The 53597-nt window shown below is 34.1% G+C and overlaps 2 protein-coding genes and 1 long non-coding RNA gene across 4 annotated transcripts; all 3 read right to left on the bottom strand.

Moving 5' to 3' along the window:
* Positions 1-16762: 16762 nt before the first annotated feature.
* Positions 16763-18407, bottom strand: LOC148206002 (uncharacterized). 2 transcript variants are annotated; one of them, XR_015785900.1, is made up of 2 exons: positions 17712-18407; positions 16763-17131 (listed from the first exon to the last, which is right to left on the bottom strand). It is a non-coding gene; the product is annotated as an uncharacterized LOC148206002 (long non-coding RNA). The 2 variants fall into 2 exon arrangements; XR_015785901.1 differs by having other exon boundaries at positions 16763-17108.
* An 18384-nt stretch (positions 18408-36791) lies between these two features.
* LOC148206001 (uncharacterized) lies at positions 36792-38197 on the bottom strand. Its single transcript, XM_088102915.1, has 2 exons — positions 37454-38197; positions 36792-36845 (listed from the first exon to the last, which is right to left on the bottom strand). Exons 1-2 carry the CDS (start codon positions 38195-38197, stop codon positions 36792-36794), a joined length of 798 nt encoding a protein of 265 aa, XP_087959041.1.
* Positions 38198-47485: 9288 nt separating this feature from the next.
* Positions 47486-53302, bottom strand: LOC124837625 (RNA demethylase ALKBH10B-like). Its single transcript, XM_047313047.2, has 7 exons — positions 52095-53302; positions 50534-50631; positions 50252-50366; positions 49338-49460; positions 49100-49212; positions 48700-48854; positions 47486-48424 (listed from the first exon to the last, which is right to left on the bottom strand). The coding sequence occupies exons 1-7, from the start codon at positions 52717-52719 to the stop codon at positions 47746-47748; spliced, it is 1908 nt and encodes a 635-aa protein (XP_047169003.1). The 5' UTR covers positions 52720-53302; the 3' UTR covers positions 47486-47745.
* Positions 53303-53597: the final 295 nt, after the last annotated feature.

Below are 53597 nucleotides of genomic sequence, written 5' to 3'. Positions count from 1 at the left end.
AAAACTATAAATAGAGTTCTAGGGTGAGTGGTAGATAGGTTGCATTTACTGCACATTTATTACTGTTCTATCGAAAAACGCCATTATTTTCAAACTGACTTTGGCATCGGAGAATCTTTGACAGGTCTCCACCCACACGCAGCGGAGGAAATTGAGAAGCGAGGATTGGACGACTGAGAGACGAGCTGAGGGAGATGTGGAAGTTTTGGACGACTCAGCCCCTACAACCGAAACATTTTGAACCGAAACAAATATATTCTCATATAATTATAAAAAAGTATATTATTTAAATAATTATTATCAAGAGTAATAATTTAGAAAGGTGGATATGGATTAATGAATCTATTATGATGTAAGATGGTTAGTTATTTACACTGTTTGATAATTGGTATTTTTTTTAAGATATTTCTATTACAAAGGTTATAGAGAGTTATAAGTTAAAGTCTAAATCTTTAAGAGGTCATTATTTCCTAAACGCGCATGTTTTCTTCCTACATCTCTCCATTATCTTTAAAATACATGTTATAATGGTTATTCCTTTTACAATTTAAGTTTTGAATTATACAATTCATAAATCTTTCAAATTTTAAAATGCGGAATAAGAAACGTTATATTTTTATTTTTTGAATTATATACTTCAGTAAATTTAGTATTTTGGATAATAGATTCTGAAATATAAATTTTACAATACATTTTGAATTGTATAATTTAAAATATAAAAATTATAATAATGTAAATTTTCATCATATTTGTAAGATCTTAGAAAATTATAATAATTAATAAAATAAACAATTGAGATGGTAGCTCGGTTGGTTAGAGCATATTTTTAGTAAATTAAAAGTCTCAAGATTCTCAACAAGAGTAACATTTTTTTTTCATAAAGCAGCATTGAGTGGGTCGTTCTAACAGGGTTGTCGTATTGTTGAGCTGAGGAGTTGCAAAGAAGGGGCATTAAGCGTACAGGGAGTCTCGTTGGGCATGGCAAAGGGTTTTAAAAATCGAAAAAAAAAACATTATTTTCAGGATTTATGATAAAAGATATGAGATTTAATAAATATTTAGCTAGCTAAAATATTACAACCTGAATTCATTTAGTTAATAAAAATGAGTGTATAAGTTGAATTTGGTCCACATGGAATATTGAGGTAAGGAGAACTAACTAGATTATATTTGTTTTGAGTTGTGTATTATTTGATATCTTAAACATGTTTTTGAAAGTGAATATATTGAAAGTTTTGAGTTTTAATGAGTAGATGATGATTGGAAAATTGGTGTTATAAGTAAGGGAAGTTAACTATATTAAGTCTAGAGAGTAAAAGGAGAGAAAGAACAAATATCTGAATGTTCTAGAGAGAAGTTAGAGAAAAGAAACGAAACGCTCCTCTCCTAGGGTTCCATAGAGAAAGCTAAGCACCCTCCTCACACGTACACTAAACTTGAGATGAAAATGATGAAGGGAAAGAGAGAGCACTCAAGAACACACACAAGGTACTGAATGATAAACTTCTGTATTACTTTTGAATGTATGATTTACAGCTTTTTATATACATGAAAACACTAACTGATTTTGGTTTTGTTTTTGTTTACACCAACACTCCTCCTAAACAAAAACCCTAATCTCAACGAAAACTCATTTTTCTGAAGAAAAACACTTCCTTTCACCGATTGAATCGGTGAAACCTTCTCCTTCTTCGATCTGAGCATTTTTCACGTATTAAAATTGGGAGAAAATGCTTCCTTTAAGCACACAAACGTTTTTCACTGATTAAAACCGAGAAAAACCTCTTCACCGAGCAAGCCTCTTCACTCCGACGAAAACCCTAGGTTTTCAAACACCTTTTAGAGCGATCTTCACCGATATCTACTCTTACAACTCCGATCTGCTTTCTGAGTGACAAAAAGCGCTCACCTTTAAGTGCTTTTGTGAATATATCTGCAAGCTGATCTTTGGATCTGTAGTGTACCACTTCAAGCTTCCCGTTGTTGACCTGTTCCCTGATGTAGTGGAACCTGGTCTCGATATGTTTACTCCTTCCATGTGATGTAGGATGTTTAGCAAGATCTATGGCTGACTTGTTGTCCACAAGCAGTCTGGCTCTTCCAGCTAGCTCCACCTTCAAACCTTCCATCAAAGAACCCAGTCAAGTTGCCTGACACGTAGCTTCACAAAAAACTATGTATTTTTCCTCACATGATGATAGAGCAACCACTAGCTCTTTTCTGGAGCTCTAGTAAATAGGAGACCCTTCAATGAAGAAAATGTACCCTACAATACTTCTTCTATCCAATTTATCACCACACTAATCTGCATCAGAATAAGAAGTGATTTGAATGTCTTTTTCAGCCTTACCTCTTTCTAGTAATATCCCATAGGAGTGTGTACCCTGCAAATACCTTAGAATACGTTTGGCAACATTTAAATGAGATATTCTAGGACATTCATGTACCTACTTATCACTGCAACGCTATAACTCAAGTCAGGTCTAGTGTTACAAAGGTATTTTAAGCTCTCAACCATTCTCCTGTAAGCTGTAGGATCTACAGCTTCCTCCTCTAGCTCATTTTCCAGCCTTAGTCCTACCTCTGCTGGGGTGTTAGAAGCATTACAATTCACCATTTCAAATCTTTTCAATAGGTCTAGAACATACATGGACTGATGCATCACAATTCCACACTCAGTTTCAGTGAATTCAATCCCAAGAAAATAACTAAGTCTTCCCAAGTAACTTATTTCAAATCCCTTCAACATTTGAGCCTTGAAATTCGAAATTAGCTCCTCACTACTCCTAGTGACTAATAGGTCATCAACATACAGGCATACAATTAGCTTTTCTAGTCTGCCATTGTGTTGGCAACACTGCACATACAATCCGTGTTTTGAAACACACTTATCAAACCCAATACTGCTCATAAACCCGTCAATTCTCTAGTTCCAAGCTATTGGAGCCTGTTTAAGCCCATAGAGAGCCTTTCTCAACTTATAACCTTGCCTTGTTGCCCTTTAACTTCAAACCCTTATGGTTGAAAAACATATACCTCCTCCTCAAGTTTCCCATTTAGGAAAGCAGATTTCACATCTAATTGATGTAATGACTAGTGAAACTTAGTTGCCAGAGACACCACCAACCTGATTGTTTCAACCCTGGCTACAGGAGCAAAGACTTCACCATAATCCACTCCAGCCTTTTGTAGGAAACCTTTAGCAACCAGCTTAGCGTTTTGCCTTACAACAACACCCTGTGGGTTTATCTTCAACTTATAAATCCACTTTAATGTTATAGGCTTCTTGTTAGAAGGTAAATCAGCCAATTCCTATGTCTGATTTCTTTCAATAGAGTTAATTTCTTCCTGCATTGCCTTATACCACCTCTTATCTTTCACGGCCTGATCAAATTCAATTGGTTCAGCTTCTGTTATTAAAGCATAGTGAACAAAAATTACCCTCTGATGTAAGTGTAGCATCATAAGACAAGTCAAAGTCTCTTATATGTGTTGGCAGCTGAGTAACCTTTGATTACCTTCTAATGCTGTCATTGTAACATCCCTAATTTTGGGATATCCCGATTACGAGTGAAATTTGAAATTTTTAAAATCATAATATCATTGCGGAAATTCACTTGTATAATACCGAAATTAACGAGATAAAGTAAACCCAATTACGTTGTCTCTAACATTTATAGCACAAAACTTTAAATAACATAAGTCTTTTTCCCACTCTCGCATCTCTATCAAGCATCTGGAGCATCTGCAACATCTGCTCCCGTATAACAAAAAGTTATACGATCATCGAAAGACACACACAACCACAAACACACACAAATATGGGTAAGCTACCATAGCACAACCAATAACAATAAAATCGGTATATAGGAAGTAAGCACAACTTATAACAAATCAATCATCTATAACGTTATCCTACTAACAGAATCATTTATACATCATGATCATTACCAACATTATCATTAACTATATCATGACTATCGTCAAAGTCATCCTTATCAACATCATCTCCAAACACATCGTGACTACGAATCATCATCACATGTACCTTTCTTAGAAATAACCTCATCATAAATAAAACCATGAGTCTCCGCAATACGATAAACTTTATAGTAACAAGGATCAGTCACCCTCAGATACATTCCAACATTTACTCGTTTCAATTATCACTCAAAGTTTATCATATTTCTAAACCCAGTCAATATTCTCATTCTCTACTTAACTTTATTCATTCATCAGTATCTAAAGCTTATTCAAAACTCAATATACTCAATATGAACTTCTCACAGAATTCCATTCAAACAATAAATAAATAAAACAAATGAATAATTATCATTAATTATCCAAAAATAATAAATAATTTATCACTTTAATTAATCATTAATATCAAATTCCCAATTACTTTAAAATCCCGTTAATTTCTTATTTTTGAATCAAATTAATTTCTCTTTCCAATTTAAATTTAAATTAATTTAATTGTCAATTAATAGCTAAATCAATAATAATAATTTTCTTCTCCAAAATTATAAAAATTATTATTATAAATTAATATTTCCATCTCTCTCCCTTTACAATTTATTTTCATTAATTAATGTCAATAATTAATTAATTTATTTTCCATTACAATACTTTTTATTTCCAATTTCATTTTCAATCCCATTTCATTTCTCAGTCTATTAACTTTTCTGTGATTCTCTTGCTTTATTATTAACGTTACGGCCGAATCCTTTATCCAAACCCAAATTTACCAGCCCAATCTAAAACTGTCAGTCCAAACTAGAAAAGCCAAGCTGGTCTCCAAGCCCAACTTAGGCCCAACACGATTGTCACCGTAAGTCCCAGCCGCATCATCGCCTCGACCACCCATGGTTGCTCCACTGGCGCAACCACCACAACAGCCATCACCGCGTGAAAGAAACCCTCCAACGTGAATCAACATAAAATCCAAAACACGAAAACAGAACCACACCCAAATCGAAAACTTCACAATCTTTAATTGCAAAAATAGAACAAGATCAAAACCCCAATTTCAATCATTGAAACTCCAATTACACCAGAAATCCCTAATTTCCCAATTTCAGCAAATCCTAATCTTCTCAATCGGGACCCTAATTCCAATTAGGGAAAACCAGACCTGTAGAGAAGATCAAACCAACCCAAACATAAAACAGCAACTATTAACACTCCGACAAGTGTACCGAATCGTATCAAGTAATAATAAATGGTAAGACCAATTACCGTTTCCCAAGAAACTCACGGCCTAAACAATTATGTGATTTCTTGATTAAATAAGACTTGTAAACGAAATCATTGTATTTATATTGCGGAAAATAAACATGAATGCAAGTGTTGATCAATTGGATTGAAAGATGCAAAGGTGATTGATATAAAATATGGAATGATTATGTTGTTGGGGTTTTCGACTTATCCTATCCACTCTCATGTATTTATGAATTCATCTTCTTCATTAATGTTAATGTCACTTTCTAATTTACCTTAAACCCGATGTCTCGGTGAAAAAAGCCTAATCCTAATTACTAGTTCACAATATCTTGTCTCCCTAGCAATTAATCATGCATTGCATTCGCACAGAAGCTTAAAGGCAACCAACCCTCTTATCCCTATGTCTAGGTAATATTGCTTTTGGGAGAATTTCCCTAATTCTAGATTTACCTATATGTGTCCATATCGATAACATCAATGATCATGCAATTGAATGAGTTAAACAAAGCATTCATAAAGCATAGAGGAAAAACCCTAACAATTAATGAAGTAAAGCATATATAATCAAGAATCAATTCAATACACGAGAGTTTCAAAGGATTACATCGTTTCTCCAACAACAATGGAGGTTTAGTTCACCATAGACATGGTGAAACTAGATGAAAAATAATGAAAAGAATGAAAGATAGAACCCTAAAAGTTGAAGATCGGAGCTTCCGCATCCAAAATCTGCCTCCGAGGGATGAAATGAGTGTAATTTCGCCTCTTTCTGTCCAAAGATCTCAACCCTAGGTTGACTAAACCCTTATATAGTTTATAAAAATAACATAAAACTAGCCCAGACCCAAGTCGACAGCGCTCAACGCTGGAAATTGCGCTTAGCGATAGGTGCGACACTCAGAATGACGCTTAGTGATGGCGCCCAGGCGTGAAACAGTGAACTCAATAGCAGACTGTGGCTCTCAGCGGTGACTGCAATACTTGGATTAGCCCTCAGCGATGGCGCTTAGGCGTCAGACAGAGAACTCAACAGCAAGCTTGGCGCTGAGCGGTGAAAATGGCGCTGAGCGGTGAAAATGGCGCTGAGCGGTGAAAATGGCGCTGAGCAGTGGCTGCGATTCTTCTTTTGTACAATTTTCCTTCCTTTCCTGAGTCCAATTCCTTGCTACTTCAACTTCTTCATCCAATTCATCTTAATTTCTGTCAAAACAAGGAAAAACAAGCATAAAACCCATCCAACTCTCTTATTTCCACAACTTAAGCAAAAGCATGATTTCAAGCTAGTTTCTAAGTCATAAAGGGTGTTTTCCATGTCAAAATTAAGTATAAAAATAATGATTTTTCAATCGTTATCAGCAACCGAGAAAAATTTTAGTGAGCACCCGAAACCTAAAATCGCAAAATCGGAAAAGGAGAAGAAGAAGATTAAAGCCTTCGTCTTTGCGCTGTGAAAAGCCATCACCGCAACACACACCGTCGCGAAGGGAACACTGCGCCCTCAATGCGCCTCTACCGCACCATCGCCGCGCTCTAGCTGACATCAGAACGCCATCGATAATCCCTCTAGGTTGGTTGCCTGCGAGAAAGAGAGAAGAAAGAAGCTGAAGTTTTAAACGCTCGTGGAAACGCCACCGTGCAGGACGCCCTTTTCTCGTCGCGACCTCGTCGTGCCTCGCCACTCTCGTCGCCAACGTTGACTCTGTCGCAGTGAAGAAAAAGGGCAGAAGCCTCTAGCTTCTTAGTCAATTATAAAACTTTAAGATTGAAGATCAATCAATCACATATGTACATTTCTGCTATCTTCTAAAAAATATTTTCCTCCTCTTCAATGTCTCTGTCTAGTGTTCTCTTTTTCCTTTATCTCAAATGTTACGTAACTATCTCTCTACGCTCCCTTTTTCCTTTCTTTTATTTCTATTTGTCATTATATAAACTCATTTTTATCTTTTAAAATTAAATTATATTATAATTAAAAGAAACCAACTAGGTGGTGGTCCCTATAATATCTCTATAATATCTCAAGTGGTTTTACAACATAACAATCTATTTTTTTCTAAACGTCAACTTCTATTGTTTAAAGTACATTTCTTTATTTTCTACACTCTTATTTATAAACTCTAAATTTCTCGGGTCTTACATTAGTCATCTCTCCTGCACCTATCTGACTCAACTGTTGCAGTTTCATCTTCCAAAATAATGGTTGATGTTACATGGTTAGTTGTTTCCCACAACCACACTCCAACTTCATCTATTACAACATCCTTGTTGATAGAAGTTGTTCCTGATATAGGATCATACAGCTTGTATCCTCCAATAGCATTATACCCCACCAAAATTAGAGAAACCCCTTTATCATCTAGGTTCTTTCTCAACTGATCAGGCACATGTTTATAGCATATAGAACCAAATATCTTCAAGTGATTAACATTTGGTTTTACCTCAGTCTAAGCTTCTTCAGGTGTAATGTCATCCAGTCTCTTTGTTGGAGAAAGATTTAGAACATAGGTGGTTGTCAGTACAACCTCTCCCCATAGGAAATTAGGCAACCCTTTACTCTTCAACATACACTTAACCATATTTAATATGATTATGTTTTTCCTTTCTGTTGCCCCATTGTGTTGTGGTGTGTAGGAGGGGTAACTTCATGTATTATTCCCTCCTTTTCATAGAAATCTTTAAACTTAGTAGAGGTATACTCTCCTCCTCCATCTGTTCTCAACACCTTAACCTTCTTCCCACATTGGCTCTCTACAAGACATTTAAATTTCTGAAACACTTGCAGCACCTCGCCCTTTCTCCTAATCAAGTAACTCCAGCACTTCCTAGTCCAATCATCAATAAATAATAGAAAATACCTGCTGCCCCCAGGTGTTTCTGTTTGTATAGGACCACAAACATCTGAACAAACCACCCCTAGTTTCTCTGCTGACTTCTAGAGTAAGAATTTCTAGAAACTGTCTCTGGTCTGCTTGCACTGGATGCATTCTTTACATATTGTTTCTGGTATTTTAACCTTTGGTAAGCCACTCACCATACTCTTTTGGCTTAACTAGTATAAATCCTTAAAATTTAAGTGTCCAAACCTGAGAAGCGACAACCATTCTTCTCTATTTTTGGTTGTAGTAAAAATATAGTGTTTTACTGCATTCATCACCACCCTGAAGGTTCTGTTTTGTGACAATTGAGCCTGCACAACAATCTTCTTATTCTGGTTGAAAATGTTGAGACAATTGTTCTCCATTTTCATCACATACCCTTTCTGTAGCAGCTGCCCCAAACTAAGCAGATTTGTCTTCATACCTGGTACATATAGTATGTCTTCAATTATCATTTCTTTCCCATCCCCATCTCTAAAGACAACCCTGCCAAAACCTTCTGCAGCCAAACTCCTATCATCTGCAAATATGATTTTCCCTTGAATAACCCCCTACATCCTTACAAACCAGTCTTTCCTCTCAGTGATGTGGGTGGAACAACCAGAATCTAAATACCATATAGTATTTTCTAGTTGTATTTCATCTGGGTTGGCCATCAACATTACTACTTTAGAATCTGATTCTTCTTCCTGGTCAGATTAGCCCCCTAATACTTAACTTTCTTCTTGTCCAACTTCCACTCACCATCAGACTTCTGATTCTTGCCTTTTCACTAATTCATTAGATTCTTCTCGTTGCTGTTCTAGTGAATCTTTATGCTTCTTACTGCCTTTAATGCCTTTTTTGAACCCTTTTTTCCCTCTATATTGAGGTCTAACCTGCAGTGCTTATTCTTGGCACTACTTGTGCCCATTGATGCGATACTCATGAGCTTCTAATGAGTGTTGTAGCTCCTCGATTTCTAGAGTTGCCAGATCACGGGTCTCTTCAATAGCAAAAACCACATGATCAAACTTGGGTGTTAGGGTTCTTAGAACTTTATCAACAACATATTGATCAGAAATTCAATCCTTAAATACCCTCATTCCATTTACCAATTCTTGCACCTTGTCAACATACTCTGCCACGGTTTTCCCTTCATCCATGGTCAGAACTTTGAATTGCCTCCTCAAAGTTTGCAATTTTACCTTCTTGTTCTTGTCTTCATCACCATATGTCTTCACCAGGATTTCTCACACCTCTTTAGCAGTGGCAGCCTTAGAGATCTTGTTAAAGATCTTTGGGCTGACACACTAATACAAGAGAAATCTGGCTTTGCTGTCCAGTTTCACCTGCATCTTGTAATTTCTTTTCTCCTCTTCAGTGGCCTTTGCACCCAACTCAGGAAGCCTATCTTCTATTACTTCTGAAACATACTTGAAGCCAAATATGGCTTGCATCTTTATGCGCCAATCATCAAAGAGCTTCCCATCAAATATTGGTAAAGGCCCTTGTATCCCTCCAAAGCCTGTCATCTCCCTCTCGTTTGGATCTTGAAGTTTCTTTGATTTCCTTATTCACCTTTAAGGATGTACACATCTCAAAGAATACTTCTTTATGTGGATACACACACTTCCAGTCTTCAATCACACCCACACACACACTAGGATCTGTTTTCCTATGCTCTTGATACCATATTAAGTCTCGAGAGTCAAGAGAGAGAAAGAACAAATATCTGAATGTTCTAGAGAGAAGCCAGAGAAAAGAAACACTCATCCCCTAGGGTTCCACAAAGAAAGCTAAGCACCCTCCTCACACGCACACTAAACTGAGATGAAGATGATGAAGGCAAAGAGAGAGCACTCGAGAACACACACAAGGTACTGAATGATAAACTTCTGCATTATTTTTGAATGTATGATTTACAACTCTTTATATACATGAAAACAATAACTAATTCTGGTTTTGTTTTTGTTTAAACCAACAAACTAGTCCTTTGTTTTTGTTTTAAAGTGGTTTTAGGCAAGCTTGATAATGAAAATATAATTTCTTTGTGGTTCATGAAGGTAAGGGGTTGAAGGGTATGGTTCTATAAATATGATTTTGGGAAAATAAATATTTAGTTTTGATTTATGATTTGATCATGTTAATTTTATTATCCCATGGTTTGAAAGAGTTTTATGTGAACTATGTTGATATTTTGAGATATTAATAACTAATTTGGAACATGGGGAATTTAACCGTGGATGCTTGAAAATGGGGAAAAATGATGTTTTTAAATGAATGATGGGCTTATGGGATATTTTCCACGGTTTGATATTTGTGATTACAAAAGAATTTTCTTTTCTATTTTGTGAATTAAATGAGTATTTTGGGTGCATGGGTTAAGAACGGGGAAGGGGTTAAAAATTATGTATATTTTTCTATGAATATGTGATTACGATTTGTTCCACCATTGTCGGGGATATTACTTGAAAGAATGATTTGTTCCACCATAATGGGGGAGACTCTTTGAAAGAGTGATTGTTTCATTATTCAGGGAGGCTGCTCGAAAAAGCAATTTGTTCCACCATAGTTGAGGAGGCGGGTAAGAATTGTTTCATTAGTTGGGGAACTTGCTCAAAAGAGGAATTTGTTCCACCATAGACAAGGAGGTTGTTCGAAAGAGTGATATTTGTTCTATTAAGAGCAATTTATCCATTAGTCGAAGAGGTTGCTCGAAAGAGGAATTTGTTTTATTTAGCCGAAGAGGTTGCTTGGGAGAGTGATGATTGGTTGCGTTATTTTCTTTGCTTTATTTTTGTATTATTGTTTTTAAGTTATCGTTACATTGATTTTGTACTCTTGTTTACATAAATTTTTTGTGCTTTAACAATGCTCACTATTGTTTGAGTTGTTGTGTATGCAAAGGAAAGAACAAAAATAGGTTTCATTGTTTGATTCAGAGGTTGAACGCACAACCAAAAAACACAATAATAAGAATAGAAAATAACGACAAATTCAAACTTCAACCCTACAGTCGCAAACTAAAGCCGTAGAAACAAAATTTGAAGTTGGAAAAGTTTTGCTAGATCTTAGAGTAAGCATTAAACTCATGCCACTATTAAGGATAAAAAAATTGGTGATATGGATCTTCCACCTACAAGGATGAAACTACAATTAGCTGTTAGAGAAGTAAAATATCCTTATGCAATAGTAGAAGACTTATTAGTAAGGGTTGATAAATTCTATTTACTTATGGACTTCATGATACTGGATATAGAAGAAGATGTCGAAGTACCATTCATTCTTGGTAGACCATTCATGAAACTGCCATAGTCATAATTGACGTGGACAATGGAAAACTAAAAGTTCGAGTACAAGATGAAGAAGTGAACTTTGACGTGTTTGAGGCTCTGATATATCCAGTTGAAAGAAAATATTGTTTTAAAATAGATTTGTTGGATAAAATTTGCATGGATGTGAGAAAATCATTCTCTCCAGCAGATTCTCTATAAAAAGCTTTTATGAATATTGAACCAAGAGGTGATTCTAGTAAAGAAGAGGAAATTAGAAAAAATATCACATGATTTGACAAGTCTAAAGAGCTACAAGAAGAAGAAATTTCAAAAGTTGTAAAGTAGCACTGCAGCCACACAACCCTATAGTTGAAGTGGTACTGAAGCCGCAAAAATCAGAGTTGAAACAACTGCCTCTTCACTTGAGGTATGCATTTATGGAGAATGAGTGCAACAAGCTGGACATTTTAAGCAATTTTCTTACACCTGAAGAAGAGAATAGGCTTTTGAAGTGTTAAAAGCAAATGAGAAGGCTATAGGATGAAGTCTTACAGATTTAAAAGGAACAAACCTATCATATTGTATGCACAAAATTTTAATGTTGGATAATCACAAGCACATGGCTCAACCACAACGAAGACTTAATCCAACCATGAAAGAGGTGGTTAGGAAAGAAGTAATCAAATTACTTGAAGCAAGATTATGTACCCAATCTTTGATAGTCCTTGTGTAAGTTCAATACAAGTTATGCTCAAAAAGGGAGGGATGATAATTATGTGTAATGAAAGGAATGAATTAATTCCCTCCATAATAGTCACTAGATGAAGAATGTGCATTGATTATAGGAAACTTAAGCTACAAGGAATGATCACTTTCCATTTCCATTTTAGATTAATTGCTAGAAAGACTACTTGAACAATAGTATTATTGTTTCCTTAATGGATACTCAAGCTATAAGCAAATAGTTGTGCATCCGCAAGACCAAGAGAGGACAAGTTTCACTTGTCCATGTGATATTTTTGCTTATAGGAAAAGGGCATTTGGGTTGTGTAATGCTTCAACTACATTTTAAAGGTGCATGCTAGCTACCTATATGTTCTGATTCGATTAAGAAAAACATTGAAGTTTTCATGGATGACTTCTTTGTATATGGTGATTCATTTGATGCATGCCTGAAAAACCTTAACATTGTATTGAAAATATGCATAGAAATCAACCTAGTGCTAAACTAGGAAAATTTCCATTTTATGGTTAAGGAAAGGAATTATTTTAGGCCACAAAATTTCTGAAAGAGGCATAGAAGTTGATCCTACTAAGGTGAAGGTTATTTTCAATCTTCCTCCACCTATTAATGTGAAGGGAATAAAAGGCTTCCTAGGCCATGTTGGGTTCTACAGAAGATTCATAATGGACTTTGCCAAAGTCACCAAACCCTTAAGCAAACTGTTGATCAAGGATAATAAATTCTATTTTGATCAGGATTTCCTCACAGTTTCTAAGTAGCTCAAGTGCAAGATGAGCTCTGCACTTGTCATCACACCATCAGACTGGACTTATAGCTTTGAAAAGATGTGTGTTGCAAGTGATCATGCTATTTGTGTTGTTTTAGGATAGCGAAAGGAGGACAGGTTCCATGTTATTCATTATGCAAATAAAGTTTTCAATGAAGCCCAAGTCAATTATGCCACAATTGAAGAAGAGCTTTTAGCCATTGACTGTGGGCTAGAGAAGTTCATATCATACATAATTGGCTCCCAAATCACATTATATACAGACCATGCAACTATGAAATATCTAATGAAGAAGAAAAACTCGAAGCCTATACCTATTATGACATAAATCCAACCAATGATGGTGATGTGTCACTTTGTTGCAGATTTTAAGTAATTAGTTTGTTTAAATAATGGCACAATCCTTTGTAAAATTGGTTGACCAAATTATATTTTTTGTTAATCAATTAAATGAGCCTTATTTTTTGGTTATATTTCAAGTTTTAATAAAGGCCGAATTGGTCACTTAGTCATCAATCTTTAGGAGACCAAAACGATGCAAAGTTGAATGCTTTTAGATGACTTTTGGCTACCATAGTTGCAATTACAATTAGCCATTAGTTTAGTGAGATCATTATTAACTTAAGTGGAATGTAATTGCAAGTAATGATTGTTTGTAATTATGATGGTTTAAGCTTTTATATAAGATGAATCATTTTTTATCAAATGGATATGAATTGAGTTTTATTAAACAAAATATATTAGAGTTTTATCTCTTTTATCTTAGTGAGAGTGATTCTCCTAAGTTCTTGAGTGATTCAAGAATCCTTGGCTATATCAAAGGATTTTTCCGTCCTTTGGGTATTGTCTCCCTTGGAAAGAGTGATTCTTTCAATCCATCTTCCATATTCACCGCTTCCCTTTTCTTCACCAAAATTCAAAAAAAAACTTTGTCCTAATTTCTTGCTTATTACCATTCCAACCTAGATAGATCTGTAAACAAACGAATCCACCCCTTTGGATTATCATCACATTGTATGTATTTTTCTTCTACAAGAATTTGATGTGGTGATCAAGGACAAGGAAGGGAGTGAGAATCATGTAAGTAATCACCTTTCCAAACTAGAAAATGTCGCCATAACATATAAGGAGCTCGAAATGCAAGAAAATTTTCCTTATGAAAAGCTTTTTGTTATCAAGGGGAGACTATGGTTTGCTAATATAGCAAGTTTTTAAACTTGCTAGAGTCATTCCAAAAGAGTTTACATGCATGGCATCAGAAACAAAGACTAATTAAAGATGCAAGGCAATTCATTTGGGATGAGCCTTATTTATTCAAAATTTGTGCTGATGGTTTATTGTGAAGGTGCATATTTGGAAATGAAATCAATGACATTCTATGACATTATAACAATTCTCCATATAGAGGCCAAGAGGTCCTACAAGCAGGTTTGTTTTGGATTTCACTCTTTAAGGATGCATTTGATCATTGTAGAAAGTGCGACAAGTACCAAAGGACTGGTAAGATCTCAAGGAGGTATGAAATGCCTCTGTAAAACATCTTAGAAGTTGGACTATTTGATTGTTGGGGTATGGACATCAATTGTCCACTACTTGTGTCCAAATCACACGAATATATACAAGTGGTTGTAGATTATGTATCCAAATGGGTTGAGACAGTTGTAGTGCAGAAAGCATATGCAAAAATCGTGATCAAATTCCTCAAGAAAAACATATTTAGTAGATTTGGCATGCCTAGAGTACTAATTAGTGATGGTGGAAGTCACTTCTTCAATTTGCAGCTAAAGTGTGTGCTTGAACACTATCATGTTAAGCATAAGGTTGTCACGACTTATCACCTTCAAACAAATGGCAAGGTTGAAGTATCCAACAGAGAGCTAAAAAGAATCCTAGAAAAAACCATCTCAAACTCTAGAATTCTTTTGCTCTCATCATTCCAACTTTTTTCACTGCATTTACACTCTAAGTAGAACATGAACTGGTCATTTTATTTTTTTTCTAACTCTTTGTTCGTACATTAGGGTTCACTCAAGCTCAGTCAATGGCTTAAACATCCTTTTTTTGTGAACCTACATTTTCATGAGAATTTTATGTTGAATGAGTGATTTTAAAGTGTTGTCCCTCATGTGCAAAATGAAGAAAAATCAAATGTCGAGTTTTTCCATTAAAACTTAAACTTTGTTCTTGCATGTTAAATTTGTAAAAAGATTATGTGTTTAAGGAATACCCTATTTTTTTTATTGTTGGTGATGAGATGCATGTTGTAAATTGGCAAGGCTAGAAAATTACATATAAATGGACAAGGTTGAAGCAACTTAACAAGAGGAGAAAGAAGTTGTTGAGGAACAAGAAGAAGAGACCGAAGTTGTGGAAAAAAAGTTTGAAATAATTTGTAATATGAAATTTAGACATTATCTTTCCTTATTGATATTTTGTTGAATTGCATTTGAAATTTAGACCGTAGTAACAATCAATTTGTGGATTGAAATTTCTCCATATCATAATGTTTGTAGTAAGAAGTACAAATTAAATCATGCTTATACAAACAAATATGTTAAAAAAATTACCTGACTTTGATTTTTTTTAGGTAATAAATCTAATGCAAAGGAAAATAAAAATGGAGATTGTAAAATGGTGAAGGTGTAGACTTTTACTGCATATAAAAAAGAATGAATTATAATGATTCACTGATTCGTTAATTGATTCGAAAATAAATAATTACAATATTGTTTTTTTTGTATAAATTTGATTTCAAAATCGGCTCTAGAAATTGTTAATTGATTCGAAAAGTTGTTCGCTTTTTATACGTAATATATAACACACATTATACCTTCCACTTAGTTGTTACTTAGTTAGATTACACCATTAATTGTGATTTTAGTAATTATATAAGATATTATCACCATGTTTATCATTAACTTGGGAAAGTTATTTAAGTTAGCTCTAAGCTAGATTTCTCATGTTCTTATTGGGAATGAATGAAGGTTTTCTGAGATAAGGAAAGTAAGGCTTTCAAGACTCAAAATTTTAATTCTAATGATGAGTATGAAGGTCTTTTTTAAGCTAAGACAGTGAGTCTTAAAAGAGTCAAACTTTTAATTCTAATTATGAGTATTAAATATCTAATTTTGACCAAGAAGCTATTTATATCTAAGGTTGAGTTTACTTGTGAGGATGAATTTGAGAGAGAGTGAATGAATAAATTTAAGAAAATTTGAGAATAAAAAGTGTGTTCATTTTTTTCCAAGGAATTTAGAAGTGATTGAACATGAAGTTGAAAATAAATTTTGTAAAAATTTGTTAAAGATTTGATTGATGTGATAAATATATATTTTTGATAAATAAAAAATAAAGATTATCAAATTAATCTTAATAGTAATAGTTATATAAAATGATATTTATGAATAACATATATTTTTATGAAAATTATTTGAAATAGTAGAATTAAAAAATTAATAAATAATTAATGAAATATATTTTTTAGGATATTAATTTTTTAAAATTATATTATTTTAATATATAATTTAGTCAAGTAGTATTATTTTTTGTTTTTATACTAAAATTAAATGTTTTTTTACTACTTTATCTTTTGTCAAAATATATTTTCCACTAAAACTCAATTACTAAATAATAGTTGATCGCTAATATGTTGAGGAAACAAAAATACTTATCCTCACATAATAATTTTATACATTTCAAAATTTGTATGAAAAAAATTATTCAATTTCTAGTACTTAGTTAATTATAATCCATGATAAAATTTAATAAAATTTCAATTGTAACTATATTTTTAATTTCAATTGTTATATTTTTTTCAAATTTAAAATACATCTTAAAACATCTTAATATATTAATAATAATAATAATAATAATAATAATAATAATAAAGTAAAAATAAAGGAAAGTAAAAAGTATTATTGATCAAAAGAAAAAAAATCCTAATCAAAGGGGCAGTGGGTTACTCCTCAATTTTCTCTCACTAGAACCGATTCTAATCGGTTCCTTACCCAATCCCCTCTTCTTCTTTATCTTTGCTTACACGATTTCAACCTCAAGAGACATTGTTGACAAGGAGAGGAATGCGGTTGAGATATATGTTGTTGTCGGTCTTCTTAGCATGTATCTTGACGAAGCCCTTCATCATGGTGTTCTTTCCATGAGGATGACAGAGTCACTGTGGAGACCATTGCGAATGTTCTGGTGTTAGTTAGATTCCACGTTGTCAGCGTTCACCATCAAATCTGCAGATCTGAACATGAACAATCTGTGCATATCCATATGTGATAATCTCTCTAAATAGTAAATCATTTAAACGAACACAACCTAAAAGATTCTTAGACATTTAAGTTTCTAAAAATTAAGAGACTATTGAATGAGATAATATAGTAAGTGATAAAAATAATTTGAGGGAGCACTTCATGAGGTGTATCGTGTATCTATAGATTTATTTTTCCATGAATAAAATATATAACACATTTAGTTACCTTAAACAAATTATGCGACCTATAATCTTTACGAGGATAATTTTCTATCATATCAATATATTTTTATTGTTTGATAACAAAAATATCTTTAGTAACATAATTAGCTTTGAATATCTTGGGGTCCCTTCCAAGTATATCGAGATATGAAAATCTTGGGTTGAATAGGTATATAAGTAGGGGTGGGCAAAATGCAGTTCAGTTTACTGTACTTTAAATAATTGTAGTTAATTATAAAATAGTTCAAGTGAACTGAACTGAACTAAAAAATAGTTCAAAAAGATTGAACTGAACTAGTTTTTAGTTCAAATACACTAAGACAATTCAGTAAACTGGTACAGAAAATATCAACAATAATACTACCTGGTAGCAACTAAGAAATTAAACTTGAATCTTAACATCCATGGTCTGTCTCGACTGCGACTGTGGATTCATCAAAGAAATCGAACACCCGCCGCGCTAAAAAATGTTCCAGAAATTCGCCCTCGCTTTCAAGACCAAAACCTTTGAATTCTTCTCCGACGAAAACGCTTCTCCCCTTGACGACATCGACGGTTTCTCTCTCCTTGACTCCACACCGAAGAGATCATCCCCGACCAAAAAGTCGTCGTCATCAAGCCCGACCCCGATCCCTCCCACATTTTTTCTCTGCTGCCGCGCTCTCCGCTTCCACAATCCCCGCCAGAATCTCAAAATCCGCCGCCGTGATCTCCACCTTTACAATCCCCGCTGGAATCTCGAAACCCCCCGCCGCATATCACTCCTCCGGCCCCCAAATCTCCCGAGCCCGAAAAGGCGTCGGCGTTAACCGAAGCTCAGATCAAAGGAACGACACACACCCTCTTCTGATGTTTTGTTAACTGTTAAGGTGTTCGATTTATTGCTGCACGATGCTTCTAGAGCGACACATCGATTTACCAAGATTTTAATCGGTTTGATAAGGAAAGCAAGGTGGGATTTGGGCTTAGTGGCCAATGCTGTTCATCCCAATGTTGATTAGGCCAAGAAAGGTCACAACCAGTACGCGCTTCTGTCCTACGTTTGTTTAGGGATGTTTCATGGTTGTGAAATTTTTTATTAAAAAAAAAATTTGTGGTTCTAGTTAACTGTACTCAAACTCTGTAAAGTGCAGTTTTTTTTTATCTGTACTATAGAATAGTTTATTTAGTTTTTAGTTAAAACAAATTTAGTGTTTTTAAGTATACTATAGTATGGTTAACTGTAGTTACATTATAATTTATTGAACTATGCCCAGCCCTATATATAAGGCCCCAGCTTGAAAGAAAAAATAAGGTGTAGATGAATCATTTGATAGATAAACGAGTTTTATCATTATCAAAGGTTCACCATAGATAACTAATTTAAGATAACATTTGTTCAATAACATGTAAGTTAGAAGCTTTAAAAATAATGAAGTCAAAGACGTGGCAATTAGGGATGACAAGGACGAACCATTTGCAAACCCCCAAGACAAAGTGTGTAGAGACTACATATTTTGGCCCACTCACCCATTTAGGTTTGTCTTGCATAACCATCAACTCACACTGGCCCGCATAGTCTGCATTGTATGGATTTGTCTCAAAATATGTATATGGCTTACAATCTGTCCCATTAACATGAGTATTGTGTGGGTTTGTCATTAACTAAGTTTGTTTTCAAAAGTGTCTTTCATTAGTTCCCAATTTTGTTTGACAACTTTAGTTACTTGAAATTTAATTTCTGTAATTATTTTAGTTATCTACATTTTCTATAAAATTTCTAATAGACTTTTACTAAAAAAATTAAAAATTATAAAGTTATGAATATTACTTATTTTAAGAAATAGGTTTATAGAATTTATTATTTCTACTAATTTAAATAAATAAAAATCAGGTTATTAATTAAAACAATTCATCGTAGTATTTTACATGCTATAATTAAGGGAGAAAATTACACAAAAAAAATTAGCAATTTTTTTTATGTGAGACGGCCCATAGGCTTACAAGCCAAATGTTATATGGGGCAAAGCAGAAAAATTAGCCCACATTTCTTATAAGGGAAGCATATTGTCGTTCCTAGTTGCAATCAAGTTTAATTAGAACAAGGTCAAGACTTTGCAGTTGAGTTTAAATAGAACAAGATTGAGACCTTGAGACTAAAAATAGAACAAGATAAAGACTTTGCAACCTCTAGCCATATTGATTTATCTCTCAACCATTAAAGTTATCCTAACGTGTTAGCTAAAGGAGATAATCACCATGCAATTAAATAAGGGGTTTTTCCTTATAATGATTTGTTTGAAAAAAAATGTAATGTTTTCTAACAACAAACACTTATGCCTTTTTATGACATGTAGCCTTAGGGATATGGCGTTTAAAATGGTATCATCATTTAGTGCCACCAAGGTGCTTCAAACGTCTCAAACGTTTTTGTCATCTTCCCCATATAAACCCTTTTAGTAGTAATAATTCTTTTTACTTCTTTAGCCATGAATTTTCAAGATTTTGAACTTTTTTTCCTAGTTTTTCATCTACTTCATTGTCACTTCCTTCTCCCTTTCCAACTCCCCAATATTGGTAGCCCCTTGTTAGTGAGGAGGTTATCATTGTTGGTGATAACCATCTTTGAGTCGTGCTAACTCAATATCCATGAAAGATTCCTTTGAGGAACTTTCTTCTCTACCACCTATTATATTTGTTACGATTGTTTATTTTGTGCCAACTTTACAATCATTCATCTTGAATTTCTTCAACAGATCAACACAATATTTTGTTTGATGACAGAAGATGTCATCTTCTTCTTGCTTCATTTGTAGTCCAAGGAAGTAGTTTAACTCCCCATCATAGACATCTCAAATGCTTCCTTCATATTCTTAGAGAGTTACTTGGATAGAAGCGGATTAGTTGATTGATCCAAATATTATATCATCAACATATATTTGTACAAAACAATAAATCTTTTCTTGATTTTTTAATGAATAATGTTGAGTCAACTTTACCCCTTTGAAACTTTTTCTTGATAAGGAACTCACTTAACCTTTCATACCATGATCTTGGAGCTTGTTTGAGACCACATAGGGCTTTCTTTAGTTTGAAACTATGATCAGGAAACTCAAAATTTTGAAAGCCAAGGGGCTGTTCCACAAATACTTCCTCCTTGATGTATCCATTTAAGAAGGCATTCCTTACATCCATTTGGTATAGCTTGAAGTTCAGCGTTGAGGCAATTGCAAGAAGGATCCTTATAGCTTCCAATCTAGCTACAAGGGCATATGTTTCATCATAGTCAATTCTTTCTTCTTGGTTGTAACCTTTTCCTACTAGTTGATAACAGTTGAAAAACTGTTATTTTCATGCTTAAAATTGACACAAAAAGTAACCTTTACACTTAAAAACTAGCTTGAAATCATGCTTTTCTTCATATTTTCAGAAATAAGAGAGCTGGACAGGTTTGTGCTTGATTTCAGTGTTTTTGTGCAGATTTTAAGGTGAATTTGGTGAAAGAAGTGAAGAAGGAGAGAGATGGAATCAGAAAAGACATCAAAAAGTGCAAAAGGAGAAGCCGAAGTCACCGCTGAGCGGCAGTTTACCGCTGAGCGGCAATCAGGAGCTTACGGGAGGTCCGCTGAGGGGAAGAAATGACTCACGCACTTACCGCTGAGCGGCACTTTTATGGGCTTGGACCTAATTTTCTGTAATTTACGAATAATATATAAGCTTTAGGGTTTCCTAGGGTTAGGTATCTTTGGCTGGAACGAAGCAAACACTCTCTCTTCCACCCCTTTGAAGGAGGATCTTGGATGCTGAGGCTTCCTATTCACCTTTATAGGGTTTTATCTTTCATTCTTTCATTGTTATTCATCTAGGTTCACCATGAATATGGTGAACTAAACTCTGTATGTTTGTTGGGGAATCAATGTAATCTTTTGAAGCTCTCATATATGGAATTTGTTTTTACATCTTTTATTTAAGATCTATGCTTTCTTTCATCATTAGTTAGGGTTTTTCCTCTTTGCTTAATGCTTGCATTGTTTAACTCATTCGATGCATGATTATTGGTTTTGTCGATACGGGCGCGTACGGGGAAGTCTAGATCTGGGGAATTTCTCCCAATATTATATTGGTTGTCGTTAAGCTCCTGCACTTATAAACTAATCATTAGGAATGCTAGGAATTGTATGAACTCGTGATTAGGGAGAAGCCTTCTTGAAAGGTACTTTAGAGAGTGGCATTAATAATGATGATTTGAATGTTGAATTCCTAGAATATATGAGAGTGGATAAGATGAAATTGACCCCCAACAACATATTCATACATATATTTCATTGAAAGTGTTTATCTTTTGCTTTTTGCCATTGATCAAAACTTCATGCATACATATTTAATTTTCGTCTTTTGCATATAAAAATCCAAATATTTCGTCTTTAAGTCTTAGCTAATTAAGAAACCACACAACTAAACTAGGCCGTGAGTCCTTTGGGAAGAACGATACTTGGTCTTACCAAGTTTATTACTTGAACGATTCGGTCATACTTGCCGATTGAAAAACAAGTTTGTGACATCATATTTTGGTGATCATAAATTTGTCCATCACTAGTCTTGCTTTATTCTTGATGATCACACCAGAATCATCCATTTTATTTCGAAAGACCCACATGGTTCCTATAACCTGTTGAGCTGACTTTCTTGAAACTAGTTCCCAAACTTTATTCCATTTGAACTGATTCAACTCTTATTGCATAGCTAGGAACCAGTTCTCGTCATTTAAGGCATTATTTATATTCTTAGGTTCAATCTGTCAAACAAATGCAACATTCATGCAAAATTGGTTTAGTTGCCTCCTTGTAGATACACCCTTTGAAATATCCCCAATTATGTTGCTTATTGACACATTTCTTGGACCCTTCCATTTCTTGATTGAATCAGTGCTAGGCGCAGTTTACGTGGCAGCAAAAATGTGATTTTCTTAATTCTCTTCAATCTCTAGTTCTTCTCATGCGCAATCTCCTACATATATGCATTCTCTTGGATGCATTTTGTTAGTAATACAATCAACATTCTCATCAAATGCAACATTGTTAAACTGCATTTCAGTTGCCTAAGGCAGAACAAATCTTGGTCCCCACTAATGTAGCATAGGGATGACCAGAATATCAATATAAGGACTCAGCTTGTTAAGTTTTAAAATGTAGAGTTACAGTCTTGTATTATTTACTAATTATTTACTAATGCAGGTGGGGACATTAAAAATGAATGACTAACAGTAAAGACTTAAAGAATTTAAGCTGAACAAAATGAAACTCTAATATGAAACCTAAACTAGACTAAGAAATTAATGCAAAAGAAAGGACTTAAACTACTAAACATTGCTACTGCCTAATAACATAAACATGACCTAATTTCTATAGCTAATATGATCTACTACTTTACAAAGACACTAGAAATGCATATTACAATTGAGAAATTTAATTACTAACCATATCAAACAATCAGTGAAGAACCTGTGAAACAAGAATGTAAAGCAAAGCAATTCATGATTTAAAAGAACACAGTCAAGAAAACAAGAAATTATATCTAAGCTAAAACTAATCCAAAACATGTTCAGTAAATGAAAAAAATATAAGAAACTCACTAAGAACATATGCAACACTGAAGTTATAGGTAAATGTATATTGATTTGGATGAAAGATTGCTAAATGCTTTTCAGGAAGACATCCTGTAAAAATTTAATCTCACTATGGAGTATTTTGGTTCTTGTTACAAAACCTGATTTAGCACTTTACACTCATTCATCTAACTAATTTACAAAATACCTCTATACTAAATCAATAAGAGATGATGAACCAAAATAAAAAAAAATACTATTTCTAGAAAAGTAAAATCAAGTAATCAAAACATTAGCAAAAGTATAGAACAAAATTTAAATGTGCAAATGATTGAGGATAAAGTATCAATTACACTCAGAAAGACATTCCGACTAAAGTAAGCCCATCATAGGGTCTTATAGTTCATATTTCAGAACTTGTAATGGAAATTTCAACCCATTCTCAATCAATGCAAATATAAATTTGCTATGCACTTTAAAAAGAAAATAGAAACATAACTCTGAAGGAATCTTTATGCATTGGACTCATCTCTGACTCGTGAAGAGATCTCGATAAAGAATGCTCATTGTGGAGTCATTTAATTCCAAAAAGGAATCATAGAATGTAGAGTTCTAGAGTCCAACTCGTTTTCACATCAAAATAAAACAATTGTAGAAATCATAAACTGAATAAGAACAGAATTTAAAAACAACAAAGTAGAAATTGAACAAGAATCTGAAAGTAACATCAACGATTTATTCAGAATCAAAAACTAACACTACAGGCATACCAGAAACCATAAAGGAAGCTCACTTATGTCAGTTTTGTAAATTCCTCCGCGAAATCCAGTAACAAAATCCCTACTCTACAAAAGCGAGTAAAACCCTAATCTAAAGAATGGAGAACTGTAGCGAAAAAGTGTGTAGGTCTGTGTACATTGCAGAAACCCCTTTATATAGGGTTTGAAAAGAAAAGAGAAAAGAAAGGGGGAAAATGAAAGGAAGAAACTTGCTTTCGACACTTCGAGCTTCTCCCCATCGGACGGTCTCTGTTCACGTTGATCACGAACTGCGTCTTCTGGTCGTTTGATCCTCTCCACGTGGTAGCTCTAGTAAGCTCTTCTTCCTTACCAGTCAGGGTCGCAAGCTTCTTCTTCCTTTCTAATCTCGCTTCGCGTTCTCTCTCATTTCTTTTCTCGAGCAAGCCCTAATTTTTGGGTGCTTTTTGTCCAAGATTTAAAATGCACGAGCTTTTCCAAATGAAATTGTGGGAAAGAAACCCCTAAGCCAAGCCAACATCTCCAAAATGAACAACTTCAATTAACTACAGGCCCAATGTCCATGCCAACGACCCACTCTTCTTTCAAGTCATCAGCAACGGCCTAATTTCACTTACCCAAAGTCTAACCAGCGCTTGCAACCGGAGCAACATTCCAGGGGCATATTTTGCTAAATAATCATGTGCAATCCAAAAAGTAATAGCCTTGCACGACCCATTTTCAATGTAGTAGACCAACTTCAGCATTAGCTGCAACACTAGTATAGCAGGTCAGCACATTTCATTATCAATCCAGCATCATCAGCAGCTCAATTGTTGCTCCTTGTTGTCCAATAGATTCAGCCACTAAGTAGCCCAAAGAGGGATCAGGGCCCAACATTTCTTCTGACTGTTCAAGCCCAAATCAAATCTAATCTAAAAAAATGAATTAAACGATTACATGCAAACAAGAAGAAAAATTATGAGATTAAAACCTAATTAAAACAAAACATTTTTACTGAAAGAATTTCAGAAAAATAATAATTTCCTAATTATTAACAAAGACTACAAATTACATCTAAAAACCTATTTTTAACTAAAATTCTATAAAACTAAAGAATTAAGAGAAAATCATAAAACTAGCCTGTTACCAATGAAGAGCATTGGTAAATTTGAAGATAAATAATTTTGATGATGCTGAAAGATGATACATTGTTATAGTTGTTTTAAAAGCAATTTGTAGATTATAAATGTATTAGGAAAAGCCTTAAACATGTAATACTTAGAAAAATTCGTATTTTTAGAACTGCTACGCATTTAATCGATTATTAGAAGTTATAATCGATTATCCTGAGCCCTTCTGAAAAACCTCGTTGCTCTGGAATAATCGATTATTACTCCAAATAATCGATTATCACAGTTCTGATGAGAACTGCCAAAAGTCTCTGGAATAATCGATTATTCCTCAGGATAATCGATTATCACTTTTTGAAAACCCTGTAACGGACTCGAATAATCGATTATCACTAACAATAATCGATTATCTGCGGCAGTTGTAATTCATCTTTGCAAACTTTAGAACAGTGGGCTATATAGATGAGTTCTAGAACTCTTAGAAACACTACTGAGCTTTTGAGAATACAGTGTGATCTGAGGAAGTTCCAAAAGCTAGTTCATTGCACTGCCTAGTCTCGTGAAAAGGAGAAGCTCTCGCTTTGTGGGTCAAAGGTTGGAGCGATTCTCTTCGAGTTGGCAACGCTATTGGTCGAAGGAAGAACTGTTCTGCACTGTTCTAGAGTTGAAGGAAAGTGTAGATTGTTGGCTTCCATTTCATTGGTCGAAGGAAGGTTTTATATTTCGGTTTGTTTATTCACTCTTAATTGTATTTTGCTGAAACTGATTTTAGTGAAATCGTTAATCACTCTTTATAGTGATTAACAACTGGACGTAGATTCTTTTGAATCGAACCAGGATAAAAATCCAGTGTGTCAACTTTTCTATTCCTTACACTCGTTACTGTTTTATGCACATCAAGTGTTTGTTAAATTTTTTCTAAGAAAATTGATTTTCTAAAACGGACCATCATAACTCGATTTGTGACCGTAACACGCTTTCCGAGTATTTTATTCCGCTGCGCAACTCTATAACTCTAAACAATTAGAAACTAAAAGAAACTAAGAAAGACTCATAAACACAGAAAAATATGCAAAATTGGAGAGTTATCAAACATGTATTGATTCTTCAACAGACAAGGTTCTTTTATTGTTCACCCTATATGCTTTTCTAGTCAAGCAGTATCCAATGAAAATTGCCTCATCGGCTTTCAAATCAAATTTGTCAAGATTGTTTTTACTGTTATTTAAAACAAAACACTTACAACTAAAGACTCTAAGATGAGTAATATTGGGCTTTCTACCTTTGAACAATTCATAGGGGGTGAGCTTAAGCATAGGTCTAATAGTGGTCCTATTTAGCACATAGCAAGTTATGCTAACAACATCAGCCCAAAAATGTTTAGGCAGGGACCTATCATTCATCATGGTCCTAACAAGCTCTTCTAAAGCCATATTCTTTCTCTCAACAACACCATTCTGCTGAGGTGTTCTAGGGGCATAGAAATTATGTGAGATGCCTTGTTCTTCACAATACTTCTCAAAGTTCTCATTTTAAAACTCTCTCCCATGATCACTTCTAATAGATTTTATCTTAATATCTTTTTCATTTTGATGACAAAAGCGAACTTTTTAAAGGCTCTCACTCTTGGAAGCAAGAAAGAAAGTCCAAGTATATCTAGAATAATCATCAACAATTACCAGACCATAAAGGTTTCCACCCAAACTTTTGATTCTTGAGGGGCCAAACAAATCCATGTGTAATAATCCAGGAGGTCTATTAGTAGGCATCACTCTCTTGGGCTTGAAAGATCATCTGGTTTGCTTTCCCTTTTGGCAAGCATCACAAAGTCTATCAGAATACTTTATGTTTGGCAGACAAACCACAAGATTTCTATATGCAAGTTTGTTTAAATGAGGCCTATGAATATAAGCAAGTCTTTTATGCCATAACCATAGATCATCCTCTATAGATAGTAAGCAAATTACAGATTTAAAATAAGTTTTTCTAAAATCAACCATATAGATGTTGTTAAATCTTTTGCCAATCAACACAAGCTCATTAGAAGATGCATGATAGATCAAACAATAATTAGGCTCAAAAGTGACTTTCAATCCTTTATCACACAGTTGGTTAATACTCAGCAAATTATGTTTCAACCCATCAACAAGCAGAACATTTTCAATAATGTATAAGGAAAGTGTTTGTATTTTACCAATACCAACAATTTTATCCTTATTGTTGTCCCCATATGTAACACAACAGCTTGTCTTATAGGATAGGCTAATGAATCTTGTTGGATCTCCTGTCATGTGTCTGGAACATCCACTGTCCATATACCACATGGCTTCTTTTTCACTCTTTTCCTTACTGGTTTCAGTTATTTCATATTTAGCCATCATACTTAAATCAATTTGTTATTCTGAGTGCTTGCAGTCAACTTCATTGCCTTTATTTTGCTGTGCATCTTGATATTTAGATCTCTTTTGATCATCTGCAGGGTTCTTGTCAGACTTCCTTTTACTCATCAAAAATTTCGAGAACCTTTCTCCCATTAAGTTAATTTCTTCATCCTCCTTTTGAGATGATTTCCATGATGTTCCTATCTTAACGAGCTCACAGAAATTGTTAATCATAGAACTACATATTTCTTTTCCTATTGCATTTAAGAAATCATCATCAATTTCACTATTGTTCATGATCAGAGACATGTTGGCCATCATGAAAATTTAATCGATTATACTTAAAACCTAACCGATTAAGATTCGAGTAAAGTTCGAATTCCCAGCTCTGGTGCCAATTGTAGAAAAAGTTAGGCCAATACTCTTAACCAAGAGGGGTGGGGCTGAATTGGTTTTCCCGTTTAAAAAAATTGTTCTTTAAAAAACTTTTTAAAATCTTTGAAGTTTTCTGGGAATTCAATCAAACAAGAACAAAAACAATGTAAAGAGAAGGGATAAAGAGATTTACACAATTGTTTATACTGGTTCGGCCCATTGCCTTCGTTCAGTCTTCCTTCGATCAACCTTAGATGAAGGGATCCACTATATTGATAGAGTTCTTACAAGCAAAACATACATAGAACAATCTTCTCAAATGTACTCTCCTTTCTAACTCAATGTCAACTATAGTACAAACTAAGAAAGATCACCCACTTTTTGTCACCCTTAAAGTAATCCCAACTGTAAGTAATAGAAATTCACAAAGTCTTCTTCCTGGCCGTAACAATAGGGACACAATCAACCTTGACTGTAGATGAATATTGATCACAGTAGAGTACACCTAGAGTGCATATTTGATCAACAAGGTGAAAACACATTGTTCTTGCAACCCTGAGTCGTCTCCCAACGAACACGGAATTGCTTTCGAATATCTGACTCTTATGAATGTTATGCAATGCTTATGAATAAAAGTAATGGTTGAAGAATGTTTAAATAATAAATAAGAAACTTAAAAACAAAAATGTTTAAATAGGCTAATTCCACTACTTTTCCAAGATAGATTCATCATCGGTTATTCACAGATAATTGTTCAATTGATTATTATTTAAGTTTCAAATTAATTAAAGTACATTCTTAATTAATTTGAGGGCGATCATGCACTTAACCAAAGTAAATTCTCAATCAAATGCAAAACCTTACTAGATTATTCACAATAAATTCAACCAAAGTACATTCTCAATCAAATTCTATTGTGTTTAATCATGTCTATTCTTAAATCTCCTAACCAAATTAAAAGTTAAACAATCAAAGTAAATTCTCAATTGATTATTGTTGAAATTATTACTACTAACCAAAGTACATTCTCAATTGATAGTAAAAAACCATTTAACCATATGAAAGTTCCTAAATTAAATCAAAGTAGATTCTCAATTAAACCTAGAAACCCTAGAATTCATATAATCAATATGCATGTAGATTCAAACACATTATGATGCAAAAATATTTACTTTAAACAAGATAGAGAGATGAAAGACATAGAGAGAGAACAACTTAAATCAATAATCAAAGTAAACAATTGCATTAACTGAACGTAACCTCAGAATCCATCATGGAATTACAGCAGAATAGCCCTAGATGCTTAGCTCTCCATGAATGGAGTTGAATACAAGATGAAACAAAAGTGAGAGGAGTATGAGAGAATGAATGAAGTCAAGTTCCTTGGATCTCTTTATATAGGGCTTGATTGGGCTTGGACTCTGAGTATTCAGTTGACAAAATCTTTTATCTTATATCTTCTAAATAACTAAAAGATTTAGATAATTATAACATTATTTGGAAGATATTTTCTGTTGATATTCCCAAATTAAATTAATTCAACAAGTGAATTTTATCTTTTCGCTTTTTCTGACTTTCCAAAATTGTACAAATACCCTGAAATTTCTTCTATCTGCACTTTAGACCCTTCAGAATTCTCCAAAATTACACCAGAACCCCTGTTGACCAGCTTTGACCAGAGAAAGGACGCGCCCAATGAATGCCTGCCACGTGTCAATCTCCTTCTCCACCCAAAATTAGGGTTTCAGCAAATTGGGGAAAAGGGCTTCCCCCTCTGCCTCTGCCTGTGATGGACAAATTTATGATCACCAAAATATGATGTCACAAACTTGTTTAACAATCGGCAAGTATGACTGAATCGTTTCAAGTAATAAACTCGGTAAGACCAAGTATCGTTCTCCCAAAGGACTCACGGCCTAGTTTAGTTATGTGATTTGTTGATTAGCTAAGACTTAAGAACAAAATAATTGGATTTTACTATGCAAAAGACAAAAATAAACATGTATGCATGAGGTTGATCAATGGCTAAAACAAAAGACAGACACTTTCAATGAAATATATTGATGAATATGTTGTTGGGGGTCAATTTCATCTTATCCACTCTCATATATTTTAGCAATTCAACATTCAAGTCATCATTGTTAATGCCACTCTCTAAATTACCTTTCAAGAAGGCTTCTCCCTAATTACGAGTTCATACGATTCCTAGCATTCCTAATAATTAGTTTTTTTAGCACAGGAGCTTAAGGCAACCAATATACTATTGGGAGAAATTCCCCGGATCTAGACTTCCCCGTACGTTCCCGTATCGACAAAACCAATAATCATGCATTGAATGAGTTAAATAAAGCAAGCATTGAGCAAAGAGGAAAAACCCTAACTAATGATGAAAGAAAGCATAAGTCTTAGATTAAGATGCAAGCACAAATTCCATATATATGAGAGCTTCAAAAGATTACATTGATTCCCCAACAAACATACAAGGTTTAGTTCACCATATTCATGGTGAACCTAGATGAACAATAATGAAAGAATGAAAGATAAAACCCTAGAAAGGTGAAGAGGTAGCCTGAGCATCCAAGATCCTCCTTCAAAGGGGTGGAAGAGAGAGTGTTTGCTTTGTTTCTGCCAAAGATACCAACCCTAAGACATCTAGGTCTTTAAATAGGACATAAAAATAATAGAAAACGGGTCCAGGCCCAAACAGATCATAAAATCGCATAAAACTGGCCCAAAACTCGTCTGGTTGACTTTTTTCGTATTCTGGTTGACTGGTTGACTTTTTGGTTGACTGGTTGACTTTTCTGGTTTTTGGTTGACTTTTCTGATTCCATCTCTCCCCTTCTTCACTTCTTTCACTAAATTCACCTTAAAACCTGCACAAAAACACTGAAATCAAGCATAAACCTGTCCAGCTCTCTTATTTCTGAAAATATGGATAAAAGCATGATTTCAAGCTAGTTTCTAAGTGTAAAGGTTGCTTTTTTGTGTCAATTTTAAGCATGAAAATAACAGTTTTTCAACTGTTATCAGCCTGCACCGCGAATTGGAGAGTAGCGCGTTGAGGGTTTCGCTGTTTGGATTTTGAGTGCAGGTGGTGGTCATTTTGGATGCTGGCTTGGAGGAGATGCTCGCGGACGATGGAAGCGTTGTGTTGGTGTTGATGGTTGCGTCAATGGAGGAGATAGCAGCGGCTAGGTCTCGCGATGGTGGGGTTTGACGGTGGCGATGGTTTCCTGACTAGAGATATCGCGTTTTCGTGGTGGTGATGGCGAGACTGAGGCGGTGCTGTGGAGATGCTGAGAAGCGTGAATCGTGGTGTGTTAAGGAGGATGGAACTCGTGGTAGAGCGGCGGCTAGGGATCCGCGATTTCTGTGGAGATGCAAAGACGAACTCGCGATTCTAGTAGAGCGAGGAAGATGGTGATGTGCGTTGTCGCGACGAGGATGAGGATGGTGGCCTCTTGCGGATGGCGGCTTCGCAATGAAGAAGGAGATGACGGCGAGGGAGAAACTACCATGGTTGAGGCGGTGTGGTGGCCGGATTAGGGGGTTTCGAAGGGGGCGGCCATTTCGCGAATGGAGGAGGAGCTCGCGGGTTTGATGGCGGCAACCTTGGTGGTTGACGGTGGTTGCTGTGCGACGGCGTTGGCGATGAGGTGGTTGGTCAGATCTAGGGTTCATAGCGGCAGCGGTGGTGACGGCGACACGGCAGTGGCGGCTAGGGTTAGGTTAGGATAATGAAATTAGGGTTCTGTTTGGATGGAAGATGATGATGTGTCAAAAGCTGATAGGTCAATTTGGTGTGTAGAGGATTAATGACGTGGCATATTCTAGATGGTCAGATATGTGTGTGAGGATTTGGACACGTGACAGAATCTGGTGGAGTCTGATTTAAGAGGGGTAAGAGTAGGAAACTTAGGAAGGTGTAGGAGAAATGACTTTGTGTTTGGACTTGGTCGTTGACCTGTTTCAGAAATAGGAGTGTATGTAGGGATTTTAGGTGGTGCAAGGGTAAAGTCTGCCTGTTTGGCCCATCTGTACATTATTTTCCAAATAAAACCTGATTTTGGGCCTTGAATTGCCATTTGGACCTATAGAACTTATAATTTTAGCTGCACAAATAAACATTAGAATATCCAAGAATAATTTATGCGCTAAAACTCACTTTTTACATCTCTTTAATTTCCAAACCCAACAATTTCAATCATCACAAATCCTCTTTAAATCAATCATTCAAGCACATGAATTTCTCAAAAATTTAATTTTAAAGCATAAATGTGGGCATAAATATGCACTCATCAAGGAGGCTCCTGTAATTAAAACTCAACAATAAAGTTAGTTATGACAGATATAAATCATAAAATTGTTGAAATACAGAGAGAAATGTGTCTATTTATAGATTTTTCAACTCTGACGTGTTTTGATCGATTAAGCAATTAATGTAATCGGTTAAGCTTTTCTTTCATCTTTAACCATTTTACATTTGCACAGGATTTATCAGATTAAAAGTGCATGCAATCGATTAAACATATCATACAAGCCACAACATTCAAAATATGACCGTTATTGATAGTTATGGCTTTTTAAGAAATAGATTTTCATATAAAACACATTTTAACCGATTAGGAAAATAACATAATCGGTTAAGTTCCATACTTCAGCAATTTTGAAAACTTTTTCCATTCAGAACACTTTAATGCACTCAGTAAACATGTACTGGCATAACAACGACTTTTAATCCATTATACATATAATGTAATCAGTTTAAACTTTGTTGTTTTGCCTTTGATAAGCATATACTGATATTTGATGAAATTTAACAGATTATGCATACAATGTAATTGATTATTTCATGCAGATATCCAATGTGCAAAGTGTTTCAACTATATATTTATTTTTAAACAATGAATGCATATAACAAATAGTTCAAGCACAATCACAGATATAATCAAGCAATTGTTTTGTCATCTTGTTGTGCAAGATACTATAAAACATTTTTTTTTGTCATCACCAAAAACACATATGTGAGATATGTGTTCAACTGTACATAGCCCCCTATCAAAAACATTAACAAAGGAATTTAAAGAATTAAAATCAATTTACAAAAATATTCTTGAAGAAAATAAAGATTTGAAAAATAAAATTTTATATTATGAGAAAGGTAAATATAGTAAAAGTGAAGAATGTATTTTATGTTCAAATAAAAGAATTATCTTGATAAAACGACAAACGCGGAAAGTAGTAATAATTTAAAAATAAAAAAGGTTGTTAAACATGTTCCTAAAAATAATTATAATTACTATGATTATAATTATTGTAATAAAATTAAAAATGTTTCTAAATATAATTATAATTATCATGATTATAATTATAAAAATAAAATCAAGTATGTTTCTAATTATAATCAAAATTATTATTATAATTATAACTATAAAATTAAAAATAAAAATTGATGGTATCGGAGGGGGTATTTTTCGAAGAGTATAGCGCAGCGGAATTAACACTCAGAGAGTGGAAAGCGTATTCGATCACAATTAAACTTAATTTGGTCCTTTTAGTAAAAATAATTTTCTTTCAGAAAATTAATCAAACAGTTGATATACGTAAAATAAAATGAGTGTAGGGAATAAGAAGATGAACACAGAATTTTTATCCTGGTTCGAATCAAAAGATTCTACGTCCAGTCGTTAATCACTATAAATAGTGATTAACCTTTTTCACTAAAAAATTGTTTAACATATTACAAGATAATTAACAAGAATAAAATGAATAGAACCACTCTACCAACTTGAAGAGAACCGCTTCAGCAATCGACCAACGATTCACAAGCTTCTCCTTTCACAAGACCAGGCAGAGCACCTTGCTAACTTGAAGAGAGTCTGCTCCGACTATCGACACACGATACGCGAGCCTCTCCTTTCACAAGACCAAGCAAGGGAACAATGAACAAAAAGATTTCTGAGAACGTTCCTCTGACACACAGTGTTCTAAGCTTTCTCAGTTCAAAAAACGTTACTTTCTAATTTCTCCAAAACAAAATATATAGCCAAGTACACTGAGTGCCAAAGGTCAGCTCCCAACTGCCATGAATAATCGATTATTGTAAGTGATAATCGATTATTCAAGTCCGTTATAGGTTTTCAAAAATGTGATAATCGATTATATGAAGTGATAATCGATTATTCAAGCATGACTTGTGATAATCGATTATTGCTTAATCATAATCGATTATTGTAGTTAAAAATGCAAGTTTACAAGGTTTACAAGAATTTCCTACTACATTTAATTTCTACAAATTGCTTTTAACTAATTCTAATATCTTCTGCAACTAAAACTTCTTGTAGCATCATCAAAACAAATTTCTTCAAGATTTACCAATACTCCTTATTGGTAACAATCTCCCCCTTTTTGATGATGATCAAAAATTCAATTTTAAAAGCAAGTTTGGCTTACCTGCAAAACATACAAGCTAACAAACAACAACAAGGTTAGCAATACCTGTAATAATTTATACTTCTCCCCTTGTATTATTCTTCTCCCCCTTTTTGATCAGAAGCAAAAAGATCGGATGTTAAAGGCTCCTTTAAATATGATCTCCCCCTCAATTAATCAAAGGATGCATATAATCAAGAGATCATTTTATTTATGAAAATAAAGATTACATTATAAGAAGATACATAACAGACAGAATTATAACATAGATGAAATGGCAAGTAAACAACAAAACAGTCTAACATAGAACCTATATCTAAAACTCAGGACTAGGAGATCTCTCGGGAGGTTGAATGTTGAGATGATTCTCGATGTTAGATAGACGAACATCAAGATCAAGAAATTGATCAACCATGTACTCATCAACAGATCGTTGCCACTCATAAATCTCCTCAAAGTGAGTCTTTTGTGCAAGACTCATATCCTCCAATTGTTTAGATAACCTTGCAAAATGTTCTTCCATAGAAGTTGAGGAAGAGGAGGGTATGTTGGATGGTCCAGCATCAGACGGAGCAGCAGCACTTACTGGGTCAGCCATATGAGTGTCCATGTCATCATCTTCATCTACATCAGGATGATCATCATCTTTGTGAATAAGGACTCTGCCTCTAGTAATGAATCCCATTTGACGAAAGGTAGTATCTCCAATTTCTGATCCCACAGCTTCAATATTTTGAACGAGTTCTCCTTCAACAGGTACACCTTTGAATTCTAAAATCCTAGAAACAAGAAGGGCATAGGGAAGTTGATATGAATGGGATTTCTTGGCTTTTACCATTGTGTCAGCAATGAGAGCAGGCCAGTCGATGTGTATGTGATTTAGAATCCCATACAACAGAAGTAAATCCTGCTCAGAGCATTGAGCATGGTTGGTTGCTCTAGGACATAAAATCCAGACAATCAAGTAGTGGATCATCCTTTCTTCAACTTTAAAACCTCCAACCAGTAATTGCCTTCTATTTGTTTGTCGTTCAGGATGACGTAGGAAGGATTGAAAAGTCATCATCCTGTTGAAATCTTCAAGTCCTAAGTGGACTTTGACAACATCATCCCAGATGGGAAGTTGAGCAACATTGGTCCATATGTCATCATCTAAAATGATGCGTACTCCCTTAACCTTAGTAGATATTATCCCATCTCGATAGCGCAAGTTGAAGTAGAAGACTCTTATCAGATCAGGATAAATGCAGCCTTTTTGTTCTAACAGATGCGTTAACCCCTGCTCAGCAAAAGTGTTTGGAAATTGAAAGCCATAGAAGCGGAAAAAGTCAAGACGAATAAACTTTACCGCCACGATCTTCCTTTCTTGCCAAGAATTAACAAAGTCTGCGTGTTTCCCTTGATCTGAAATCCATCCATCTATGTTTGCAAGACGTGGTTGAGAAGAAGAGGAGGCTCTAGCTGTTCTGCGACGGTGCCTTCTTGAGTCAGCCATGGAGGAAGAATGGGAAAATGAGATTTTGAGAAGGTGAAGGGAAATGAAGAAGATTGGAGCTCTAGATTTGATTTCAGCAGTATTTGGGTGCAAAGGAGTGTCTAATAATCGATTATGGGGGGCTTTTTATAAGAAAAATGGACAAACTAGCCATTTATGGTCGTTTATAGCCGTTATGGGATGCTCCAACGGCTCTATTTTTGAAACTGTCAGCGTGATAATCGATTATGGCTCGTGATAATCGATTATCAGTTCAATAATTACTGCCCAGAATTGCATGATAATCGATTATGCATAATGATAATCGATTATCTGCTCAAGATTTTCCAGAATTGAATTAGATGCATGAATAATCGATTATAACTTAGTGATAATCGATTATGAAGCGTTAAGTTTACGAAAAATGCAAAAATTTGCATAGATTTTGATTCTAAGATATGTCTAACACTCCTAACTCTCTTCTAAGTTCATAAAGTAAATATACCCCCTTAAATATGCAATTCAAATTTAGTTTTTAGCATACTCAATTAACCCACAAAATCAACAACCACTTTTCAAACAATTAAGATATCAATGATTAAGCAACCAATTTATAAACTAAAATGAATACAACAGTAGCTTAAATGGAAATGATCACAGCTGCTACAGGTTTGACATGAAAGCATTTCAGCTAGCACAATCAGTTAAAAAAAAATTAACTTTGACAACACAATTTACAACTTTCAAAACAACAACTATGATTCATGCACTCTCATATCCCAATCTGTTCAACCCAATGAATTCAACTCTGCATATAAAATAACATATATAAAAATTAAAACAACAATATGCAGTAATCAGATTTAATTCAATAACATTGTTTAACTTGGTTCAATGGATTTTATCCATGAAATATTGGCAAACCAGAATTTAAAACTGGAAAATTGACACAAACAAGGAAATGCAGTTCCGACAACTGCTTTTAAAGACTATTCTACAGTGATTTTCACAATTTGAAATCAAGCTTTATGCGGAGCAAATCATAGCTCATATGGCATGCATATAAATAGATCTCCACAGAAAACATCTTTGAAACGGAAATGCCAATTCAATCATCAAATAACTTAATTATCTAAAAATGCCAATGAAAATCTATCAACCAACTCATTTAAATGAATATAACAGTAATCAAATAATGGAAAATTAGAAAGATAACCAGAACAAAGTGCAATAACACAGTTCAAACAACACTTAGCTCAATCACATGGAGTTCGAACCAAGGCTTTGAATGCCATTTGATGGATTCACTTCCTGCTCTTAGATCATTATTTCCGAAAGCATAATACCATGGATCTCTCCTCTCCTTTTGAGAACTTAACCTGCAAAACAAAACAATAGAGTTTTGGTCCCCATAATCTCATTTGGGTCCTTTGAGGTTAGAGACAATTTACTTTATAACAGGAATCCAAGCATATTTTCCATTTGGAACATCAAAATGTTTAATTCTACATTTGTTAGAAGTGTGCCCCTTTTTCATACAATAAAAGCATGTGACAACATTTGGGTTTCTATAAGACACAGTTCCTTTTTCAACCCATACCCTACGGGTTCTTTTAATTTTGTTCTTACTTTTAAAAACACTTTTGTTTTTATAAACCTTTCTAACAGTTATAGGCATTTCAACATTATTGTTTCCAGTTGCAACTTCAAGCAGATTTTCAAGAATATCAATATTAAGCATATGACTCTTACATGAAAGACATTCAACAGGATGTTCAACATTTGAAGACTCTTTCATTTCCAACTTGCAAATTTTATTTCTCAAACTTACTTCCTCATCTAATGCTTTCTCATATTTAATTTGCAATTGTTTAAATTCTTTTTTCAAAATTTTATGAGCAGCATTCAATTTCTCAGATTCATCAAGCAATTCAAGAAAAGCCTTTTGTACATCAAATTCACTAGATTCATAGCTAGAATTACTTACTTGGCTTCCAGCATCATCAAAATTAGCTGTCAAACACAAGTTTACTTCTTCAACAGAATCACTTGAACTAGAGGAGGTTGATGCATTATCCTTCCAAGCAATGCGAACCTTCTTCTTCTTGTGAATTTTCTTTTCTTTTCTTTCTTTACTTCTTTTGTTGCTTGAACAATAAGCTTTCACATGGCCTCTTTCACCACATCCATAACATTTGAAGCTTGAAGAGGAACCTTGATAGTCCTTCTTTTCCTTCAAGATTTTGCTTTCAGATGATTTATCGTTGGCCATCAAGCATAGATTTTCTTGCTCATTAGAATCGCTTGAGCTTGAGGAGTTTGATGTAGACAATGAGTTTGAACAAGTCAACTTAGCCACATTCAATACTTCATCATGAGTGACTCTTAAAAATTTCCACATTTCCTGAGCACTTTTATAAACAGATACTTTGAAAAAATCATCAATGGTTAGTGCAGATAAAATTATATTCCGAGCCTTAATATCAAATTGTGCTCGTCTATTTTCCTCAGCAGTCCAATTTAAATAAGGTTTTTCAGTCTCTACACCATCAACAGTATTCATAGGAATATAAGGGCCATTTTGTACAGCTTCCCAAATACCTCTATCAACAGACCCCATAAAAATCTCCATTCTAACTTTCCAAAAAGCATAGTTATCACCAGTAAACAATGGAGGTCTGTTAATGGAAGCACCCTCAGCATATACATGGTTTTGATTGTGACCAGCCATTTTCGCAAATTTTGAAAAACTATCAAAGCAAGCTCTGATACCAATTGATGGTATCGGAGGGGGTATTTTTCGAAGAGTATAGCGCAGCGGAATTAACACTCAGAGAGTGGAAAGCGTATTCGATCACAATTAAACTTAATTTGGTCCTTTTAGTAAAAATAATTTTCTTTCAGAAAATTAATCAAACAGTTGATATACGTAAAATAAAATGAGTGTAGGGAATAAGAAGATGAACACAGAATTTTTATCCTGGTTCGAATCAAAAGATTCTACGTCCAGTCGTTAATCACTATAAATAGTGATTAACCTTTTTCACTAAAAAATTGTTTAACAGATTACAAGATAATTAACAAGAATAAAATGAATAGAACCACTCTACCAACTTGAAGAGAACCGCTTCAGCAATCGACCAACGATTCACAAGCTTCTCCTTTCACAAGACCAGGCAGAGCACCTTGCTAACTTGAAGAGAGTCTACTCCGACTATCGACACACGATACGCGAGCCTCTCCTTTCACAAGACCAAGCAAGGGAACAATGAACAAAAAGCTTTCTGAGAACGTTCCTCTGACACACAGTGTTCTAAGCTTTCTCAGTTCAAAAAACGTTACTTTCTAATTTCTCCAAAACAAAATATATAGCCAAGTACACTGAGTGCCAAAGGTCAGCTCCCAACTGCCATGAATAATCGATTATTGTAAGTGATAATCGATTATTCAAGTCCGTTATAGGTTTTCAAAAATGTGATAATCGATTATATGAAGTGATAATCGATTATTCAAGCATGACTTGTGATAATCGATTATTGCTTAATCATAATCGATTATTGTAGTTAAAAATGCAAGTTTACAAGGTTTACAAGAATTTCCTACTACATTTAATTTCTACAAATTGCTTTTAACTAATTCTAATATCTTCTGCAACTAAAACTTCTTGTAGCATCATCAAAACAAATTTCTTCAAGATTTACCAATACTCCTTATTGGTAACAAAAATAAAAGAACCCGTAAAATTTGGGTAGAGCAAGGAACTAAATATAGAAAACTAAAAGTTGCTACATATTTTTATTGCATGAAAAATGGTCATACATAAAATAAATGTAGAATAAAACATTATGGTGTTCAAAAGGGAATATATGCATGAATTCCTATTATAAAATAATTTGTCTCTAACTTTAAAGGACCCAAAATAAGTATTTTTTGATACCAAAATATTATTTTTCTATTTTGCAGGTTATTTCAAAATTGAGGAAGAATTTTTGGGTGTGCACCAAAACTTGGTAAAGTATGATTTGTCAAATTAAGGAGGAGTTTTTAAAATGAAAAGAAAAATTTGATAATATTTTTTTACTACTTCTCTTTCTCTATAAGGTGTCAAATTTAGGAGCACTTTAATTTTGTTTAAGTTACTCAATAAGGAAAAGTACTTCTTTATATTGTTTTTATTTATTTGTTATGATTTCTAAATTTATTGTATTTCCTATGTTTTGAAATATGCCTTTTGTTTCCCTTTAATAAAAATTATGATAACTATTATTTATTTATTTTGCCTTATTTTTTATGGCTTATATTAAGTGGGAGTTTTATATTAAAGGGGAGAAATTATTTAATCATATATAGCTCTTTTTAATAATGATAAAATGGGGGAGAAATATGTTTAAAGACTTAATTATATTTATCTCTTGTCCACTAATCTTTCTTCTCTCAGTTATGTATGAGTTACAGATTAGTACAGGTTACAGAAGGCTTTAAACCAAAGGAGTTTTGATCATCATCAAAAATGGGGAGATTGTTAGCATAAAGCTGAAGAGAAAATTTCTTGATGATGTCTCAAAGTCAAGTCTAGAGTGTTCTTGTTGCAAGAAGATCTTCATGAAGACTTGTCTTGTGTTAAAGCTTTTGTAAATTAATAGATTTATGTATAGGATGTGGTTTATCTTTGATTCTATGTATTGTTTGCCTTAGGTTCGTTAAAATTCGTTTTGAATAAGAAAACCTTATTTTATACTCAAGATAATCGTTTTGACTTGTCGTAATTGATTATCATGAGCAATTATGAGAATTTTTAAGCTAAGTTTTTTATCGTTGTGCATTCATTAAATGCATAATCAATTACCATAATTGGATAATTGATTATCACACGTTAGGTAGTTGACAACGGATTTTTACAGGTATCCTTGATTGAGATCTCTATAAATTAGATTGGGACTCTCATTTAGAAATACAACATACGGGTGTATTTCATAAATTCTTATCTACAATGTGCGGTGATAAATGTTCTAGGGTTTGTGTAACCCTTGTGTTGTGGCTTTGAGAACTTGGCATGCTGGCATAGAGCGTAAACTTTCACTGGGAGTGTGATTGAGTGTTGTTGTTGTTGCTAAGTTGAATGCCTATCATCCTTTGTGAAGATTCAAAGGAGGTGGCCCATCCTTCGTGAAGCATTAAGAGGAGGTGTTAATCCCTTGTGGGTTTCAAGGGAAGTGAGTTTCATCTCTTGCGATAACAAGAGAGGTGTTCTAACCTTCAACTTTTTTATTTTCTTTGTGATTGTAACATTTTGTTGGTTTGTGCTAGTGAAGCATTAATTCTCGGTTGAGATTAACAACTGGATGTAGGATCTGTGTGATCCGAACCAGTATAAAAATTAGTTGTGCAATTTTCTCTCTTCCTTACTCTTTAAATTTGTTTAAATTATTTTAAGGAATTTTAATATTTACGAGAAAATTATAAAAAGAACGATTTGCGATAAGAAACCAATTAACCCCCTCTTGGTTTGTTGAATGTGTTAACCATTCCGTTGCACCGCTATGACAAAGATTTCTCCTTAGCAGGGACCATGTGTTATCCTCCTAATGGAGAGGATTTTACCTTGGTCTCCAAGTTAGAGTATTAAGGTTTTGCTTTTACAATTTGAAGACACCTTTAGGGTTACCTAATCTTATAAATGTCTCCCTTATGCAAATTCACCTTTGAATTGAGTATTATTATGTTTTAAAATTTTGTCATACTACTCAACTTAGGCCACCAAGGGTAGATCACCCTTTATAGCTTTCCTCTAACAACCCTTCCTCTTGAGTTGACCCAACCTTTCTCGAGAGCACATCAAACACCACCAAAGCCTATCCCTTTGCTTAATTCATATAGCTTGGAGGAGGAGTCACCATCTCACCACATCAAACCCACTATATGTGCACAATATTTCCACCATCATCAAGCTTCCGCAACCACCAACCCATTTGAAAGTCTCCACCTTGCTTGAGTCATATAGCTTGAAGGAGTTTATACCATCATTTGGTAATTAAAGCTTAGATTATTTTTGTTTCCTCCTTGTGTTTTCCTAACCTTGTCTTGTTGTAGCTATCTTGGAATGGTCCAAATCAACCTCCCTTACTCTATAGTAAAAGTTCACGATTTTAAAAGTTAAACTGGATCAAGAACAGAGGTTCAAAAAATACATGTCTATAGTCAAATTAATGCCATTTGAGTCTAGTTTCCAACAAAAAAAAAATTATCTCATTTGGAGTTTGGTGAAGGAAGTTATGAGGAGAAGAGTCAACAAAGGTCAAAGTTGTCAGAATGTTGTCATCAATTTTTCTAGGTTCTATTTTGGTAGTTTTAGATGCTATTTTGTGGCTTCTAAATTCTCCTAAATGTGTTGGGTAACATGTTTACATGTGTGTAGCTTTTTTTTACTCTTTTTTTTGTATTTTCCATTCGATCATATCATATGTTTGGGTCATTTTTGTTTTCAAATCAATCCATATTGTCTAGAGTCTTGTCCAGTCTTTTATATTTCATTACTTCTTAGTCAAGCATTTAAAAAACAAAATTCTTAAAAATGAGTTTAAGTGTGTTTTTAAAACTGCATCATATATGTGCTTGTGATGCTATTATTTTCCATTATTGAGTTTGTACTTGCTATTAGTTTATTAGCAAGTTCATAGAGTGAAGTTTCTGTTGTCTTTTGTTGACTTTCACATTTGACCTTTTTGCTTCCATTAGGTTTCTTTCCATTTTAAGTTGCTTGTTCAAATGCAAAATATATGTGAGTATTATGGAGTAGTAATATTGTTTTGTGTTGTAAAAAGTGTTAAAAGAGCTTCAAAAGAGTTAAAATAAAAATAGAAAAGAAGTGCCAAAAGTGCCAAGAAAAATACATGCAAAAATATGTGCACCTGACCACTACTACCAAGTGTTTTGGTGTGAATTAATTGCTTGAGTTTGAAAACTATTTTTGGTGTAGTAAAATATATTTTTCAACAAGCATTGTGTCTCAGGTTTGAGCTAAAAGAGTGACTATATGCACTATTAGCAATCAACTAAAGAGAACAATAAGCATGTCATTCAATTTCTAGTTGTTTTTTGTTTTGTTAATCTATTTTAGTATCTTTCCTTAAGTGTTTCTTTTATGTGCTTAACCTTTGTTTCTAACCTATAATTTTTGGATTGTATTTATTGGTTTTCTTGGTTTTGTCCTATCAAATTCCTTTTGAATTTAGCTTTCATTCTTTTCAAGCCTTTTCTTGCTTTAGTCTTCAGCTTCTTAATTTTGGTGACTATTTTTGGTGTAGACTCTCTTTGGAGGTGAACCAACCTTGAGGTAAATCTTAGGGGGTGGAAACCTTAAGTGAAGAACTAAGCTTGGGAGTTGCAATCTTTTGTTTTCTTTTCATCCTGTGATGTTAGCCTAATTAGGTGTCATGGGGGAACCTTTGATGTTCAATCTTTTATTCATGCTTTGTTGTGGTTGAACAAGACTCTGTGACTCACTCAGAATGTTTAGCTTGTCCTTGCAACTTTAATTTTGGACACAATGATCCCTATTGAGTGTATGGAGTCCTTTATTGAAAGCTTTGAAACTCGTCATAGTGTTAATTTAACAAAAGCTTCATATTTTTATTAAATGTCCAACATATCAGAGGTCATGTGTTGGGGTTCTCCTTATTTCTCTAGTGAAGGGCCTCCATTGGATTTTGATAGCGCCAACTATATTAGGATATATATTGTTGTATGATGATGTAGATGCATGTGTTTGACTTCATGTAAATACCATATGCAACGTGGTCAGATAATAGTTTTACATATGTTCCATAGTAAGCATCAAATATTCTTATCAGAAATGAACGAAAGTATTTCAAGGTAAAGAAAGTAAAGCTATGCAGGGATGATCTCATAACTTTAGTGATGAATTCCTAATAACCGAAGAGTGATTCACTTATACAGGATTCTCCGATGTTAAATTCAATAAAAAAAATATTTAAGAATATTACATGAGAAATATAGTAAAAGATTGCAAGAATTAGGTACATACTCCTATGGTGATATTCTATGTTAATAGGCTTCTTGGGTCTATTAATAAAGAGTATATTAGAAATTTAGTTACATTAAATAAATTTTCTTACCTAAAATTTTTCTAAAAAGATTATCATATCAATATATCCAAGAAGTTGCTTAATAATAGAGATATCTTTAACAACATCACTAACTTCATATATCTTGGATCATTCTGATTATATCTGTAAGAAAAGAAATGCCTTATATCTCAAGTCAAAAGGGGTGAATTAGATTAAGCATTAAAAATTGTTCTTTTCAAAACTTTGTGAAATCTTTGGCTTTCTTCAAATCAATAAACAATAAGTGATGAATCAACAATAAAAGAGAAAGAGTAGAGAGAAAGATCAACACAGACAATCTATACTGGTTCAGCAATACCAAGTGATGAATCAATACTTTCTACTATTCACTTAGCTTATTGTACTACATTTGATTAAGGAATTGTGCTTAATTGTCCAATATTTCTTCAGTTTTGATATTTGGGCTTGATTTCACCAGTAATTCTTATTTTAGTTAATTTGAATTATCTGAGGCTAATTATGTCCATTATTAATTAAAGGGAATTGTTTGAAATATTATTTTGGGACTTCTAGAGGGCAAGAACGTCAACAACCACTCTTCACATAGACGTTTTAGATTTAATTCAATTGTAAATTCGTTCTTAGTGTATTTTTGGACAGATTTGGACCATTGGGTCATTTTGGGTCAAAATAGTAAAAGCCCAATTTTGGACTAGGGTTTTAGGACCCAAAGGGAGGAAAAACGTCCCCACTCTCTCATTTTCACGTTTTCTTACACTTTGGACAGCAAGGTAGAGCTCCCCCAATTTTGGGGTTTTAGGTTTTCATTTACACTTTCATGCAATTTCAATTCCAAAATTTAATTTCGACTTTACAATTATGTTTCTTCTCTTATGCTTGCAATTTAGATTCTGCCCATTTAGTTTCATTCTCATTCTTGCATTGCAATTTCGTTTTGAGTTTGATTCCCATACAGTTTTAGGTTCCGGTTTGTGTTTTTGGGTTTCCAATTCCAGTACCATTTCGTTTTGTGCTTCCATTTCTAGATTGGGTTGCATTTTTGGGCATTGAATTTTTGTTTCTAGATAACATTTCGTTCCAGTACTGTTTTATTTGCGTTTTTCTATTTGAATTCGTGTTAATGGAAGTTTAATCAGTTTGGTTTGGTCATTAGCGATGTTGAAGCATTTTCCTTGAGATTTTTGGGTATTATATGTAAATTTGTTCCACTAACCTTGCATTTCATTGAATCTGTTCTGCACTGGAGATTAGACACGCTTAGTGATTTAATTTGGATTAATTATCGCTTAGTTAATTAATCTGTTCGGTGCAGGATTGATTAAATGTATGCAATTCGTTTGCTTAATTCGATTTTAAGAAAATCCAATTAATATTTGCTTAGTTGGTTGATTGGTGTTGGAATAGGGTGAGAGCAGTGATTAATTGATTGTTAATCGAGGATCGGAAGTGTTGTAACTGAGCTAATGACCAAACTGTCCTTAATCAGTGTTTAATTTGTGTGTTAATCAGTGCATTTCTTTTAACAAAACCACCTTCAAAACTCCCTCCACCAGGTGTTTGATCTAATTCTTGAACCACATTTGGTCCTTGAGAGACCACCTAGGGGTCATTCTCCTAGTATATACTGCATTTAATTGCTCATTAATTTGATTCGGGTACGGTCTCGATCACCAAGTCTACATCAAATCCTCCTTCAACAACCTGAGTTGAAGGGATTCTACTATAAATTGATTGAGTTTACAAAAATATAGAGATATCCCTCTCAATACACTTCTCACCACACTCAAAATCAATATAGCTACTCAAGAGATGAACAATCATCAATCTCTTAATAAAAGAGCACTCACAACCCTTAAACCCCTGGCAAACCCGCACAGGAACACAATACAACAATTGTCTATGATGAAACTGATCTCCAAGTCATACTCCTTTAGTGTAGATCAAATCAGAACAACTTTAGCCCACTTTTCTTGAAAGAATCTTGATGTATAAGCAACCAATGTAGCCATGATTCTCCAAGATCACTTCTTGAACACTCTTGTATTCAAAACTCAATGTAGACGTTAATAGTTGAAAATGATAGCAATTGAACATTTTGAAACAGAACTCAAGACACATATAAATATATAGGATTTTCTGAAACATGGTGTATTATAATCGATTAAGATTTTTATATAATTTGTTAAGCTTTTGTTTCTGTTTTAACAGTTTTAACAGATTATCCTAGGCATGTAATCTATTATTTAATCACATAAGCCATTTATAAATTCAATTGACAGTTATAACAGATCGGGCTATTAAATGAAATGGATTTAAACAAAGTAAACTCATTTAATCAATTAGACAACTTATGTAATCGATTAATCCTACACTTAAGCAAATTTTCAATCTAATTTCCATTCTAAACATATTAACCCACTTATGAAATAGATAATGACATTTCTTTCTATTTTAATCAATTAGACAATTTATGTAATCGATTACTATAGAGCAATTTGTCCCGATTAAGCATACAAAGTGAATTGGTGAAATCTAACATATTTTATACTATGTTAAATCGATTATTTCATCCATAAACGAGATTGTTAATCTATTTAATATATGATTCATTTAATACAAATGAATTCTCATATCAAACACAAACAAATTATAGATAAAACAATTTTTATGTTATTTATTGTGCAAGAAACTATAAAAGCATTTTCTTGTTCATCATAAAAAAACAAATATATAAAGAATAAGTTTGACTCTCCCTGTCAACGAGATTTGAGAATTTCAAAACTAATAACTACACCTCAATTCAATAGAAAGTTATTAAATTAACTTAATATACCGTAAACGTTTGGTAAAATGGTCCATTAAAGTAATTAATAAATATAAAATTTACATTAATAAACATATAAATATAATATTTTAGATGAATTTTAATTTATTGATAAAGATATATTTTAAAGTATTTATAATTTTTTTTAGTAAATGCTAAAAACTTTGAACTTTCTTTTACAAGTCAATATTTTTTATTATGTAAAAAATGTTATCACTTAGTAAAAGAAATCATGTTACCAAATATTAGTTAGTTGACTGAATGATAAAAAAATCTAAAAATCATGAACCCATAAAATTTAAAAGTAAATTACTGTTACGTAAATTTTATAGTACTAAAAACTAGTTTAGTGCTTATAAAATATGACATCTTGCTTTAGAAACGTACTAATATAAATAATTTATTAATTTCGTAAATTCATATATTACAGGGGACAAAAGTAGTAACGAACTCAAAAGCTAGCTTATAACCTTTTGTGCTTTTGTAGAAGACTAGTAGAACAAGTACCTGAATAATGTTGACTGGCTTGTTTGGGACTTCATAAGGAGCAAAGGCTTCTTTCTGCACCTCCATATAAATATTTCACTGCACCTCTATATAAAGAAGTTTTTGTTTTTGTTTTTTTAATTGTGTAATCCAAAAATAGAAAATAACTTCCGGAGTAAAAATCCAAAACTAAAATATACCTTCTAAAAGTTAAAGAATTGAGTAAAAAACTAAGTTTCAAATTACACAATTTTAAATTTGTTTGACTTCTAAATTACACAAAAAGTTATTTTCAACTTTCAGAATGTATAATCCAAAAATCTATTTTACGAAGAAAAAAAATTTTACTTTCAAAAATGAATTTCGGATTTATGGAGCTGCAGGCAACTCTTAGTCTAGGTTTCTAAAATGGTGCTGTACCAGTACAGTTAATCACTCAACTGACAAGTTTCAAATGGGACTGAACCTATTACTAATTTTACTTACCCACTTTCAAAAGAATATGTTGCCAACTACTATTTCCGACTCAACAGGCCATTTTGCATGCTTTGAACACACACACACACTACTACTACTACTACTACGAGATAAAAGCTAAAAATAAGATAGGAAAGACCAAAATTAGTATTAAAAATGCGTTTCCCTTCGTGTAAGAGTTGATATTTCAAGACAACCAAAAAGGACTGGAGCAAAGAAAGAATCAGTATAGAACCAAAAGTTCTACCTCCTTCCCTTGTTCTCTCCAGTAGTATGATGACACCTCGTGTTGCCGCCCTTTACATTTCTCTCATACTCAAGTTAAGTTCACACCCTACCATCTCGTCTCATAAGCTTTTCCTCTCTCTCTATGTACATTACACCTCAATGGCTCGGCACAGCTTTGTCGTTGTTATCCTGCCATGACTCTTGGGCTGGTTCATCTTGAGTTCCATCAGTATGGCCATTGCTTTCTTGCTTTTGCACCTTTCCTTTTGGTGAAGTACTTGTACTATTATGATTACTTTTCCCATTTTCCTTCTCCTGCATGGTTGGAGTTTCCATGCTTGGATTCACTTCAGCCAAAGTACCAGCTGATAACTGTTGTGATGAGTTGCCCGACCCCGGTGGAGGTAGAAAGACTCCTGTGCCAGGAGCAAGGACTCTTGGAGGAGGTGCCGTTGTCCATCCAACAGAACCAGGTGGGATTGGCACAGGTGCAGGAAACGGCATGGGAGGTACAACTGGAGCAGTAACAAACAATGGTTGCATGCCAACTTGAGCTGGAATTTGTGGTCGAATGGGAGGAGCTGGCAGTACTCCAGAAGTTGGAAGTGCAGCATAATGCTTGGAGCCTACAGGATGACGAACATGAGTGGGAGATCGGCTTGGTGGCGGACCCCATTGAGAAGATGCTGCTGGTGAGAAAACACGCTGGGCGTCACTTGGTACTGACTTTTTTGGTTGGAACTTTGTGAAGGTAACAAGTATGCGTTGCTTGCGTATGGAAGGAAGAGCATGCTTGGCAAAATCACAGGATTTCCCTTGCATGGCCAGAAGGGACCTACAGAGTCAAAAATCATATATCAGATCTCAAGAGTAGAATCAGCATAAGGGGTGCTCAAATTTCAGATTATATTACAATTGTACAACATTAAAACATTTAGCTCTCCCCTCGTTAAAACATTAACATTTCAAATTTCAGATTATATTACACATGTATGGCCAGTAACTAGAAACAAATTACAATTCTTATAAATTTCAATTTGGCTAAGATCATACTCTTTCCAAACAATATTATATCATGTCATAGTAAAAGACAACGTTTGGAAGCATTACCCTGGGACAAGAGAAAGCTTGAGACTGCCCCTATAATCCCCAGGATGTTCTGAGGCAATTAATCTTCCAAAAGTCATTTCACATTCTGTTAGAAAAAGAATATACACGGGCCTTCCAAACCATGATGGCCAACTGTGGGGCTGTGAGTGATCACCCTATGGAGAATTGTGTAACCATATTGGATTAGCAAATCTGATAGCAATAATACCCCAATAAATAGAAAACTAGAATGCCAGCAAAATATTATTTTCCACTCTTTTCAGCACACCATTTGTTACTGAATAAAATTCATATGGGACCTACCAACATGAATTTCACCCAATAATAGAGTTTTCAAACTAATGTGCCCACCAGTGTTGCTAGCTTTTCACATAAAAAATAGAATGCTATAAAAATCAACCTCATTATAGAAATCCACAATGCAACAATCAGGCTTCACAGTCATTACTTGTGATGAAACCAAACGCTCAATAATATCTTCAAACAAGGAAGGTATCGGTTCCACATTCATATCTGCCAGATTCAATTAGCAAAAAATAAGAAAAAATTAATACAACGATGCCAAAAGACTGCATGTAAGAAGCTTTTGTAAACTATAGTAGATTGACATCGAAAGAAAATCACACAATATAACATGCCTTTGGAGGCTCCTGTCATGTTTTCCCCTTCTGCTGGGGCATCAGCAATTGGAACACCCAACTGAATCATTTCCCTTCCATGCCCTTTCATGGGCCTTCTTGAAACTACATATGCCTGATTTCCTGCTTATAAAAAAATATCCAGCAACTAAAAAACATATTTTTAAAAATAAAACAAGTTTGCAAGATCTATGGTGAGATCATTTCCCAGCAGGAGGATATAAACAGAAAATTTAAGAATCATACTGAACATCAACGTCTATGTATTACAAGTGCCCAGTTTTTCAAATTGAGCATCAACCAATATGAATATCAGAACCTTATCTCCTCATTTGTATTCTTTTTTGCTCCTTATCTCCTCATTTGACCGTTGCATACCTTACTATTAAATTCCTGGGTATGCTAAGGCATTCTATTTGCTCTTTAATAGTTCAATATTTTTTATCATTATGATATATTAACATTAATGATAGTAATAGTCAAGAAATAGAAGAATATCACAGTACTCAGAAAATGCAAACTGTTCTGCAGTAGGGCTTGTACAAAATATTAAGAGTCCAAAGTAAGTATGTTATCTCTGTCCTCTTAACTCCTATCCACAGAGTGAAACTGTGATGACATCTGCTAATGCAAGAAGCTCCACATTGAGTGAAATAGACAAACTTAATGTCACAACCCATGACTCGTATACAAAATCTACAATTCTTATTAACCAAGAATGGTGCAAGCTAACTCTTCGCCTATGACTACTGAGATGAACCAAAGACAAAATATATACAAGTCAACCACATTTTTTTCACAGAAACTTACAACTTCAAGAACATGGACAAGGACCTGCTGGCAAATTGCAACACCTATTTGCTATCAATAAAGTCCTACTAAAACGGGAAATAGTGACAATCAAGTACATTTACCTAACTGTCCCTTTTTCCCAGAAATCCTTAGATCATTGACCAATGAAACGAGGTTTGAAACTTCAGTGCTATCAAATAAATCTTCATACAACTTCAGTCCATCAGCCACATTCACCTAAAAGTGAAGAAAAAAAATGGGACATCTTAAATATAGAATATAAAAGATAGAAGGAAAATAATAAAAATCTTATGAAGGAAAATAATAAAAAACTTATGAGAAGGCATACACACATCATGAAATAATGACAATAAAAAGTACAGAAATATTTTAAAGGACCCTACCATCTTGCCGTCAATCATTTCATTGCCACTGAAGGTCTTTGCTATGGTAGAAAAACTTTGGCTTTGATGTTGACTTTCAACAGAATCAGATTCATTCCCTAGAAACACATCTCACAAGAGTTAAATATCTTATAACTAATAAGTATGCAAGAAAAACAAAGACATTTAGGAAAAAGGGCCAAAATTAAGAAGGTACTAATTTCAAATAGGTAGATAAGATTTTAGAAAGATGAAATCCTAATATAAAATTTAAATTAATTAATAATTTGAAAATGTTAAAAAAAGTACCAAAGAAGGGTAAGGTCATATGCTATAAGTCAATAGAATAACATAAATGTCTTCACATTCATCAGTAAAGACGGATTTTATAATATAAGGATGAGGATTAATGATAAACACATATTAAACAAAAAATCTGCATGGAAACACATGGATTGTAAGCTGACTCCGATCTTATAAGTGCATGAGAATCAATTCTCAGCATACAGTGTAAATCAAACAAGGAGGTGAGTACCTACACTTATGTTGTTTTATACCCAAATTTAAGCACATCACATTTATGTCAGAGAAGACGAGGTTTGTACAGTCCAAAAATAACTTCATGAATCATGAATGCAATACAACTAGAGTCATTCTGCTGCCCTCAACTCTTTTAAGTTAAACATGACATATCATATATCTTCACTATCATCAATGTGAGGAGGAAGAAAACCTTCAGAATTAGATATACATTCATCATTTACAACAGCAGCTTCAGATTCTAAATTGGACAAATATCCTTCAGAACACCCTGTTTAGCTGCCATCAGTTTGATGTTTCATAATAGCATTTTCTCATACAATCTAGAGAGCAAAGAGGTAAATAAACTGCAGGCATTTCTCATGCTTAAACGATCAGTGAACTTATCCTCTATTTTCCATTAATAGGATGGCAGAAGGCACCAGATCATAAGAAACCAAAACACTAACCTTGATTTTAATGAACAACCCTTTTGAAATTTCAGTCAGAAAAAAATTAGAGTCTTCTATGATTTGCCTTTTGCATGTATTCCAATTTAATAACAGAAAAGGAGTCTCCACAAAGTTTAATTAAAAAAAGAGGTTCATTACGTTCCCCATACCAGAACTGTATTCTTATATGCAACCACATGCATAAAATGATCTGATTATCTTCACTGAATTTTCTACAAAATTGGTTCTCTCAAGCCGAATAAAACACTGTTGGCACTACTTCAATATAACCATACGGTTATATTTGGAAGGCCTGGCAAAAGAAGTGAAGTTGAATAAAACTGCTTACTACTAAATTGTACCAGTACCACAAGGCTGATTCAATTAGTTTTCATGAATGCCCCAAGAAACTCAATCATTAAGCCTTTATAACATATTGTTTCAAGATTATCAACAAAGAATGGTTACAACTCAACAATGCCCACTACTACTTCGATTACACTGAGCACAAAAGGCTTGTAATAAAGACAATCACTCAGAGTTCTGGATTCACTATGTCGTAGCGTAAACAAATTAATGCGTAACAAACAGATTGATTGAGCCATTCTTACCTTTCTTCTCTTCAGCAGACGCTAAAAAACCCTTATCCCCCACTTTCTCAACCTTGCTACCAGATTTATGTTCTTCAGTCTTCACAACAGTTGGAGTCCCTTTCTCATTGCCTCTGGGAAACGTGGCATTTCCATCGTGACTATAGGACTCTACACTAGAATTATAACCTTCCTTTGCAGGATCAAACCTATGGCCATACCGGTATCCCGGACCAGGTTTTCTAACTTCTTTTGCACCCACTTTAACTGGATCCAGAGGCCTCTGTTGCCTCCTCCACGCCACTTGCTGCAGTGCATACGTAACATCAGCCACAGAAAAGTATTGCTGCATAAGCAGGACCTGGTTCCAATTACATCGCCTCTGCTGAATGGCCCCAATGACCATATCATACTCCCCAGTGTCCCCAACCACACGTAAATGCTGACATAGGGAGTCTATGATGGCATTGGCAGCAGCAAATTCGCTTCGCAGCCAGCCAATAAGCCCATCCCTCTCATCAACAAACCATTGCTGGCGGTAATGGTGCTGTTGGATCTCACCGCCAACACCGGCACCGGCACCACCTCCACCATTTGGAAACTGCATTTTGTCCGGTATTACCACATTTCCCGATGGCATTGCCATGAGAACTCACTACAAAGAATATACTACAACCGCATATAAAGCATACCCCAACAGAATTAGATCTAGATAAGGAAACAACGAGTTTATAAGATAAAAAAGCAGCGCAATTCAAGAGGACCCCACTAAATGAAACGCGGAATTCAGAACAATTAAAGCAAAAAAGCAAAAAAAAACAGCAAACTTGTTAAGAAACAAGATCACCAAGAAATGATCAAGGCCAAGAAAGAGTGAAAAGAACGGATAATATGAAATGGGTTTGGCGTTGAAATCTACAAGAGCGTTAAGGTAAAAATTGTTGAATTGAATAGATCTGGGTTTGAAAAGGGTGAATGTTAGATTGAAAGTGAGAAGGTGGTTGAGTTGGGGTGACGCAAAGGGAGGAGCTTGAAGAGGAAGATCTAGGGTTAATGAAGAATGTGGCACACAAGGAATGGCTTATTGATCACGCATGTGTTATAGTCTTAAATGGTGGCTCAAATTCATAAGTCGCGACACAATACAACACACTCTCTCTATTTGTTGCTGTGCATCTGAGGACTGGTGGGTGCTGAATTTGGATTTTACAGAGAATATTCTGGAAGGAACTGGGGATTTTGGTCATTGCCCTTTCTATATATAGCCATGGCGGTTTGGGATTAAGTCTTAAAATAAACAATTACTTTTTAAATTTGTTTATTTGAAATTCCATTTTTTAGAAAAGAAAAATCATTTCTACAATTACAAAAACTCTTCGAAATTTAATCACTTAACACACATGTTTGTAAAATAGGACCAAATTCTGACCTTGGGATTAAAATAATTCTTAATAAGTAAAAATTAATTTTTATATATAAATTTACAATATATTTTAATTTTTTAAAATATAATAAATTACAATT

The sequence above is a fragment of the Vigna umbellata genome, chromosome 1 (genome assembly GCF_029865625.1).
Source record: "Vigna umbellata cultivar VRB3 chromosome 1, Vumbellata_1.0, whole genome shotgun sequence".
Taxonomy (NCBI): Eukaryota; Viridiplantae; Streptophyta; class Magnoliopsida; order Fabales; family Fabaceae; genus Vigna; species Vigna umbellata.
This window is presented reverse-complemented; position numbering and strand designations above follow the sequence as displayed.

What these genes read in the sequence shown, in the direction of transcription:
- LOC148206001 (XM_088102915.1), bottom strand. Translation starts at nt 38,197, where the DNA reads ATGGCTGGTCACAATCAAAACCATGTATATGCTGAGGGTGCTTCCATT. An exon ending in TTGATGATGCTGGAAGCCAA is followed by an intron (nt 36,846 to 37,453) that starts GTAAGTAATTCT and finishes TTTGTTTTGCAG; the next exon opens with GTTAAGTTCTCAAAAGGAGA.
- LOC124837625 (XM_047313047.2), bottom strand. Translation starts at nt 52,719, where the DNA reads ATGGCAATGCCATCGGGAAATGTGGTAATACCGGACAAAATGCAGTTT. An exon ending in GTCTGCTGAAGAGAAGAAAG is followed by an intron (nt 50,632 to 52,094) that starts GTAAGAATGGCT and finishes ATGTGTTTCTAG; the next exon opens with GGAATGAATCTGATTCTGTT. An exon ending in TTGTGGATTTCTATAATGAG is followed by an intron (nt 48,855 to 49,099) that starts GTTGATTTTTAT and finishes AATTCTCCATAG; the next exon opens with GGTGATCACTCACAGCCCCA.